The 72,089-nt window shown below is 46.2% G+C and overlaps 1 long non-coding RNA gene across 1 annotated transcript; it reads right to left on the reverse strand.

Annotated features, from left to right (window-relative positions):
- Positions 1-18,257: 18,257 nt before the first annotated feature.
- LOC142772028 (uncharacterized) lies at positions 18,258-45,949 on the reverse strand. Its single transcript, XR_012886256.1, has 5 exons — positions 45,815-45,949; positions 34,416-34,552; positions 34,276-34,343; positions 28,613-28,696; positions 18,258-18,580 (listed from the first exon to the last, which is right to left on the reverse strand). It is a non-coding gene; the product is annotated as an uncharacterized LOC142772028 (long non-coding RNA).
- Positions 45,950-72,089: the final 26,140 nt, after the last annotated feature.

Below are 72,089 nucleotides of genomic sequence, written 5' to 3' on the forward strand. Positions count from 1 at the left end.
AATTCATCAACGCAAATGTCATCCTACCAGAAGTTTCCTCGAAAGCAAACTGTGATTTAAAGAGTCGCGGTATGAAAGTGCATGAGAGAATAAACCTCCTTTCCGCACAGTTTACAACCTCGCGTACGTTTTCGCCGACCCATTTCTTCTGTTATTTTTATCACGAAGTTCTATAATAATAAAACAACCCAAATATTTTCGCCCAGATGCTCGATCGCCCGATGTCTATGTGCCCCAACAATCGGCGAAGGCCCAACGCTCACCCCCTGCTCATTTAAAATGAAATCCTCAGCGTGGAAAACACGTGTTTGCCGTGAAATAGGGCAAATCTCAATACTAACCTATGGGGCAATTAGAATGAGGCAGTGAATGTATGGACACCAACTACAAAGCAAGGCTTTTGAAAAGGCGCAATTCATAATTCAGAAAGACAACAGAAGGCCTGCAATAGTTTTTAGGCATGGTAAAAAAACAATTCCTAATAGTTGCCGATGCTCCTGAGAGCAGTCCTGAATATTAATGCGCAGCACCCGGCCTGTCATTTCAAATCCTTCACAAAGCCAGCTATCAATTGTCCCCTCTTCTCTCAACTTATCACGTCATAAACCAAAATCACCAAGCCTGAAACCCCCATTATTGACTGACTTGAGCTTCATTACCGACATAGCTACAGTAGCCACCGTGGCATTCTATTGAAGGTAAGGCACGCGTTAGAGCAAAAGCGCTCAATGTCATCACGCGTGCGTGATTAACTTTTTTCCTCCGTGCCATGGCTGCCTGCTCAGTATCCAGCGCGTGCGTCGGCAAGGGAGAGGAGAGAAAGCGCTTGCTGTGTACAAGTAATCCTATTACCTTAACTCGTACCTAACAGTTTTCAAAGTTTATTGCGGCAGTTATTTCTTCAAAAAAAAGAATTTTTTTTTGAAGAAGCCTTTACAAGGTTACTTAAATGAACAGCATTTTTGTCTGTTGTACGCATAGCCACGCTGGTGTAATACTCCATTATGAAACCAAACCAACACTCCCGCCTAGCCGCTACTCTGTGATGAAGGTGCCACTACGCTAATTTCTCGAGCGGCACCAACCATCCCGTATTATCCAGTTCATTCCATTAAATGTTCGCGGCAGTCCACGTCTCGAAGAACTTGACTTAGACGAAGGGTGTATTAGGAAAGACGCAGCGAGGGTGCGGTGTGTACTAACTGGTCTGTTTCCATGGTCTATACATCCTTATGGATGTGTAGACCATGAAACTACTATGTGTAGACTACTAGTAAGGGTCATTTCAAAACAACGAAAATTGTAAAGCTCCATTACGGCGTGAATGGAGTGCGAAAAACACACGGACAAAAAAGTGTACGCGAAAAGCGCTTAATCACAACTGAAAGTTTTGTTGCTTGAACTGAAAATATCTAACATTCACGCTTGATGCTTGACTAAATCTCGGGCATGCGCATCGTGGGCTAAACAAAAGGCGTGAAACATCACCAAGAACCCGCCTTCTGCACCCCCCTCCCCACCTGTCTACTCCCTTTCCTTGAGTAGTGCGACTTCCTTGTCCGATAAGGTCAAAGAAGGATTGCTAACGCACTTAGGAGCCCTCGCGTTAATATTGCTACGTGCATGAATTATTCATGCTGATATTCTGGGTGGTAGCGCGCGTGTGTGCCTTACGAGGAAGACGAAGGGTTGCCTCTGCTGTATCACTCGTGAACCAGTCACGCCCTTACTGCTGGCCTTAAATACATCTCATCCACAGCCTTGTCGATACGGCATTGCGTCTTACCGTAACATATTTGGTGGAGGTGGAACGTCCCACGTCCTCACCACGAAGCTTCGCAGTGGCCGCACCGTTCAGTCTCCGGCCATGGCTACCAATGACAACAACCCGTCAGCATCTCCATCTGTAGCTCCAGCCACTACATACCTGGCGATGTCCTACCCCCGTGATCCCGGTTCATTCTGCACACAATCTGGGCTTGATGTTGACTGCTGGCTCGTACGTACGAGCGTGTTATCCAGACAAAACTATGGGACTCTACCATGATGCAAGCCAACAAAATCATTTACTTGGACGGCATCCCACGTGTTTGGTTCGACGGCCATGAGACCGAGATCACCTGCTGAGATGTCTTCAAGGAGTGACTACGCGACATCTTTGGTTATCCGTCCGGTCACCAAATGGAAGCACGAAAAAACTTGCCACTCGTGTGCAGTCTTCAACTGAGTCGTATGTCTCGTACATACAGGACATTCTATGGTGTGCTGTTAAGTGTACGACCAAATGACATAGAGTGACAAGGTGGGTCACATACTCAAGGGCATCGCGGGCGACGCCTTCAAATTGATCATGTACACTAACGTCACGACCGTCGAAATGAGTATTCAAAAATTCTGCCGCTTCGAAATGGCCAAATGCCGCCGCCGTGTCCTGCCTCAATTTACGCGGCTACCAAGCCCGGCTGTTACATCTACCTGCACTGATTTCACTGCCGCACCACTCATGCAGCAGAACATGACGCGCATAGTTCAACGGGAGCTTGAGGCGTCAAGTACGGCGCCATTTCCTTCACTTCCATTTGATCATGGCGCCGCACAAACACCTCCGGATGTCTCTGTTATTCAAGCCGTTGTGAGGCGAAAAATTGCAAAGCTTGGTTTTCCTGTGGACTGCTCTGCCTCCCAACCTGCCTCCAGACCAACGACAATGATGCGCCGCACCATGACTTATATTTTCTTCCGCGATCTCTCAATCCAACGGAATGGAGAACTGCAGACGACAAACCGACCTGCTTCCGCTGCCACCGAATTGGCCATGTCTCCCGCTACTGTCACAGCACTTGGACGCCCTCAAAATGGAGCCCATTTTCTTCTCCTCGCCCATACGATGACTCCCGTTGATATTCGCCCAGTCGTGTGCATTCTACTTCCGACGTCCTTAGCACCCGCTCCACCGCTCGTTCGCCGTCACCTCAACGCCACTGTTCCCTTCCGCCCCAACCACGCCGCTATCCATCGTCGGTCAACTATGGATCATTTCGGACGGAAAACTTGATCATGCAGCTCCGGGAGGTAGTGCTTCATCAATTGCGACTGATCCAAATTCTGTGTTGACGCTCCCCACTAATTCGAACTTGATTGAGGTGAATGTGAATGGTATTTCTTTGACGGCGTTAGTCGATACCGGAGCTGAAGTGTCCATTTTGAGTGCTCATGTGTATCGCCTACACAAAAAAGTTATCATGCCTGCAGCAACTAAAGCCCTCCGTATCGCTAATGGTTCAACTGTGGCAAGCACTGGAGTGTGTACCGCTCGTATTAGCATTGCCGGCCGCCATGTCCCCGTTTTATTTGTGGTGCTCGCGCATCGCCCTCACGACCTAATCTTCGACATAGACTTCTTGCCAATGCATTGTACTTTGATCGATTTTGCCACCGGTACTCTCTCCCTAGAACTTCCTCATCTTCCGGATTCACACCCTAAATTCCCGAACTGCCTCTGCACCACTGACTTTTTCCGGATACCGCCTAAAGCTCTCACATTCGGTGAATCGGCAACTTCCGCTCTAGTGTTCGATGGTGATTATATCGTCACAGTGATTCCTGATGTTTTCCTAGCACGTGACATTACTGTCCCACACTCTGTCGAAAGCATGGCCTCTAGCCGAGCAAATTTACCTGTTATCAATTTCGGTTTTATTAGGCAAGTGCTACCTCAAGGAATTTACGTCGCCACGTTAAGGCCCTTAATCGTTGACCGCGTCACCAGTTTTGCGGCAGACGTATGTCCCGATCACCCATGTCATCCGCAGGACGTCACGTGCCTTGATGCGGCCTTACGCTCGATGACCGTATCGGTCCTCAAACCTGAGAAGTAAGCCACGCTATGCCGCCTTCTGGCTTCAAACCGTGACATATTTGACATCGACAGCCGTCCACTCGGCCAGACTTCACTCGCCAAACACCGCATTAACAAAGAGTATTTTCTTCCCATTCATCGCCGACCATACCGGGTGTCTGCCCCCGAGCGTAAGGTAATTCAACAGGAAGTCACCAAGATGCTAGCCAACGGATTATTGAAACCTCTTCGAGACCTTGGGCGTTCTCCGTTGTGCTCGTTAAAAAGAAAGATGACACGTGGCGCTCCTGCGTTGATTACCGCCGTCTGAATAGAACCACAAAAAAGGACGTTTACCCTTTGCCCCGCACCGATGACGATCTCGATTGTATCCACGGTGCCCGACAATTCTCTTCAATAGGCCTACGTTGCAGCTATTGGCATATTGCTGTCGACGAAAAAGACCAAGAGTAGACTGCGTCTGTAACAACAGACGGCCTATACCAGTTCAACGTTATGCCGCTTGGGCTACGCAACGCTCCAGCCACGTTCGAGCGCATGATGGGCTCTCTGCTACAAGGGTTCAAATGGTTAACACTTTTTTTTGTTATCTTGACGATGTCCTTGTATATTCCCTAACATTCGAGACCCACCTTCAGCGTTTGTCAGCGATTCTCGAAATTTTCCGCACTGCAAGCCTTCAATTAAACTCGTCGATGTGCCACTTCAGATGCCGGCAGTTTACATTGTTGGGTCACCTTGTCGACGACTCAGGTGTGCAGCCCTTTCCCCTTGTCTTCCTCAGGCAACAGGTGGATAGCCGTGGCCACCGACTAAGCCACGCTTTACGCCTTCAAACGAGCTCTTTGAAGAAGCTGCGCCACAGATGTCGCGGCTTCCTTTTGAAAGACGGGATTTTGCATCACGGAGCTCCTTGGCAGCTGCTTAGAGATCATCGCCGCACCTTTTTGTCGAAGGTCATAGCCGACATCTTGTAGTCCTGTGAGGCGAGGCACAAGATGACTATCTCGTACCATCCGCAGACCAATGGACTCACGGAGCGTCTAAATCGAACTGTTGAAGTATGTTTCCACCAGCCACACCGGCTGGGATCTTGCGTTCACGTACGTCACATTTGCCTGCAATACTTCGTGCCGTGACACTGCCGATTACTCTCCATTTTTTCTACTGTTTGGACGAGAACCAGCATTGCCTCTAGCCACCGTCATCCCATACCCTGCAGAACCGACCAGTGAATATGCCATGGACGCTATCACTCGGGCCGCTCACGCACACGAAATCACCGTACTCGCCTTTTGACCTCTCAAGAGAAGCAACGGCGTTTGTTTGATCACCGACACCACGACGTATACTTTTCGCCCGGTTTTTGTTTCCTGCTCTGGTCTCCGACCCGTCGAGTTGGCTTGTCAGAAAAACTGCTTACTCACTACACAAGTCCATACTGAGTCCTTCATGTAGTTACTCTTGTGACATAGGAAATTGGTCCTGTCGCCCCGTTGCCTTCATGTGCCCCACAGGCTACCGATGTTATACATGTTACATGCTTGGAGCCCTACCACTCTCCCAGGGACGTTGACTTTTAGATGCGCTGAGACGGCGCATCTGCCGCCGGGGATTATATTATGTGCAATAAATATGCATATTGATATTCTGGGCAGCGACGCGCGTGTGTGCCTTACGAGGAAGACGAAGGGTTGCCTTCACTCGATTGCTGGTGAACTACGCCATTACTTCTGGTTTTAAATACATCTCATCCACAGCCTCGTCGATACGGCGTCGCGTTTTATTCGTAACAATATGATAAGCCTCGGCAAGTTATCGTGTCATGCACTCATAGTGTCCAAATAAGATCTCCGTCGTGAACAGTTGCACTTCGCATTGGCACTCAGTGCAGGGTCTTCTTTGCAAGAAGACTTTAGTTCTTTACAACGTATGTTTTAACTTCGGCCTGTCTGTCTTATGTAAACACGACGACACGACAGACAAATGCACTAGACGACGTTTGCCCTACATGGCATTAATCAAACCTTGTGATTATTGGAGCAACCGTGCGTCCCGACGTTGTCAAGCTTGTTCCCGACCATCGAGCATAGTTTGCCTTTGTTAACGGAAAAACGACCCTCTGGCCAAACCGCTGGGCCATTTTCTTAACCTGATGTAAGAGCGCGTGCGCATATGACGTAACAGCTATTTTAGCATTCTGAATTGTATTCTGGCAACACGCATCGGTACCTTTTCTCTGTTTGACTAGGCACTGACAGGTGGTACCTGTCGCCGAGACAGGGAAGGCTACGCTTTTTAGACGATCCACCTGCTCTTGAAAGCTGCGCAGAGTGAGATCTGTTGACAGCGGACTCGAGGCACGACAGAACAATGTCGTTTTTCAGCAGTTTAGAGTGGAAAGAACGGAAGCTTTAGAGTGGTTCAGTCAACTGGGGCTCGTACATCCTGCAGACGCGCTGTGATGAAAAATGCAGAGGTAAATCAAGAAGTAGTGACGTGTTGTCAACTGGCACCTCACAGGTGAAGTTTGAACCACCACTCCGGTGGGTAAAATATTGAAATACCTCATCCAAAAATTAGTCGAGTTCTGTAGTTTTTGTCAAAACCAAAAAAATTGTCGACATACCAAAACAGTCTAAAGGCTATGTCCTGCGATTCTACCTCCAAGTCCCTGTCAACCACCTTCCTAAAAACTATCCTACTAAGCACGGGGACCGGGGGTAACCCCTGATTCTGTGCATACCCCCGACTTTTGCTCAAGAACCTTACTCTTAAACCCCATAATGGTTTTACATTTGTAGAAGTTTAACAATTCTAAAAAGGCCCTGACCGTGGTACATGGGCATTCCTGAATTCTGTTTCGCCGTTATCTTTAACAATGCGTTCCTTCCCATGTTGTGTCAATAAGTAATGTAAAAGGTAGTAGAAAAGCTCTTCCACATCAATACTTATACCCATACACGAGGAGAACTGTATGGTAGACAAAAATTAAACTACTTCCCCGAAGTTGCGTACGTAAAATGGATCATAGATGGACAAAGAATTGATGTGTTTCTGCAAAAAAAACCTGGGCTCGCCCCGGTGGTCTAGTGGCAGAGGTACTCGGCTGCTGACCAGCAGGTCGCGGGATTCAATCTCGGCATCGGCGGCTGCACTTTCGTTGGAGGCGAAAATGCTGCAGGCCCGAGTGCTCACACTTGGAAGCACGGTAAAGAACCCCAGATGGTCGAAATTTCCGGAGTCCTCCACTTCGGCGTCTCTCATAATTATATGGTGGTTTTGAGACGTTAAACTCCACACATAAATCAATCAATGCAAAACATTTTACATTGCCAGTTGCCATGTGCCACGCACAGATTAGAAGGAAGTAAAAGCGGTCATCCACAATGATACTTTTAGCCGCACATGCAGAGAACTCTTTGGTAGATCAAAATGAAACGATTTTTCCTCAGTTCCCCTGCTCTGCAACCTGCTATCACCACCATAAACGAATATGTGCAACATAATCAGGGCGCATTCTTCCACTGGGCGCTCTGGAATGCCCTGTAATAATAGTGATGGGTCATAGAATGAGTGCAAGAAGAGGGAGAGTACGAAAAAGAGTAAGAAACAGAGACGCAGTAATCACCATAGTTTACACGAACAGAGCTTTTATTCACAGCGATAGGTGAATAAACCTTTAGGCTGAAACCAAGCACCATGCGAACCCTTGTGATGTAATGCACACGGAAGTAAGCTGACTGGATTAAAAGTTTTCTATTAAGCAAAACGTTACAAAGTCGAACTAAAGATATGGCAAATCCCGCATGCCCAGACATCTTCAATAGTCGCATATGTTATAATGCCTTCAAAGTAGCGCGAGAAGCCGAAGACAAGAAAGTCAACACAAGCTATTACTCGTGGCACAAAGCTTTCTTCCTGGAACAAAGAATACATATCTAAACTTGATCATCAACTAACTCCCGCGCATGCTTATTGTGGGCAAGGCAACAAGCAGAGACCAGAATAAAGACACACCTCTCTAATACACGTAGGACGTATTCGTGAAGCCTAAAACGGCAACTTTCGCAGTGAGGAGCTGGGTAAATTACTTTGTATCTCAAAATTTTTGTACGAAGGTGTCCCAAAAATTTCACATTACTTTCACAATGCAAGAGAATGTCTCTTTAAATACGCTTCAAAATCTTCAACAAACTTCTCATGTCATATTTTATCTTTCTCTAGCTAAACACTAATTGTCTTGAAAGAAGACTCTATTCTGTCGCTTTGTGGAGCAAGCATTAAAAACTGAAAACTGTGACAGTGAGATAAGTAAGAGTGCTTCCTGTGTCAACTGCAGAATGTAGTTGGAAAAAAAGTTTACTTCAAAAGGTAGTGCCTTTTGACCTACACTCAGGTAAACACGTTGAGAGACAGAGCTTATAAGCCCACCGAAACTCACAGAAGTTTAAAGGAAAATAAATAAATATCTCACCACAAGGTAGGTTAACTGCAGCTGAAAGAGTGTGCGAAGCAAACTTTTGCCACTAGTTCGATATTATGCTATAAATGCCCACATGCTCCGCTCTTAAATTTATTACGGTGTTAACAGAGGTCAGGCCAGTATATCATCTTCATGCCAAACAACTGAACACATAACACATGAACCAGCTGTCACCCGTTTACTCCAACGTAATTGGCAAGGAGAATAATGGACAGGCCCGTGCACAGTTGTCTAGTGGCTAAGGCCCTCTGCTGCTTACCCGCAGGCAGCGGGATCGAATCTCGACCGTGGAGGCCGTATTTTCGATGGAGTCGTAACTACTTTAGGCTCTTGTGCGTAGGCGCACGTTAAAAAAAACCAGCTGATCTAAATTTCTGGAGTCCTAGACTAAGGCATCTCTCATTAATCTTATGTTGGTGTTGCGCCGTTAAACTCCAAAAGTTATTATATTAAGGAAGAATGAAGACTACGATTTTCGGTGCATCCTGGTATGACCAGGCAGTTCGTAATACGATCACGTACTATGCGACGTCATTAGACAAGAAAGAGTGTACCAGACTTGTCGCAATGGCAACAGGTAGTGCTTACTGGCGCTTTCACGTTTATTTGCACATATATATCTTCTATGTGGGGAAGAGGGAAGGCGTGACCACCATCGTAGCTGAGATGGTACAGCATCGCATGCGTTATTTAATTGTCGGTGTTTCGGATCTTGCCAGAGGTATGTTGGCATCCCGTCCACTTCTATTTCTTCACGTTTACATTACAATTACTTCTAGTAACATCTGCTAAACTTGTATTGGCAACATTGTCTGTTATTTCTCAATAATGTTGTGTATAACAAAACAAAAAGTCTTCAAAAATACACTACTTCAATCACGACGAGGGTATCGCTTTGGCAGATTTGATCTCTTCAGGTAACATGCAAGGTGCTATGGTTCAGTGCCAGCTTGTCTCGAATGCCAGCTTGTCTTGGCGTGATTTTAACTGACAAAAAAGTGGTCAAGACTCGCAGCAATGGCAAAAGGTGGCGCCGAGTGACGCTCTTGTGTGTATTTGCATATATATGCTCTATAAAGTGAATGGAGAGATGACCGCCATCATAGCTAAGGAGTAGAGCATTGGGAGCGTCATTCGAGGGTCGAAGGTTTAGATCTTGCCGGAGCAAGTCATCCTTTTTTATGTTTTCCTTTCTTCACATTTACACTACATTTACTTCTAACAGCATCCCCTATGTTTCGCCTGCCATCTATGTCTGTTAGTTCTCAATGTTATCATATTGGTACGCTTCAGCAGAGATTTATAGCAACTTTTTTGTGTACATCTGACTACATCGCAACCGTTACCCAGAAGCGTTTGCTTGTCTACATGGTGGCGACGCTCCTTAAGCTCTCACGATGTCCATTGACACCGTTGCCTTAGCTTCCCGCCAGAAGTAAACAAAGCTGTTACACAATATACTGTACGCAGGATGTTCATAGCGCACACCGAGGTATGAAATTGACCTCACTTCCGCCGTACATCTGTATTTCACTTCTCTTCCCATCCGTGGGCGCGCCTATCCATTCATCTGTCCATCAGTGCTTCAGTCGATCACTTCGTAAATCCCAACGTGTGTTCGCTGAACTTCTGTGCCCACTGAAACGGAGTTGGATTATTTCATCTGTCCATCAGTGCTTCAGTCGATCACTTCGTAAATCCCAACGTGTGTTCGCTGAACTTCTGTGCCCACTGAAACGGAGTTGGGGAGAATAGAACCCGACGCGCGTCTCCTTTCTTGCGTGATTCGACACGCTGGGCACAGCGACGCTACGAAAGGAAAGCGCGGGTGCTGTAGAGACCAACGCGAGACGCGACCGACGCGGTCGTCGTCTGTTGGGGTGCCTCGGCAGCCAGCTAGTTCCTTCGTACTGATTAATTAACCTTTCATAAATATTTTACAGCTATGGAATGTTACCGTAAATTATCGCTCATGAAACCTCGCTTCATCATCAGCATTCACTTCGTGGGTCGTTTACCAATTTTAGGTAATCTAGAAATATGCCATAACACGCCAAAATCTTCCTTCTAGCGTTATTCAGTGTTTCAGAAGAAGCCCGCCCGCATGCACCCCATACGACCAGTGCAACACTTTCATGGCATATTTTTTCGTACGAAGTGAAATTGGGTTCTCCAAAGCCTCTAGGGGTCCATATTAGGGTAAAAGTAGATTGCGATATGTCACGTTCGTAATGTGATAATAAATTTTAGTAGTTCGCTAATAGTGTGGTATCGTGGTTTCGCAAACTGATGCATATTTTTAGTTCAGACGAATATCTCCAAAACTAGGTAATAATGAAACCTTGCGCCTCTGCTGTTGTTGAAACTAGAGAGTTTTACCTCGAAGCATAGCATCTGTTGATTCCGTCCGCGAAGCCCTGCACCTAGAGATCGGCAGAATGTCGTATGTAAGAAATCCTTCACGCTCAGTGGCGATTCGATCGCACTCGTTATCACGGGACGTCCGGGACGGCTTTCAGCTTTCTCATAGTAGAGTGCCTAGTACTCTAAATCGTTAGCCACTATTTCTGAACACACAAACAGCAGGTTACGAAGCCAAGCTTTGGCTTTTATGATATTCATCGGGACAGCACATTGTTCTCCGATAGTCGAGTACAATGTACTCAAAATCGTTAAACACTTTTTTTTGTAGAAGAGGCTCAGTGAGCGGCACGGAGTGGCTCAGCTGACCGAAGTAAGCGGGCTCAGATCAGCGGCGCGCCGGTTCACCAGACCTCTTTTATTCTGTGTACCTCCCTTGCGATGCCTTATTTCTTGACGTCAGTAACATTGATAGTTGGGTGAGTTGGTGAATCAATGAATCGGCACTGACAGCGCTGACGCCACGTTTCCTTATGAACCAGCGCACGGAGACATGCACAAGAGGTGGTGAAACTTTCGTTTCTTATGTGCTCGTCTTCCTAAGCTGCTTCATAAGTAATCATGACGTCAGCGCTGGCAGCGCCAATGGGTTGATTTATTGACTAATCAATATAATAGTCGCCTGCTTGTCTTATGATGAGACAGTACACCTGATCGATCAAAAACCCCTCCACGAGGACGCCACCTTCTTGCATCTGGGGGCTCATGCCCCCTCCCAATATAACACAACAACTAAAACGTGATTAAAACACAACAAAAAGTCATAGAGGCTTGGGCAAGCTTCACGGCGCACAATTATCTAGACTACACTCAGAGCTACACATACTGGAATTTGGCGGCCATAGAATGATTTCCCCATAATACGTGCACCTTCTGACGATGGGGCAATAATCCACTTTTCCCCTGTGCGCTGTTAGAGAAACCGCTCGCTTACCGCCCGTAATTCCACTTCCAAGCTCATTCGCAAGAATTAACGTGGGAGCTCTCGAAGACATGCCACTGCTACAATACACCAAGTTGTCGACTGGGCGCCCAATCATCGCATCACCAGCCACGCTCTCATGTGTCGCCAACCCACCCGCTTCTGAGAGCTACTGGAGCTAAACCAGGCCAGGACAAAAGGTTGTCGTTGACAACCGTGTTTTAGCGACGCGTGCTGCCTCAAAACGGCCCGTGCGAAGATCGAATGCGGCTGGGCTTCAGCTGAACCGGAGTGAGGAGTCACTGCGCCGCTCTGGGTCTTAGAAGAGGCCCATTCTTGCACCGACTGCCAGTGCCGTGAGGCCATTAGGGCGTCGTCGAATGACGTTTCTAATCCCTGTTGTTCACGTGGGGGTTGGTTTCTTTTCCCTGGGTTAACAGAAACTCGTAACACTCGACTGTCTTTGGCGCTGCAGAATGGCGCGGGGTACCAAGAAGGCGCTGTGCTGTCAGCGTTAACGGTAAATCCGGTCGTACAGGCTTCGGCCGAGTGCAACTAAAGCAATTCTACCTGCCATCGGCTGACGTGCCTCGCCAAGCTAACGACACAAAGTAAATAGAAGCAAACTAACTGTCGCTCAGCCAATTCCAACCAGGGTCCTACACTTTCTGTGTTTCAACGCGAGCAATATGCACTAAGCATTTTCGTCGACTACTCCAAAGCATTCTACATCATTAACGATGTACCTTTGCACCGAAAACTCAGTCAGTATGGTTTCCGTGGCGTATTATTATGATTACTTCAGTCTTATCATCTCGGCCGCAATTAGAAAGTATTGGTAAATCACCATTATTCTGGCTTCAAACTTCTAAACTCAAAAATGCATCAAGGAATCACGTTAGGGCCACTCTTGTTTTGCTCTTATAATAATGACCTCGTAAACATTGAAAATTCTACGGCTTTTGTCGGTTACGCTGATGACAGCACCACAGGATTTCTAGAAAGCCAAATGATGCACTTCTGAAAAGAAGCAAAGTACAATTTAAATTATCAGCCTGGTGTGTTTACACTTTCGTTGTAAAAACCACTAGAGAAACAAAAGCCATTCTTTTTAGTTCTAAGTATAATAAAATTTATACAGAAGTTGTGCTGAACTTTCTGTATTAACAAAGTCATTTAGTACCTCCTAATAAGTGCCTAGGTGTTCTTCTCAAAGACCACATGTCATGGGAACCTCACATAGAAGCTATACGGCAACCGAATTGATTCGAGGTGCTGGTATATTGTGTAAGGTGCGTTATTCACTTACCAGAACTATAAAGCTTCTCATTTATAATTCTTTATTTCTCTCAGTTTTAAGTTACTGCTACCTTGCTTGGGCTACCACAACTTCTTCTAACATGAGTAAACTACGCACTATACAAAAAAGCCATTCGAGCCATAGCGAATGCTTCATAGGAAAGTCACTCTGAATTACTTTTCCACGATTTGCATTTGGTCTCACTTCCAAACATATATGAACGTATCCTCATTGAACGCTATGAATGAGAAGTTAGGAAAAATACTTGTGCATTTAAAGCATCGCCGAGTTGTCACTCCACGTAAATAGACGGGACACCTGAATTTGATAAATGTGGGAGGTTTCGAGTTGCAGGTGCTTATGGGGAACGAAGGTTTTCCATACAGTTACTACATCTACACAATAAAAAGGTTTTGTAGCGTGCGCATTTTATCGAGCTTTACGCTTCGTACTTTTTGTCTTTTCTATTGTTATTTTCTTTCTTTTTTTAGAGATTACTTTATCTGCAGAATAACGGAGGTGAAACTTAGCTTATATCAGTTACTTAGGTTATAGGCCTCATTCAACACTTCCTATATGATGAATACATTCTCACTTTTGTAAAAACATTGCTATGTAAATCAGGAATATTCAGTTTCTTTTTGTACATTGACAATTTTTTATTTGCGCTGCTGTATTGCATTGTTACTTTCTTCGAACTGCTTCGCACAGCTCGGTTTCCCCGCCATGCATATATAGCTTAAACCATTGCCATTGCTCGAGACTACAAGAACATGATGCACATCGCCATTGAAACGATGTGTCCATACCTCAGGCAGCATGCTAGGAATCCTTCCCACGACTTGGCAACACTCGCTACTGAGAGGCCCCACACGAAACTTAGTACAATCGTCTGTGCGCATCGTGCATTGTTTACGTCAGGTTTTACGTCTACGGAGCAAGTGGTGTATCCTACGTGGTGCCTGACACTTCCGCAAGTACGCCTTCGTACTCCAGGAATACAGAAAAAAACAAATTTGCTTCGCCAGCCCTGAAACGATTGATCTTGCACCTCCTGCACAAAATGTAAAATGACCACGCACACATATACACCGATGGTTCAACCCCAGTGTCTGGTTCTGGTGGTGTGGTGGTCATTCCAGCTAGAGAAATCACTCTGCGAATCAAGCTGTCACATGTCACTACATCTACGGTGGCAGAACTTGCGGTTTTGCATGGCGCCCTAGAGTACATAATATCCCTAAGACCAAGTAAATGGGTTGTGTTTTCCGACTCGAAACCAGCCTTACAGAGCATGCCATCAGTCCTTCGATAAGGTTGCCACGAACAGTTACCTACGAGGTTGTCGAGCTTCTTCACCACGTCACAGAAACAGGTCACGAGGTCAATTTTCAGTGGCTACCTGGTCATTGTGGAATCAGTGGCAATGATTCCGCAGACAACGCGGTGCACACATCCCACCAAGAATAGCACACCCCTCCCATTTCATTGTCAACGACAGACGCTGTAAAGCAACTTTGTCACCTGGCACGTAGTCTGTGTCTGCTGGAGTGGAACACCTCAAGCATAAAACATACAAGACTCTTGCCAAATAAACCCTCTACTGGAACTTCCACCTCCTTCCCGACTTCATCGACGTGAATCTTCGCTTCTTTGTTGCCTTTGGTTTGAGGTTGCCTTCACAAAAGCATCTACATCCCTAATTGGAATGACCGACAATGCAGAATGCGATGCCTGCGGCACCAAAGAAAACATCGACCATCTGCTACGCCGTTGCCTCAATTCACCTGTGAAAGACAGAAGCTTTGGGCCCATTGCGACAAATCGAAGATCGGCCACTCTCTATGCAGATGCTACTGGAATATCGTCCTCGTCCTTCGTTGGCTAAAAAGGCAGTAAAAGCCCTCTTGTGCTTTTTGAGGATTACAGGCCTATGTGAACACATTTACCTTTTGTGTAGTGCCACCGCTGAATACGCGTCAGCCCATTGACTAACCGCCCTTTTTTCTCTCTTTTTTTTCTCTATCATCTCTCTCTCATATTTATACCCCCTTCCCATTCCCCAAGCGTTGGGAAGAAAACGGGGCATGTGCCTGGTTGAGCTCAATGCCTTCTCTCTTGTTGTTCTTGTACTCCTCTTCGCACTGCTGTCTGAGTCAAATTCATGGTCTGCGGACGCTTTCAAGCCCATTTTAGAGGGTTTTTCTCCCCTTCCCGCAATGTCAGTGTATTGAAACTGAAACTGCAATATCCCTTTAGTAACGACGTTGGTGAGAGAATGCAGAGTTACAAATTGTATCAATGGTGGCGCCCTCGGCGTGTGTCGGTACAGCAAAACTAATACCAGCCACGCCACATCTCTTAACTGTTTCTCAAGTACCGTTTCTTTTTATTCATTCATTCCTGGTGAAGTGCGCGGTGCGTTTATTTTAAGAGCCCACTCGCGCGTGTGGCTCCGTGCGGTGCGTGTGACGTTTTTTTCAATGTATCCGGTCGTTGTGGTGAACTAGTTATTCAGAAATGCACTATAAAGTTTCTGTGCGCCTGGGTGGCAGCCCTATTGTCCGGGACTCCATTGTACATCGCTGCCCAGGTGTGTGTGCCTCCAAAAAGCGTTGCGCCTTCAAGATGGAGCATCCAAGCAGGTACTGCTCTCAAGTCTCTCTAGTTGCGCTGGGGAAGGGGAACGAAAAAACGAGTGGAGAGGCACGACACAAAGCCACTACGTGAAAGGTGTGGGCTAATCCACGACGAGTCGAACACGGGCCAGAGACTTCCGGTATGCAGTGCCGGGCGATTGGTGAACTGAGGAAGGTAATAGACTGAAGGCTAAGTAGCAGCCATTCGTCCGCTTTAGCCAGACTTTCGCACCGCTTCATTGCCGGGTAGACAGGCAACGTGGCCGGAAAGACAAACACACCTGCCTTCGCGTCGACGAAACAGCGCATGGCACTGCCCGCGATAATTACCTCCGGACTGCTCCCCCTCCATGTCTTCCCGGCAACGTTAACTGTCTTTCCAGTGACTAAGCGCCGCATAGCGCTGGCTCCCCTTCCTTGTCCTGAGTCGGATCCTGGAAGGTCGATTCTCACACACTAACGTGATTTTCTTTATTGTTATCTCACCTTGGCCCCGCACGCGATCTGGTGAAAATGGACGAACGACTGCGACACCACCTTCAGGCTGATACTTTTTCAACAAAAGTCTTAAACAAACCTTTAAACAAATCCAGGGTTTCTAATACACGGCTCTCCTTTCTCTTTCCCGCGCTTACCGAGCACAATGACACTAGCACACCGTTGCTAGCTTTATTTTCCCCACAGCATATATACCTGCCTAGCCAAGTCAAAGGACGGTTTATAGCGGTTTTTTAAGTACTTGTCGTCGGACCACTTATATCAAACATCTGGTGCGTACCAGGGTGTCACACATTGAAAATGCGCTTATCCTTTGACAATCGTGATCGAAAAAAGCTGCTCTTTTTTAGGAATGTTGACATAGTGTTAGCAACACTAAAGCATCGTCGTACGGTTAACAACCACCAGGCATGTGTAAAACCTGCAGCACTGTCATAGCGAAAGCTGCAAGAGCGGCATTTCAGAGCCATTGCCAAACTCTCTATAAGTAAATAATACGCACTCTTGCAGGGTATCCACTACGCCATTAATTGTTGTGTAGTTAACAGACATATACTTTGCCATTTTTCGTCATTATTCGGAGCAGCGTGGTACGTGTTGTGCACTTGCAAGGACTTTGTACAATTCTTTTGTCATGTGCTTGACATCAATAGCTTTTGTGATCCCCGCAATTCCGAACCAAGGGTACGCGTCATAGTCATTATGTGAACGCGATCGAGCTGCCGGAGCATTTGACGACTCAGTCTTTGCGCAATTTGCATAACGTGACACCTGGTCATACTTTTGCTGTTCTCAAGCGCTTTAATACTCATATTACCACGAATACGTTCCCTACATCATGCCTGCTTCAGGCCAGTTTGGTCATGGGCATCACAGGCAGCTTTAAAATTAACATCCGATAATTCATACAAAGAGGATTGTGTCCTGTTAATCACAGTATGACGTTCTGTGTTGGTTTTTGTGTTAATGATGAAATGTTACCGTCGATGGAAGCAATGTGTTTTATTTTTTATTTGCTGGTGGCTGCATATGTAGTATGTAACAACTATCATACAACTTCCTACACATTCACTACAGGGAACTGTGGTGCTAGTCCCTATGCGAGCTTCAATTAATGCGCTTCAGCGAGCATAGAAATGATAGGTAGTACATATAATTGCCTAATCTTCGTACTTTCGGCTCCGTTTGGTTTCGCGGGTTTTGGAGCTGCTTTGTAACAAAACAAAAATGAGCGAATGTACAGTGGTTGCACCACTACCTTAACTCTTTAGGGTCACTATTTCAAATCGGCTCATGAACTTCACATCACTTCGTTCTTTAATTGGAAACAAAACCAGCACACAGCAATAAACAAAGCCACAAGGGCGTTCGAGGCTCACCAGCACGAAGACTAGGCGAATCTGTGTGCTACCCATTATTCTCATGGCCACTGATCATTAGCTGCAACGGTGTCCCCTCTAGTCATTTTTAGGAAACTCCATCAACGAATAACACGAGCATTTGCTTGACTTGGCCCTCACGTGCCAACTGATTGTTTTTAAAAACGATATTCTTTCTTGCAGACCTTCGACGGAAAACTTTTGGTCTGTCTGTCTGTCTGTCTGTCTGTCTGTCTGTCTGTCTGTGCATTTGTCTGTTGGTCCGCCCTACCGATACCTCAAACGGCACCGAACGGCCAACGCCATCCACAGCGCCCACCAATATTGCTCAAGGTTTAGCATTCATTGTTGTGCGACGGTCAATTAAAAAAGGAAATATTGCGCATATCTGAGGCGCCAAAACAACATGTCTATGTTTTTGTATGTCTGCCTTTATACTAGAAAAGGACACACACAAAGCTGTCTAAAGCCTAGCGTTTAACGTGCTGCGCTGACAGTGCAACGCGATGCTCAAGAAGGTGTTTTCACCGCTTTGCTACGACGGCACGGTAGTGGCACCTGCCCGTCGCTTTCGACTCTACACCTTATCACCTGTGTTACTGGCACGCATCTCTCTCCGCTGTCGCGCATGCCTTCGTGTTCGAAGATAACTGCCAGATGGCGCTCGTGTTTAGCGCGCCTAGATACACTTGTTCGACTCCATTACACGCTCGAAGCACTCCAGTGCAGCGCCTTCAGCATACCATTCACCAATTTTCTTTCGCAGAACAACAAATAAACGTTTTGTTTACTCTCTTCAGACGCAAGACTAACGTCTTTCGACGACATTTGCAGTGTAACATGTGGATCCGGGCCAATTTTTTGTGTTTTTTTTCGTGGTCGCTATCGAAGTTTGAATAATAGCATCACAAAACTTTCGCTTCATTGAAGTGCATCACGTACTTGCTTAGAGCAGTTACGGTTGTAGACTACTGTTGCATGCCTTGCGATCTGTGAAAAACGTCTTCTGCACTCCTGCCAATGCAAACTTCCAATGGCAGAATTTCTCACTCGGAGATCTATATGGATTGTTGAGTCTAGAAACAAAGCAAATATTGCAATGCAGTAGTTACCATGACTAAAACAAGAATAACGTAACTATGACTGAAAGTTCGGTCAGTTAATACGAATGTACTACTAAGCAAATGGCTTGACAGAAATGGACGAAGGGACTGTAACCACGCGAACAGAGGTGTCAATTGATGACATTCGTTTTAACGAAACGCACATAACAATTATATCCACGTACGTTGATGCATACAACAACAAGATTAAGTGAAAATCAAGCAATGAAATATTGCCCATCCGGATACAAGATTCTTCATTGATTCAAAACGGCCTATGGAAAGCTGATGCTTTAACAACCAAGCAGTTTGAGCCTGAGGCTTGATCATTACGTCTTCGTAAAAAATAAACCTCACTAAGCAATTACGTCACCATCCGTTGCTCAGCAACGCATCGATGAAAGAGAATAATGAGAACAGATGATGAGAGGGACGGAGGAGGGCAAAAATCAAATTAAATCCATATTGCTTCAAAATGCTGGATTTCAATCCGAATACTCACGGTCCGTAGGCGAGCATCCTATCCACTCGGTTATTAAGGTACAAGTAAAGCATGTTTTTATGAGAAACTGAAAATCATGCATCGCATCATTTTTGTGGGTGAGAGCACAAGCAATATCATGGATAGTAAGAGGAAGACATAATGAGAGAAAGAAAAAGAGATAGACACAAAAAAAGAGGTCGAAAAAAGGATTACAAAGCATAGAACAGCCACATTTAATGTGGTACAGCAATAGGGAACGAAGATGGAATGAGGCGAGGACAAAATAAAGCTTTGAATAGCCACATATATTAGAGATTAGCAAAATAGAGGATATGAAAGTTTGAGTTAGGAGTTACTTGAAGGCAATGCAGAAGAAAAAGAAGAGAAGGTGGGAAGGAACAGGGACAATATGTTTTAATAAGTTTATTTGTTAGCCTTGTTAGTTTTTACTGGTGATTGCACCCTTTTCGTTCTGAGCACAGCGAGTTGTAGATCCCACTAGTTTTGTTGGTTTTTTCTAATTAAATGAATCCTTGATTATTAAGGACACCACCACTGCAAGGTGTACATGAGTGACACTATTTCGTTTGAACTGAGGCGCTCAGCCGCATTATGGTCGCACCGCATGCAAATAGGCGCCGCATGGCATCCGTACTTGGTCTTACTAGGTGCGTCAGCTTTAAAGGGAGCTCTGGAAATTGCTCATACCTTCGTTCGTGTCGCGCTTTCATCAAAAACTTTACGTTGAAGCCATAGACCACAACTAGGTCATCCAGTTCACGGCAGTTTTTCTAAAAACTGAACTTTTAGCCATTTTCCGAATGGCATTCCAAGTCATTTCCACTGAATCGAAGGTTTGGCCAAAGGGGCAATTCTGTGACCTTCTCTGTATAGATCACAAAGTTTACTTTAAGATATTACCTCTCCACGTTATTTGCCCTCACATACGGCTCAGAGTGAGCCATAAACGAAAAAAAAAACAAATTACACCATCTCCCGCTAAACGAAACCATGTTTAGATGCGAAGCAGAGGGCGCTAACGTTTACTCTGGCGGTGGCGTTGACACTGGCACTCACCGCGGTGTTGCACAGGAGAAAAAATTGTGGAGGCACAAAGTACGCAGTGAATAACCGGTGCTTCCTATTGAAACATGCATATCACTGCTAGTGATCACAGAAAGACAGAAGACTCCGATTGGACACAGATAAAAACAGTACACGTCTAGCTAACGCACGAGCAACAATTTTTTTTATTCTTTGAAAACGCACAAAAGAAATATCTCACTGGTAGTACCTCGGAGGTCAAACTTCCTATATTAACAAAATGACCAGCGAGCGGTTGTGCAACGCAAGCAGTCGGTGAGCTTCATCGATTTACACGTCCCGGACGGCTCCGGACGGCCCCGGACGCCGGCACCGCATTCGTTTTTCTCGGGGACCAACTGGAAGCTCCACCCACTGGTCCGGGATCACTCGGATGCATGTTCGTTTTTGGCGTGCCTGGCGGCCTGCGGGTGGCCCGGGACCGCCCGAACAATTTCTTTCGGGCAGCTGGCAAACGACAGCGCGGTGCGCATGGTGTGCGGCCATCTTAAGTTAGACACGCGAAATATTCGATGCGCTCTTGCTCTCTCTTTGCTTTTCTGTCCGCTTCTCGCATGTTTCTGGATTTCGCATTGTTTGCACACACAGTCCTTCTTATCAGTGTTCTGAGCCACGTCGAGCATGTGCGTATTCGCGAAGGTCGGGCAAACAAGCGTTATATAACGACCGCGCCGGTCTACGATGCACACGCGTTCGTGTAGTTCACTTACAGTAAGTTGCATCACAACAGAATAGGTATAATTCACTACCTAACTGCTGTTTAGGTTGCAATTGGGTCAGCGTTGGGGCCTGTGTCACAGCTATGGAGGGAGCAGACGGCATAGCCTTGCATAGCAGACGCCAGCGGATGCAGTCAGCATCAAGCACGCAGATGGCCCGAAGCCGCTCGGGCTGGCTCGGATCACGTGCATGTGACGTAACCAACTGTGAGCCGAGGCGTCCGCGGGCCGTCCTCGAGTGATCAGGGTCTTGGTAAATCGATGAAGCTCGGTGTTTTCATTGAATAAACTCGTTCGCACACGCTGCCTGCATCGACCTTGCAAAGCGTGAGTTAGGGGGAGCGTAGAAGAAGAGAGGGAGGGGCTGCCCATGCGCAAAAAGGGTTTTAGATGCCGCGAGAGGGGGTTGGATGTCTAGAGGAGAGGGAGAGCGCGTGTAGACTAGCAAAAGGTGTTGCGTCGTCCTCGTTGCGAGGCGAGAGAATGGCGAAGCGTAAGAGAGGAGGAGGAAGGAGCACGCATGCGCACACGCTTTTTATTCACAGTCGAATGAGAGAAGACCAGAGAAGAGTAGCGCGCGTACAGTGAGAGCGGAAGCGAGAACGCAGAAGCCCAGGCAGGTGGTAGGAGAGAAGTGGAGCGAGTAACGCGCAGGTTTTGGACAGAAGGAAGGGGGAAAGTTGCGCATGCGTTGTGCGGGTGCAGACGCCGGCGCAGACGCCGCGGGACATAGACATGAGCAAGACATGCTCCGCATCCTAAATGGTGGGATGAACAACAAAATGAAACAAGCACAAATATGATTAATACCATTTTCACTGCTCCAACAGTGCTTAAATGCTAAAATGAATCATTCCAGTTCTTTACAGTGCTAGGGAAAAAACTTTGACTTTGCTACGAAAAAAAAGGTTGATGATTTCGAATACACCTTCTTGAGATTGCCTATTGTACTCTACTATGGGAGATCAGTAAGCGGTCCCAGTGATGATGAAGCGTGGAATGTGGATGAAGTGGGTGTTCAGAAAAAGTGTTCAGCAATTTCGAGCACTTTATACTCGACTATGGGAGAGCAGTAAGCTGCGCTGATAACTTTCAAAGGATAATGCCAAAACAACTTTTTCCTCAGGAAATGTGACCATTTCCTGCCATAGGGTGTAAAAGCTTGACATCGCTACCAATTGTAGTTGTGACTTGACATATCGCGTATATATATATATATATATATATATATATATATATATATATATATATATATATATATATATATATATATATATATATATTGTAGTGGGGAATTCGCAAGGCAATGATAGTGGGACCATCGCTGAGTGCGAAGCGCGAGCACGAGCTGTAGACACTGGACTGCCCGAGCATTTGTTTCTGTACCGGCTGTCTGCCTATTATCTGGCATCGCTAATAAACCCCCTTGCAAAGTGGTGGAAGTGTGCTGGGTACGCAAACCTGGAACTTCGAAGCCGGAAGCTGCCCACTACATCAGCAATGCCTGATCAGACGACCGAGCAAGGCACCACCCAGCAAAGTACGGCCCAATCTCAACTGGTCATCGTGCCTACCACCCTGCGCCAACGAGATCCGCCCTTCTTCAGTGGCACCGAGGACCAAGATGTGGAGGACTGGTTGCAGCTGTTTGAGAAGGTGAGCGCCGCCAACAAGTGGGACGACCCCTCAAAATTAGAGTATGTCCCATTTTATCTCAAAGACGTCGCCAGCCTGTGGTTCACAAACCACCGCACTGAATTTATCACTTGGGCCGGTTTCAAGACCACCCTCGCAGCTGTGTTCGATCGCCCCGCAGTGCGCAAGCTACGTGCTGAGCAGCGCCTACGCGGACGTGCACAAAGGCAGGGCGAAAACTTCACAAGCTATATTGAAGATGTAATCGATTTATGCCGGCGCTTCAACCCTGAGATGACCGAACATGACAAGATCAGGCATATCTTGAAAGGCATAGACGATGATGCCTATCAAATGTTGCTGGCAAAGAGCCCAAGTACCGTATCCGAACTTGTGACCTTGTGCCAGAGCTTGGGAGAGATTCGGAAACAACGTGCAGCAGTTCGGAGGTCGACGACTGCAGACGACTCTCTCGCTGCCCTGGCCGTCGGTGGTGACAGCTCCCTGCTGGAGCAGATAAAAGAATATGTACGCGAAGAGGTCGCACGACAACTTTCATGTCTCTCGTATCTGCCGACCACCGAAACACCAACGAACCGCCTAACGCCGACAATAAGACAGGCTATTCAGGAGCAGGTCTCCGAGGCGTTGCCACTACCTACGCCTGCCTCTCAACCAACGCCTGTTGCCGCGCCACTGACTTATGCAGCCGTCGCGGCAATGCCTCCTGCATCTCGTCTGCCAATGTATACGCCACAACCTGTGCGACCGTCCACCGCGCCGTTTCCACAGCAACACGCCGGAAATCCTTGGCGCACCGCTGACAACCGGCCTATATGTTACTTTTGCGGAATTCCAGGTCACGTTGCACGTCTATGTCGTCGGCGCTTCACAGTTAACGCACCAAGATATCCTGACTATTCGTTTCGACCTCCATACCACGCGCCTCACGTACCACCTGAAGTTCACGAACGCGATGCGCAAACTGCTTCCGGCGCCCGAACATTTGCTTCTAGACGTTCTACTTCCCGCTCGCCTTCACCTTCACCAAGTCGTCGTTCCGTGTCGCCTATGCGTCGACGACCCACCTCCATTGAGACGGAAAACTAACTGCCGCAGCTCCGGAGGCACGAGCTGCGTCATCGTCTAATCGTTCAAGTCCTCGCCTGTCTCCCGCCAATCTTATCGATGTAATCGTCGAAGGTTTACGAACACTCGCACTCATCGATACCGGTGCCGCGATATCTGTGATTAGTGAGAGACTCTGCCGCTCTCTTCGTAAAGTGACGATGCTTTCTCCCGTGGTTTCTCTTAGTACTGCGAGCGCCCAACAAATTGAGCCCGTCGCGTCATGTACAGCAAAAGTTGTGATTCGAGACGTGTTGTACACCATTGAATTTCACGTGTTGGCTTCATGTTCCCACGATGTCATCCTAGGATGGGATTTTTTATCACGTCATCACGCCGTCGTGGACTGCGCTCGGGCCGAAGTGGAGCTGTTACCGTTTGGTGATGCGCCTTCTGTTGATGCGGCCGTATCTAGTGTGGCTAACCTTGTCGTCGCGACGGACATAGACCTTCCTCCTTTCAGCGCCCAGTTTGTCCCTGCCTGCTGTGCTTCACTTTCTGACGCTACCGTCCTATTCACGCCATCTGACATCTTCGGTAGCCGCCACCACACATCGCTGCCATTCGCCGTTCTTGAGCTTTGTCAAGACACTACCGGGATATTTATTTCCAATCCCAACTCGTGCCCCCTCAGTTTGCGCCGCAACGAGACGCTCGGCCACATTCAGCACATCGATGAAGGTACCATCGTGCCTGCCGATTTCTTCGACACCAAGCCGAATATGGATCTGAACGCGTTGGTTCCTCACTTTGCCTTGAACAGCGTGTCTACCGATGCATTTCACCATTCTATTGACAGCCATCTCGCCCCGGCTCAACGAGAGCAGCTTGTTACCCTGCTGCACGAATTCAAGCGTTCGTTTGACTTTCCCCAAGCGGTGCTAGGAAGAACGAACACCGTTGTGCACACAATTGACACAGGAAAGAGTACTCCTTTGCGCCAGCGCCCTTATCGTGTGTCACCAGCGGAGCGTCGGGTAATTGCAGAACAAGTAGACGACATGCTACAGCGCGGGGTCATCAAGCCTTCTTGTAGTCCTTGGTCTTCCCCAGTTGTACTCGTCAAAAAAAAAAGGATGGTTCAGTCCGGTTCTGCGTAGACTACAGGCGCCTAAACAACATTACGAGGAAAGATGTTTACCCTCTTCCCCGCATAGACGACGCTCTCGATTGTCTCCAAGGTGCAGAATTCTTTTCCTCGCTTGACCTTCGCTCGGGTTATTGGCAGGTCCCAATGGCTGAGTCTGATCGTCCAAAAACGGCGTTTGTCACACCGGATGGCCTCTATGAATTTACCGTGATGCCATTCGGACTCTGCAATGCGCCTGCCACATTCGAGCGAATGATGGACAGCATTTTACGTGGTCTCAAATGGAACATTTGCTTGTGCTATCTTGATGACGTTGTAGTTTTTTCACCCGATTTCACTTCGCATCTCACTCGTCTGCGCAAGATTCTACAGTGCCTTACAAACGCCAGGCTTCAGCTTAACCTGAAGAAGTGTCACTTCGGGGCTAAACAACTCACCATACTTGGTCATGTCGTCTCGAAAGCCGGCATTCTTCCCGACCCTGACAAGCTTCGTGCTGTTGCCGAATTTCCTAAGCCGACTACTGTTAAAGAACTACGGAGCTTTGTGGGCCTGTGCTCCTATTTTCGTCGCTTTGTCCGGAACTTTGCCTCCTTCATCGCTCCACTCACCAAACTCCTTGCTGGCCCTGCAGATCTTTCGAATTGGACAGCAGCCTGTGACGAATCCTTCGCAACACTGCGCCGACTCCTTACCTCACCACCCGTACTGCGCCATTACGACCCTACTGCGCCAACCGAAGTACACACGGATGCAAGTGGCGTTGGCCTTGGTGCAGTACTCGCGCAACGCAAGCCAGGTTTTACGGAGTATGTGGTCGCCTATGCCAGCCGCGCCCTCACTAAGGCAGAAGCCAACTATTCTGTTACGGAAAAAGAGTGCCTCGCGATTGTGTGGGCGTTAAACAAATTTCGCCCCTATTTGTACGGCCAAACTTTTGATGTGGTAACTGACCATCACGCACTCTGTTGGTTGGCTTCACTAAAAGATCCTTCCGGCCGCCTCGGACGTTGGGCACTACGCCTCCAGGAATTCGACATACGCGTCGTCTACCGATCGGGGCGAAAGCACTCTGACGCAGATGCGCTTTCACGATCACCCGTGAAATCCGATGATACGGATATATCAGCCCTGGACCTTCCCCTCTCTGCCGTCAGCGTCACAGACATGCCATCCGAACAGTGCAAGGACCCTTGGATCGCCTCGCTATTGAATATGCTTTCTGACGCATCAACTTCCGGTTACCCGCGTGCTCTTCGCCGCCAAGCAACGCATTTCGCCATACGGGATGGCCTGTTATACCGTCGCAACTATCAAGTGACGGGTCGTAAATGGCTGCTAGTCATACCCAGCCATATGCGGTCTGATATCTGCAAATATTTTCATGCTGAACCGCATCACGCACACGCCGGTGCGCTAAAGACGTATGAGCGGATCCGCCAACGTTACTACTGGCGGGGTATGTACACGTTTGTACGCAAACACATTCGCTCATGTTCCCAGTGTCAGCAGCGCAAGACATTCCCTCATTCACCCGGTCAACTGCAGCCTTTGCCATGTCCTGCACGCCCATTCGACCGTGTTGGGATTGACCTATACGGCCCGCTACCGTGCTCTGTTGGTGGCAATCGATGGGTGATTGTGGCTGCCGACCATCTGACAAGGTACGCCGAAACGGCAGCGCTGCCTTCGGCTGGTGCTCGTGACGTTGCAACCTTCATCTTGCACCGGTTTGTTCTTCGTCATGGTGCACCACGGGAGCTCCTGAGTGACAGAGGACGCGTATTTTTGTCCGAAGTTCTGCAGCAGCTCCTACATTCATGCCGTACGGTACACCGCACATCAACAGCCTATCACCCTCAGACAAACGGCCTAACGGAACGTTTCAACAGAACCCTCGGAGACATGCTCGCTATGTATATTGATTCCGACCACTCCAACTGGGACGTTGTTCTTCCTTTCGTGACGTACGCCTACAATACGGCGATTCAATCAACAACAGGCTTTTCTCCATTTTTTCTTTTATATGGTCGTGACCCATGCAACACACTCGACACAATTTTGCCATACAATCCTGATGCCTGAGAGTTCAGCCCAGTTTCTGAAATGGCTGAACATGCCGAAGAGTGTCGTCAACTTGCACGGTCCTTCACAGCCGATAACCAAGCCCTCCAAAAAGATCGCCACGACCATGATCTTGTTCAGAATACCTTCCCCGTCGGTTCTCTCGTGTGGCTCCGACTGCCTTTCCACTCTCCTGGACTGACTCCCAAGTTTGCACCGAAGTATACGGGCCCTTACCGCGTCATACAACACCCTTCTAATGTCACCTATGTGATTGAACCACTCAAGCCGTCCACGGACAAGCGCCGCCTTGGTCGTGAGACGGTCCACGTCAGTCGCCTCAAGCCCTGTTACGACCCTCCTGTTCTCTCGTCACCTTGAGTCGCCAGGATGGCTCGTCTTCGTCGTCGGGGCATTGTAGTGGGGAATTCGCAAGGCAATGATAGTGGGACCATCGCTGAGTGCGAAGCGCGAGCACGAGCTGTAGACACTGGACTGCCCGAGCATTTGTTTCTGTACCGGCTGTCTGCCTATTATCTGGCGTCGCTAATAAACCCCCTTGCAATATATATATATATATATATATATATATATATATATATATATATATATATATATATATATATATATATAAACTGAATCCCTGAGAAAGGACGGACCCCGGCCGAAACGTAGGAGTAATAAAAGTTTCCGTACGTTTGTCCGCTCAAGCCAATTTATATATATATATATATATATATATATATATATATATATATATATATATATATATATATATATTCTGCAGCTACTCGCCCTCATGATACGTATAGGTGAAGGGTGGCAATTAGCCACGAATTCCTTAGAGGTGCACTTCAACGTCACTTTCATTATCGGATTTTGCATATAGATAAGCCTTAGATTTTTAGAGAGCTCGGAGCAGGGTGCTTCTGTTCGGACTATTTTTGCATTCTCGTTTCTTTTTGTATGGTCGCTTTCTTCGGAAAGATATAGAGCTGGGCGTGGATATACATATTTTATTTCACTATTGCATTTATTGGCAACGAGCATGTTCCTTGCGCTGGCACGCACTATTTCGCTAAACGTGATTGTGTAGATAATATTTTGCAGCACTTACACTGTGGCCATCTTTCACACTGCGTGCTGTATTTCAATGCACATCCGACTTATTCGAATGCACTCATTTTTTCAACGCGGCCATACACACTGAAAGCTCTCGATGGTTATCCCACCGTTTGAAAGCATTTCGTTAAGGTTGCCACAACCTTAATAGTGATTACTAAGAGCCTCGCCTACTTTCACAGCAGGTGCCGTATAACAGGCTTTCAGCTCAAATACTACACATATAGGCTTTCGTCTTAGATACAGGCCCTCACGGGCTTTCGTTCAGACACCTCGTGTCAGTTCGTAGCTTGAACTTTTCACAACATCCCCAGACATGTAGTGCTACCGAGAAGCCCTGCATGTGATTCGCATCGAGGCCTATTATGGCCCTGCTTTGTTGTCGAAGTCTCATATGATAGGGGTGGCTGTGCTGCTAGTAGTGGCTAGGGTAGTCATGAAATATTCAATCTCATGTATTCATCGGCTACATATAACAAGCTTATTGCATCGTAACGTGGGTGAGAGGATGCTTACACACCTCCCAAGATGCAAAAAACAGACAAGGTGGCAATTCTTGAATATAGAAACAACAATTTCCCTGAGTGGTGCATTCAGCTTAGTGAAAGTTATCGTAAACATTCACTGAACAAAATAAGTAGAAGGTATGAGCCACATACTTCGGTATAACGGCCTGGTCTTGATAATGCCACAAGAAAAGTCTGAAGCCTTGTAGACTAAACTTTCTATACATAGTGGCAGCCCTGAAAAACCAAGCCGTATGATTATTGCAGTCTGAATGGATTCTTTTCATTAGGCAAATAAACAAAGCCACAACTTCACCGAACAGACGTAACAATTTATGCGGCTGCCATTTCTTAGAATGTGTTACGAAGTAAGAGCATGGGCCGATGGCAGTATCAGCCTGTGTAGCATAGAAATAAATAAAACGCCAGCATATAAGTGTGCCTCTCTGCAGCACGCGAGGCGATATTCATGTTGTCTGTCATTTTATCGTGAACTTAGCGGTGAGTAGAGTACCACAAAGGTATCGGCTAACTGTTATTCCCTGAAACAAATAAAGCGCGTGATCACCTACATTTGGGCATTGTGGAGATTCTGTCGGATCGAAGCAGCCAGTCTTCCCTTGTCTCCCGGCCCACTTTGGGAGTTGGGCATGATAAAAGACACCCAACGCATTTTCTCATCACTTCGGCCTCCTTCGTCACTTTTACTCTCGCGCTTTAACTCGCACAAACAAAACACGATGCAGGAGGCGACGTTGTTGAGTTTGACTTGATAAAGAGCCTTTTCCCAATGCCAAGGCAGACGGCAAAACCAAACGTGCCGGTAATACCTCCCTAACTATTGTCTCTATAAAACCAAACTAATTCCATATTTATGCCATGGCCAATTATTGTCTTTAGCAGTTGTGTGTTAATAGTGGCGTCAATTGAAATAAATGAAGTCATTCGAAAATTATCGCCTTCAATCTTGGAATCTTTGAATGACGCAACTGAAGCTTTACCAATTTTGTTGCGACGGATGAAATTTTTTGTCCACTTTGTAGTCGATTTATGTTGCGCGATCTCCGTAATTAACGTGTTCTGTACTACTGGTGATTGTCACGTATTTTTATATGAAAGGAAACCAACTGCCTGATGCTCTGCAGCCTTATGCAGAGACCACAAATGACTTGGTGCTGTCTGGAAAACAAGAAGAATGCTTTCTACCAGTACAGGCCTGGAGGAGCTCACTCGTCTAAGTGGCCACTAGAGTGAGTGGACCAGCGCCTACAAAGGAGTCTGTTTCACACTTGACGCATTGGCTACGAGCAAAGTTGGCTAAAACTGCTAAGAATTACGCTTACAGAAATGCCGAGGAATCGCACGGGATGCCCGCATTCCATCGCAGCTAAATTTGTAAAGTATTGGACAAGTATATTCATGGTGTGGCTTCACAGCTCAGTAATACAAAGGCAAATATCTTTTACTGAGCAATATATCTCGATTAGTAATCTTTGAGTGCAAATAAAGAAAGCAATTCATGCCCCTCATGACTTCCTTGGTTTTGTTGTATCCGCGATTTTTTGAGTGGGTCTAACAAATACGTTCTCCTCATGAAAAGATCTCCTCGTTTCGTTCTATTGGCAAAAAAATAGTTCGTAAATACGAGCGAATCTGTCAAGTATTGAGCGAAAAATACGAGCTGCTTACTAAACTCTCATATTTTTGAAAGTCACAGCACAAAGCTACGAGAGTTTGCTTGCTGCAACTGCCATGCCCACAAATGTCTTCCCACACAAAGGAATATACGCAGGTGGCGGGATTGAATCCCGCTTGTGGTGATTGCATTTCCGATGGAGGTGAAATGTTGTAGGCCCGTGTACTCAGATTTGGGTGCACGTTAAAGAACCCTAGGTAGTCGAAATTTCCAGAGTCCTCCACTACAGCGTCCCTCCTAATCTAATGGTGACTTTGAAACGTCAAACGCCACAAATCAATCAAAACACAAACGAATATAAATATTCAAATTATACTTCATCAGGACCAGCACCGCAAAATAACTAAACGTAGCTATAGAGCGCTGTGAAATTGAATGCCGAACATCGTAATCACGCGTTGAAATAACATTTTGTCTTTCGTGCGTGCGTGTCTGGCCTTGGCGATTAATCTCATAAATGAATCACGCAGCTGACCATCAGTCTCTTTTTGTTCTTTTCCCTCTCTTCTCTCTTTCTCATCTTTCTTGTCCCCCTCCCCGATCCCCCAGTGTAGGGTAGCCAACCAGATGTCTTTCTGGTTAACCTTCCTACCTTCTCCTTTCTTTTGATTCTTCCTCCTCCTGACCGGCCTGGAACTGAGAGCAGTGCTCCTCTTAGTGTGAGAACGCGGTGAGCGGATTCGGTCTTCGCCGTGGGTGTCTATTAATCAAACTGAGGGGTCTCTCATAGAGGCTCGCTGATTCTGAGAAGGCTTGAGTTGAACTCGTGACCGCCATATTGCCGGTGATACTATCAATCGGTTCATGTGGTGGATGCTAAGCCGACTTTTCTCATTTTCAAATAATTTGTTCTGCATGCACTACTTGTACAAGGCTAAAGCCATGAGAAGAGCTCAGTCTCGATCTGCTCGGTCTGCTTCTGAGTGATGATCAAGTCAGTTCGCTAACAATTATGGCGGCATGGTTACACATTTCCTGATAACACAATATTGAATAATGCGTTCTAAATCAGAAATGCTTTCTTTTTATTTACAGAGTACATTTGTTTGACTTCAATTACCGAGATTCTAACCAGTGTGCACCTAAGTAGAACATTTCTCATAACATGATCTTTGTCAATGAGGTGCTAATTAGACAGGATTTATTTAGCACCAGTACCATGATGCCACCATAGATGTTAGCTCGGTATTACTTTGAGAAGGCTTCATTAGCATGCTTTTTCTAAAGTATGCCTTTAATATCTGTTTCAACATAACTTGGCCTAATTATCTTGGTTGTATGACCTCCACTTATTTAGCAGGATGAAACACCCAGGAAATTAGCTAAATAAATGGGCGCGCGTGCTCGGTGAACAAACACACTGTAGAGAACCGAGACGAGACGGTGGCGGAGGAGGCCATGCCGTGGTCGCAGCTCTTTATTGGGACGCTGGCGAAGAGAAAAACCAAGCGGTTGGGGTTGACGCTTCCAGCGGGGCCAAGAGTCAGAGCGTTGTGAAGTCCGCGTGGCTCGTCTTTGCGCGTCTTTCTCAGCGCTACGTAAGGCTTCTCCAACCGCATTGCGCGAACGAAAGGAATATATATATTTGCACACACACACACACAAACACACACACACACACACATATAAATATATATATATATATATATATATATAGAGAGAGAGAGAGAGAGAGAGAGAAAGAGAAAGAGAGAGATAGTTTAAAGAAACAGATGGTATACACATGTACGATAGTCCGTATAATGTCGGGTGAGAGGTCCACAGAGAGTCCGTGGTCAGCTGAACGGGTGATTGAAATGCCCGAGACTCTCGCTGTGAACTACGAGCTCCGGGTTCCCGAGGACAGGCTCGGGAATAGGAACACAGACCTTGAAAGCAGGAAACCTCGGCCACAGCACTGAGGACGATGCCTCGTGGTGCCTTCGTTCACGTATCCAGCGCGACTTGACTCTGCACGAGGGTTCAATGACGGTGCGATCTGGCTCAAGCCTGTAGCATATCGAAGAAAAGTTCCGTCAACTCCTACGTCGCTTACTACAATGGTGAAGAGTTCGTGGGATGTCTCTCAATGCTGGCACGGAGAAGCCTGTACTACTGCTTCCTTTAACTGGCTCTGTCGAACGCAAGTGTCCGGGTCCAGCCTTCGCCAGAAGCTTACTGATGGCGACTCAGGAAGGCGTTCGTTGAGACCAGCGTTTTTACCCATTCGAGACAGCCTAGGCGCTGCGTCTACGTCAAGCAAAGGGTGCCAATCGTTGGTGCCGAACTGTAGAGTGCTGTCTTCTGAGTAGTTATGCAGCAAGCTTGTTGGTTGAGAAGTCAGGCGATGAGAGGAAGAACACCGATCCGCCCTGCCGAGCATCTTGACCTTGCCGGAAAGTCGGCGAAGTTCCTTGTCGGGGGAAACGTGCTCGGAGTCTTGACGGCTGCCGGAAGTTTTCGAACCTGGGAATCCAATCCGTATACATGTGTTGGATGGTCCGGTTGAATGGATGATGATGTCTCCGGAATCAGTGGCAGAGCAGCATGCGAGATGTGATCCACAAGAGCTGAAGTATCAGTCACCCTAGAGTCAGCAGTGTCATAGCTGCCACTTGTCATCGCTGAGTGGAAACATGCATGGATTGCCGGCGTGGACTCTGGAGTACCATGCTAGTGTGTGGGCTGGTCGTTGATTCTAGGAATTCGGGCTTCCTCGTTATGTTGGCCGGTCATAGTATGGTAAGCACTCGAAAGGCACCGTGAGGTTGATTCACGTACTGTGTGGTTAGGGTCTTGTGCGGGGCTCTCCTTAGTGGTGCCGCGGGCTTCCACAGGTATTAGTACAGGCGGGAACTCGGGAGGCGAATGAGCTGTCTTGGCTGGGGTCGTTGAATTGCCTAGGGCAGAGAGTGCTGTGGAGCAGATTTCTCTAGTGAATTTGACGTTGCGCGAGGTAGCGGCCGGTGTCGAATTCGTAATAGAGAGGTGGAAATAACCACCATGCTGAATGCCAAAGTCATGGGTTGCAGGGTTGCGGGCCTCTCGAATGATGGGCCGATTGGCGCGGAAGGCGGAAGGGCAGTCTCCCTCACCTGTGTGGCAGGTTGTTGCCGGCAGGGGAGTGGTCTGGACTGGCTGTGATGCGGGACGCGTCCCGAAAGGGGATGAACCAGGTGTTGCGGTGTCGCTGCTCGGAAAAGGGTGGTGTTTGAAGCATGAAAACAGAGCAAGGTGCCTCGATCATCGTAAGGGCGAGGGCTCTACAAGAATTAGGTGAGGCGGCGCTTGAGGTGAGGTGGGAGCACGTACTTGAGGACCCCAAACATTAATTCCTGCAGCCAGATTCTATAGAGCTTCAGGACCACCTCAAACTTCACAAACCATCTTTCGATGGAAGCAGCACGGAAGTGGCGGTTGAAATTGCGGCCTCCGACAGTCGGCTGCCTGGTACATGGTCATGGAACTTGGTAGCAGCGAAGCAGCGCTGGTCACTGGTTTTTGTGTCCTAGGTCACCATTTGTAGAGGAGTGAGACGAGACGGTGGTGGAGGGGGCCAGGCCGTGGTCGCAGCTCTTTATTGGGACGCGGGCGAAGAGAAAAACCAAGCGGTTGCGGCTGTTGCTTGCAGCGGAGCCAAGAGCCAGTGTTCTGAATTCCGCGGTGCTCCTCTGTGTGCGTCTTCCGCAGCGCTAAAGCACAATGAAGGGTATCAGATTGGGGCGTGCTGGAAGAGCAATGCGCTAGAATGTACATACCAACCATGATTATTACACACGTGGCCTGGGCGATTAGCTCTGGCTCGGGCTGAACATATCCCAGAAACTACGGCGCTCGTTATTCTAAGCGTGTAGACATGAAACACTTGAAAACTAATTTACCAGCCAGTACCTCCAAAACATTTTGTTAATAAATAATACAACTGCGCTTTCACGTTGGCAGTCAGAGAAAGTTCTGAGCTTCGTCGCAATGGTTACAGAATTTCACGGTGTCCCATCACACTGGCCAGAAACTGAAACGCCTAGGCATGAATTGCCTAAAAAACAAGAAAAACAATGACCCATGCTTCTGAATTTTTCTGCTTGATGCAATTTGCTGAGAACAAATTTCTTTTCAAATTAGCACACATATCTTTGCATACCTCCGCGCATGACGTACATACGATCAGTGTGGCTTAGACTGAACTGCCCACGTATATCTAGAGTAATCCTGTTGAAGAGAAAAAGAATAAATATTTTTAATTAAGAGCACTTCAATTTCAAATAGAACAAAAATACTTACACATGTTCATTGCGCAAAACTGTTCTGTTGAAACGAATAAATCTTTGACTCATATAGCGCATTAGGTCGTGCTTGCAAACACCACTATTTCGTTTAGTCGTAGTATGTGTCCATATAACTTCTCGAGTATTTACGAACTACAAGAGATGAAAGATGACAATAAAGAAGTTGTGAATGTGTAGTACAGACATTGTTTAGAACCTTGCCAATATATATCCCTCTTCCCAGCAACAATAGGAACTAATTTATTTGCCGATCAACTGAACATTGTCAGACATGACTCCCGTCCACAGGTCAAGCATTGTGCTGTCTTTACGAAAAGGTAGTCATAGTAAAAACTTGTGAATGTGTTCGCAATGTTTAGACAAACATTATTAGTTCACGAAGAAACAGTACCGAAAGGTACAACGGGGCTATACGCCTTTCGTTCGAGTTTTTATTGTTCTAAAAGACGTTACTGCGGCTTAGGAGCATGTCCAAGCAAATACTTCTTTATAGTGTAGGCAGGGCCTTTCTACCATATGTAATTGTGACTGATTCTCAAAGTATTTGCAAACATTTTGAAACAGTGGAGCCTGTTTCCAAAGAAACAGATTTGATAATATGGTGAAGGATATTACGAAACTTTTATAAGATGTTCCAAAGTACGAGTTCTAAAATACCACTTGTTTAATTTCGCATTGCTAAGGTAGGTCATGGCATGAATTAAGAACTCAGCATTGATTGAGTGGAATCACCTAAATACGTATCGATCTTTCCGCGTTGTGGTCTTTTAAACGTGAAGCATTTCTTAGCAAACTGCAGACATTTTGAGCTTTTCCATGTATCTATCTATCAATCTATCTATTTCTCTATCTATCGATTGATCGATCGATCTATCTATCGAGCTGCTTACGTCGGGTGCTCTCGGAATTGCCTCCTTAACTTTGCGTAGACCAAAATCAGCAAAAGAAGGCAAGATATTTTGGCGAATATCTCTAGCTGAACACGACAAAAATAACCCGTTGTTATGCCTGCGAGTCCGCAGTGAACGTCCATGCTTCTGAAAAAGGCAATCTGGGTCAAGGCCAGCACGCGAGCCCGCCTAACGTGAACAACTCCACGGCGTCATCACGGGGCGGTGCCTTTCTGCCGCGCACGCACAGTGAGTCACCTCAGCCAGCGAGCCCGTCGAAGCAATCGGCGCCCTCATGTATGGCGAGTCTGACGCAATGCGTGGCGACGTCACTCGTCCTTGGATGCAGCCACGTGCAGCGCAGCGGCTCCACATTCGATGAGAATGACGCGGCCCAGCGGCGACCCCATTGGAGGATTCTGACCTCACGACCAGTGGCGATTTTGGTTGGACAATTGGTTACTCAAAAATCCACCCGGTGCATGTAAAAAAGCCCTGTGGCGCGTCGCGAGCAGTACACCTATGTGTCAGAGGAGAGAGCTCAGCTATCCGAGTCTCTAAGTGGTCGGCCCCAGTGCCGAATTTGTAACGCCTATATGTCTTTGCTGTTCATAAACCTTGTTTAACACACCGTCGTCTCGTCCACTCGTCTATCAGCTCTGCGCAGAAGCAGTCGTGAGCTGAGAAACCTACGCTACCAAACGGCTGGTGACCTTCCCGGTGGAGTTCGAAGCAGTGGTGCCTACGGGACCGTGTTGGCGTCACTGTCTTTCGTAACAGTGGTGGTAGCGGTGGGATCGGCCGGCGTCAGCGACATCGATGCGGTGAGTGCCTGATGTTTTCCCCTCAGTTCACCAGACTACTCTAGCTCAGGTTATATAGTTTAGAGAAGGGCTGTGTGAAGCATTAGAGGGAGCTTTGATCGTTTCAAGCCAAGTCGAAGCGCTTTGAAACCGAAGTTAATGCAGAGGGGGTAAACGCTGGAGTGTTGAAATTGTATGCGCGTCTTGCTAGTAGACTTATAGTGGGTACAGCGAGTAAATTCTTAACAGGGGCAAACAAGAAGAGGCTAGTGTGAACGATGGAAAACCTTAAAGTGAAGGAACTCGTCGAAATTTGTTAGGATCTCGGCATTACTTTGGGCCTTGCGAAACGAAAGCGAGCAATCCTTGAGATCATGAAAGATGAAGGAGTGTCGGCTGAGGAAGTCGATGAGGTCTGGGCGCATATCAAAGCACGCCGCGAGGAGGCCGAAAGGCGAGAAGCTCGCGAAAGTGAAGAAGCTGAAAGGCGAGAAGCTCGCGAACATGAAGAAGCTGAAAGGCGAGAAGTTCGCGAACGTGAAGAAGCTGAAAGGCGAGAAGTTCGCGAACATGAAGAAGCTGAAAGGCGCGAACGTCGCAAGCGCAAGGAGGCCGAGAGACAGGAGTGCCTCGAGGTAAAACGAATATAATTGGCAATCCTACAGTGTTCGCAGGTGCCTAGCGTATCTTCTCCGGCAGTTCAGGTCAGCGGTTATAGAATTCGGGACCAACTGCCACCGGTCGTAGTAGGTGAGGCCATGGTGAAGTATCTCGTCAAAATTGAACACGTTTGTGAGCGAAATGCTTTAGAGTGGTCTCTTTGGGCGCAGAACCTGTTAGCTCTTCTTCCCGGCAAAGCGTCCGACGCGATAACTTGCTTGTCGAGAGAAGCGTTTGAGAGCTATGTTGAGGTAAGGAAGTGCTCTTGAGACGTTATAAGTAGTCTCACGATGCTTTCAGGCAAAGGTTCCGGAATGCTAAAAAGGGGAATGAGTTACACGTTGACTTCGCGTTGCGTCCTAAAACCGATTTAATTGAATGCCTCAAGGGCGAAGGTTTTTATGACGACCGCGATAAAGTGGTAGAATGCATTGCATTGGAGCAGTTCTACCACTGCATCGAGGAGGATGTCAAGCTTTGGCTGCAGGACAAACTTGGTGAAGTATAGCTAAACAAGGCAGTAGAGTTAGCTGAGGAGTATTATACTCGCCGAAAGTTTCATAGCAGGGCAGTGCGCGTTGAAAAGGATGAAGGGAAAGAGGGCTTTCAAAGAAACCTGATCCACGGAAGCCGCGAATCACTACAACTGCAAAAAGGAAGGGCACATCGTGATAAACTGTAAGCCAAAGTTTGCAACTACCCGAGAATCGGAAAAGAAATGGAAGCTGCGAATCTGCTACAACTGCAAAAAGGAAGGGCACATCGTGGTAAACTGTAAGCAAAACTTTGCTTTTGCAACAATCCGAGAATCGGAAAAGAACATGCGGTTGTTAGAGCCATATCTCCATGAAATTAGGGTGAATGGGAAAACGTGTCGAGCACTTAGAGAGTCAGTGGCAACCATGGACGTTGTTCATCCTTCATTGGTGTCTCCGGATGACTTTACAGGAGAATGCGTGTGGATTAGACAAGTCGCCGAGAAGCAGAGTGCTTGCTTACCAATCGCTACAGTTGTCATTGAAGGCCCGTTCAGTAAGCTTCGCACCGAAGCGGCTGTGTCTGTCGCGCTTCCCGATAGCTTTTCTTATCTTTTCTCTAACAACTCACAGCAGCTTATCAAAGAGCAGGGTAAATAGTTCTTCCCCAACTTAGCGTACATGGCCCTCATGCGATTGCAGGTGCGGAAGCTTTCGCAGGTGCTTGATCTTGTTCAATTCGGCGACCCTTTAAGTGACCTTGACGGCAAGTCGACGAAACCTCAGCGAGGAAATTCTACGTGTGAGTCATGTGAGCAGTCACTCGAGCTGCTCGTCACCGAAGCGACCGGCGCGGTTTCCGTAGCAGGGGGAGACGACATGGCGTCATTGAGTCAGAGCGAAAGGGGTGCAACGCTCTCGCCTGTAGCGGAAAGTTGGAGTAAGCTGTCAAGGATTGATCGAGAAACGCTCGTTCGAGAGCAGCGTGAGGACCTCTCGATTAAAGCGCTAATGAAAAGCGTAAACTAGGGAAAAAAAGAATGTTTCTTTTTTAAGAAAGCAGGGCTCCAATATAGGAACTACACAAATTCGCAAGGTCGCAGATGTGAGCAGCTCTTGGTGTCACAAAAGTATCGTCGCCAATATTGAAACTGGCGCATGTAAACGCATGGGCAGGGCATTTCGGCATGAAAAAGACCAAGGCTAGAATTTCCCTTTAGTTTTATTGGCCGAAATGCTAGGGGAATATCGAAGACTTTGTACGCTCATGCGACACTAGTTAGAGAGCGGGGAAATCCGCGGACCAGTGTAAGGCACCCATAAATCTTGCTGATACCAATTGTGAAGTGAATATAGGAAGGCGACCGAACAAAATTTACCACAGTAACTTGATGAAACCATACGTTCAACGTCAAGCGGTCGTAAATCTGCTGTTGAATGCTTCAGAGGAAAAGGGAGCAGAAATTTTGAGTTCGAGTAACGTAATCGAAAGGGTAGCGGAGGTAATCTTGGAGCAGTTGAACCTAGGGCCTAGGTTAAGTGAAGTCCAGAAGGAGGACCTGATAAGGATTGTTTCCGAGTTTAAGACGTGTTTTCGGACTGTCCCGGAAACACGACGGTGATTGAACACGATATCGAGCTAACTTGTGAGGAGCCAATCCGTAGCTAGCCGTATCGTTGTCCCCAGGTGCAACATCGCAAGTATGAGCCGCTCTTGGTACCACATAGGTATCGTCGCCTAAAAGTGGCCGGTTACTGAGGTGGAGCATGATGCTCCAAAAGCACAACTTTGACGTTCGCTACAAAAAGGAAATCTAAACGCTAATGCAGACGCATCGAACCGTGCGTTTAGTCAGTACCTTCTCCGCCTTTCGGTTTCTCGCTGGCGATTCGGGGCCAAATTTTGTCCTCATCACGGCCTTAGCTGAGCGCTCTCGTCCAGAATGAGTTCAAGGAGCCAACTTTATGTTCTATTCTATTTCGTTACGTTGTTGTACGTGTAAAAAACTTGAGTTCTCATTTTAAAAGTCTTGTGTCCCATATGTGCCTCTTGGTGTAGAGGGAACGAAATTCCGATAAACACATAGCTAGGTATATGATGTACTATACTTTGTCTGGTGTTCTGTCAAGTGACCAAGGGCACTTGCTTGTGTCGTGTGTTGTCTGTTGGCGAAGCGTTCTTGCCAAGTTGCAGAACCATCGACAAGTGCTGAGACCAAAGCTCGTCAGAAGAGACGAGCGAACTGGCCGACAAGTTGCGATGACAAGCCAGTGGAGCTGGAATCCGTCCTCAAAAATGGTATGTGTTCCCGGAACGGAGTCTGGAGCTGCATTCTCCCTATGGCCGTGGAGGCGAACCTTGAGGCCAACCTGGAGGGACCTGGTGAACGAGCGCGCCTGACATCCGAGCCACGTGGAAGCAGCTCGTCTTTCCGACGCATTGTCTGGCGGCGGGGGTGCTGTTACGCCCGCGAGTCCACAGCGAACGTCCATGCTTCTGAAAAAGGCAATCTGTGTCAAGGCCAGCACGCGAGCCCGCCTGACGCGAACAACTCAACGGCGTCATCACGTGGTGGTGCCTTTCTGCCGCGCACGCACAGTAAGTTACCTCAGCCAGCGAGCCCGTCGAAGCAATCGGTGCTTTCCTGCCTGGCGAGTCTGACGCAACGCGTGGCGACTTCACTCGTCGGTGGGTGCAGCCACGTGCAGCGCAGCGGCTCCAGATTCGATGAGAATGACGCGGCCCAGCGGCGACCCCATTGGAGGATTCTGACCTCACGACCAGTGGCGATTTTGGTTGGACATTTGGTTACTCAAAAATCCACCCGGTGCATGTAAAAAAGCCCTGTGGCGCGTCGCGAGCAGTACACCTATGTGTCAGAGGAGAGAGCTCGGCTATCCGAGTCTCTAAGCGGTCAGCCCCAGTGCCGAATTTGTAACGCCTCTATGTCTTTGCTGTACATAAACCTTGTTTAACTCACCGTCGTCTCGTCCGCTCGTCTATTAGCTCTGCGCAGAAGCAGTCGCGAGCTGAAAAACCTACGCTACCAAACGGCTGGTGACCTTCCCGGTGGAGTTCGAAGCAGTGGTGCCTTCGGGACCGTGTTGGCGTCGCCGTATTTCGTAACAGCGTACATGCCATCGAGTACGTATTCAAATGTATTTCCCTGGACACACACGACCCAATGCTGTACACACAGTAGCTGTTATGTCGCACCGAGATCTGCTGCCTTTAAAATAAGCACCGCATGTTATTTCCGACATAGCACTCTGGACGATTTCTAAGCCGATCATGCTACTTTCGATCCCAGGAATAACAAAGAAGTCAAAAATTTCAACTGCTAGTCTTAGGCATTTCAATTTGTCGTATATTGACTATATGTACGGATATACACATTTTTGCAGATGGCTCTGTCACGCAGACCTCCTCAGCAGCAGCTTTCAGTGTGCCTCAAGTGGAAATCACTCAATCCTTCAAAATAGCCGGACATCAGTACTGCCACCGAGCTGACCGCCATCCCACAAGCTACGTGTTACGTTTTGCAGCAGAGTTCAGGGAAATGAACATAATTTTGCGACTCCAAGCCGGCACTTCAGCTAATTAGGAACTACGTGAAACGAGACACTGCATACAGTCCTCTGGTGAGTGGCATAATGAATATGTTAAATGTGGCATTTCAATGCGGACATACCGTATAGTTGCAATGGATTTCCAGTCACTGTGGCATAGCTGGAAATGAACAAGCTGATGCAGAAGCGAAAATGGCGCACACTAGTGGCGAAGTGTTATCAACTCACTTTTCTTGATATCAAACGCCTTGCTGTCAAAATGTATGAAGACATCTATGGAAGGACTTTGGAATGTTTCGGATTATCGCCACAATAGCATTTACAGGCTTGAATTGTATCGTGTTTTTCGCCTTCCGTTCCTACTAAGGAGAGACCAAAAAACGCTACTACATAGACTGTGGCTGGGTGTTGCATACACGCGACGATACTTACCCATGATTGGACATGAGCAAAATACTAACTGCAACTTTTGTAACACGCCAGAAGCTTTTAATCACATTCTGTCTGTGTGCCCTTTATACACACTTGAAAGACAATCTCTTAAGTGCCTCACAGGTGATCTAGTCTGCGGACCCTTTTCGGAAGTGCAACTTTTGCGTGCTTGGGAACGTGTGGATCACGCCTAACGCAATTTAAAGGGCCTGCTTGCTTTTCTAAGCAAAACAGGTTTAGATTCTCGTATTCAGAAAATCCGCTAATGTAGAGACTTCTGTGCGAGTACTACACTGAACGATACATTGTGTGCGGTGACTCATTGTGCTATACCACAATCACCCCTCATCATACCCTCCTCTTTCCATTTTCCCCTTGACCCCGTGAGAAGTAGCAGGCCAGAAATCCGCTTTCAAGGCCGACGTCTCTTCCTTCTTCTCATGAAACACTTTCTTCTTCTTCTTCTTCTTCTTCTTCTTCTTCTTCTTCTTCTTCTTCTTCTTCTTCTTCTTCTTCTTCTTCTTCTTCTTCTTCTTCTTCTTCTTCTTCTTCTTCTTCTTCTTCTCTTCATCTTCTTCTTCTTCTTCTTTTTCTGCTTCTTCTTTGGACACGTGTGGTACATGCTCGTACACCACTGTCAACGGTATGCAAGTATGCACAGCTGGTGTTTGAGAGTTTATAACAGATAGTAGTAACTTTAATGTGAGAGCGCGAATAAAACAGTTATTCCGCAGGTCGCTGGATTGAATCGTGGCTGCGGCGGCTGCATTTCCGATGGAGGCGGAAATGCTGTAGGCCCGCGTGCTTACATTTGGGTGCACGTTAAAGAACCCCAGATGGTCGAAATTTTCGGAGCCCTCCACCACGGTGTATCTCATAATCATATAGTGGTTTTGGGACGTTAAACCTCACATATCAATCAATAAAACAGGTACACCGTTCCCCGATATAGACAACACTGTGAAATACGAAGCGGGGGGAAGATGATGAATGAAACCCACAGAAACTCGACTGTGTTGCCTAAGCAGATACACCACCAGTGAACCTCTACCTTACTAATGCTTGCCGGTGTCCATCACTTGTTGCTGATGACCGCTGCCGTGAATGTTGCCGGTGACCAGCGCTGCCGGTGATCATGGTTATAGCACTGCTAAGCGCACATGTCAGAGACATCAAACGTGATCTTGCGCTGACGGAAAGAGACGTACTCCGTCTCACGCAAACGTGAAACGCCGCAAGACTGACGATCAACGGCTACCGACTAGGCAGGAGTGCTGTGTCTTACGGAATTGTAATGCATATCCATGGTGAGCGAAGGAGGGAGAGAGGGAGGGAGTGAGAGACGCATGCGTTTGCGCATGAAGGTGTGGACACCGCATTTCTGAAGAAGTGTTTGGTTGCCTTCGCCGGCGACTCGGAAGAGAAAGGGAGGAGCGTATAAGAGAAGGGAAAGGGGGCGACGCGCATGCTCAGTAAAGGTGGTCATGCCGCCCACTGGATAGAACGCCACCATACGCTGTTCAGATCTAAGAGCGACATCGACAGCGTTAACATGACCAACAGGTATCCAACCCAAGTGTTTGGAGTGGCAATCAATTATTCTCCTACGATTCGCGCCACTTGGAGTTCGGATCCTTTGGAAGAAATATCTTATGCAGGCGTTATGTCGACAAAACGTCATTTGTGGTTGCGGTGCTGCCTATTTAATTTGATGAGCAATACAAAAGTACTCCAAGGATTTCTCACGTCGCGTTAACGTCTGTTGTATACTGAAGAGCCATCCGCTGAAGTTGGTCTACGTCGCACTGTTCAAGGCGACCAACCTTGCCAGCGCAAGCGTCACATTTCAGCCTACCGCTTCAGGAGTTGGAATAAAGTGGTGTTGGTTTTAGTATTGTTACGCAACTATGAACAGCTGCTTTTACAGTACATGTCTGGCTGTTCTACATACATATTTGTGTTAATAAGATTGGTATAGAGGCTAAGTGTATTTTCTAACGTTTCGCTAATAAAAATATTACACCATGATCAGCTTTCACCCGCATGCTTCCCGTGAGATTGATTCGCATGGTCCGTTAGATCTGTCGAATTTCTTGTGCAAGCACTTTTTTAGGATATTGAACATCACCAGCCGTGACTGGTATTGTTATGGAGAAAAATACATTGTTCACTTTTGTGGGTGCTCACCGATAAAAGCATTAGAGTCTCACTTTATGTTAGTGAATTTTCAATCATGTCAGCTGTCCATTCCGAGAGTAACTTTGCGGAATATCAGCTGGAAATATTTAAATTCATGAAGAAGAATCTTTCATTTACGTTTGAACGGCCAAAGAACGGAAGCTTGCAGTTTTTGAAATCCGACTACTTTTCAAAGATGCTGCCTACATGTGTTGGAGTACCAGTCACTGTCGGAGAAGGCATTTCGTTTATTCTGGCAAATGAAAACTTGGCAAATAATAAAGGTCATCTTTAGTGGAGTCCATCGACTACATACATAGTGTTCATCTCAGGTAGCCTAGCTGTATAAATGCCATAGCCGAGTAACTTCTGATGAATGTTTGCGCATGGCGCTATTGGTAGAATAAAGAAGTAAGGAAAAGGCAGGGTTTTAGAGTGTCGCTTGACGTCCTCAAACTTTACCAAGAATAAAAAGTTGCGAGAAACTTCGGCGAAGATATGAATAGTTTAGACACGTGCAGGTTGTCCGGCACGGTTGATCAGTGGCTAGGGTGCTCGGCTGCTGAGTCAAAGGTCGCGGGTTCGATTCCATACGCAGTGGTTGAGAACAACATAATAAAGAACTACACATGCCTAAAATTTCCTAAGAGTTCTAGTACAGAGTTTCTCATAATCACACCTTCGTTTTGGGACGTGAAACCCCACAAATTATTAAATTATTATGCCATGCAAGTTGTCTTGTTTGCGTGTTCTCCCGAGTGTTTGGAAAAAGGACCGCTGTGCTAAAAACTACTAACGCTAATTCGGGTATGTAAAATGGAGATAGTTTATGAGGCCCGGTTGAGACGTAGCAGTGCCTATGTGGGTGAAACAGGAGCATGCTTAAACCTGTTGAATTATTATAATGCAAGTTCGTATAATGGAAAACACGTAATGGTACACTGTGTGTACTTCCTACGGTAATGGAAGCTACACTTTGGCAAAACAAATATGCTCCTGCGTGAAAAAAAGCGCCAGGCCTGCGCGGAACGCGTGGCAAAGTCGCAGCCAAGATGTTCCGTGCAGGGGATTTTCCCTTTTTTGGGGAATGTTCACCTGTCATTGTGAGCCAAAGGAAAAAAGAACATTTTCGTGATATTGCAGGAAATTTTGGGAATTGTTTTGTTCTCCTGTGATGACCGTTAATTAACAGTCACTGTGCGCCTTCATCTGCTGTAATTGATTCTGGGGCATGCACCACGCAAGCATAACCTTTCGGATTTGTTTCAGATATTTACACGCAGTGATTTCTAGTTCAATAGTGGTGTTACACTTGAAGACCACAATGTGCAGTGTACTAACAGTATATGAATTCATAAAGTCATGCTTTTGTTGTGCGGCAGTGGAGAGGCTATTCACGATTTCAAAAGGGGCGAGTACACGAGACTCATGTAATTATAGATGTGTATGTGTGTGGATGAGGGTGCCCATTAGTACAGTTGTGCAGGTAATTTTGCTGGGAATTACGTCAACTTTTGCAGAAAAAAATTCCCGAAATACGGAACTTTCATGTTTCGAATGGGAATTCTCCGGCATAGAACGGAACATTACTGGTCACAGCGAAAGCTTAAAGGGCGGAATTCCAGAGCCCTTTTTAAACACTCTTTAAGTAACGGCAACACGCACACTTAGAGAGCACCCACTCACTACGCGATTCGCATTGTTGGATTGTTGGTTGTTCCTTTGCTGTGCTAAAACGCGTTATCATTCATATTTACGCGATTCCTTTTCAAATATCGAGCCTGCCTAAGGCCACTTTCCAACGAAGTTTAATGCACCGGCGTGACTCTGTGGTGGAATGCTGGGCTGGTACACAGGCGATCCAGACTGGAATCCCATTGTGTCCTCGGTGTTTTTCTTTTCTTGATTTTTTTGCTATATGCTACATTAGTGGTCACGGACACCGGCGGCGGCCAACTATGGCGCATGCAACACTTGCTGTGATCTCACATCATTTTTCGCTGTAAAAGGGCCCGAGAAATATTGGAACCATCTGTGTCCGTGAGCTTATCCAAAATAAGCGCTTTAGTAGAATTTCTGCTTATCCGTGTAAAATTGAGCTTGAAGTTTAGGGGTAGATAAATGACTGTTAATATGATGAGCCGTATTGTTGAGACTGCTTGTGTTTTTGGTAGCTGTGAAAATTTCAACTTCGTACTTTCATTAAAGTGATTCAATAATGCCTACTTCTTTTTCATGTGTTTCGTGACCCACAGTTTTAGTTCACTCTCGATGATAGGAGGCAGAGCTTGCAATCGCTAAAAATGGAAAAAATTCCTAATTATTTCCAGAAGCCTCTACTTTATACCTGCAAATTGACTCAATGCAAAGAAAGAACTCACGTACGTCTCTCATTTTCTGGGAATATGCCTGCATAGCCGGGAACAGCCACATCGGAAGTTTCGTGTGAGTGACGAAAAAGAAAAAGATGGCTAACAAGGACCATTGTTGCATGGCACGCACGTCCTAGATGCTACCAGCTACAATATGAGCCGATAATAGACTCGTTGTTTGAACATCAGTACGCATAGTTAAATTTTTTCGTTGCTCGAAGTACGAAGATTGTTAGGTCTACTTATTATAGGTTTAGAACAAAAGGCTGCATCGATCCACTGCTTTTAGCGCAATCCTCTCATGTTTATGTGCAGTATGATCTTTACCCGATTCCCAACAATAGATCGCTTTCGCCAGTGACCCTGTTGAGACAACGGTGCTCGTTTTTCATTCGAGATAATCAGTGAATGCATCGGCCTGAACAGAACAAGATTTGCGTCACTATGATCACAATGAATACAGTGCTTTTGTAGAAGAGCTTGCCTTGCATAGAAAAGTTGAAAGTGTGGTCCCCTTATACTGTCTCTAATTAAAGTGGCTGCCCACCATAGCTGTACTGTATTACTCCTCGTTGTAGAATAAGGGCGCATCTTGTATGCCTTTGAAGCTTCGCACTTTGACCAATGTTTTGATACCAGCAGCGCGTGGCCACTAAAGATCTTTGATATTAACCCATTTTGTGTTTGATATGTCACCACTCTCTATTGGCCCTATCGCGAATCATATATATTCTTACACTTTAGTTATTCATTGCGCGTGTAACCTTTTGAACAAGGTTAAAAGAAAATCTGGACGTTTAGAACATGCGAGTCACTGAGGCACACAAATACAAATTGATGCAAGATAACAACACATTCGATCAGTTTTCAGAGAAATATTTTCATGTTCCTTTCACTATAAGAGCCAAACTAAAACACAGATCTGTTATCTGTTGGTATCTATATTAATGTGAAAACGTTCACATAACTAGATCAATAGAGACTAAAGGTGTAATTTCGTTTGTGTACTGCATATTTCTGAACAGCGAGACAGAGTTGCGCGTGTTTGTACCAAATAAAGTAAACAGATTTTTTATAATCAAAATTTCGGGGATGCAGTGGCTGAAAAGTTCGAAATTGGATAACACTGTATGGTGGTCATTCCTTGATTACCTGAGCGCACAGGCTCTTCAAGAAGACCATTCGCCTCTATCAAGAAGGGCTGGCTTCACTAACGGGGAAGTATATTACCAGGGAAGAGCACTCTTTAGCCGAAAGTTCGGATATGAATAGTCAAGCAGTGGAGACAATGCAGTGGCACAAAGACAAAATGCCCGACTTCGATCTGTGAAAACACTTTTTAAAATTTTTATAGCCTTCAAATGCAAAGCGCCTAAACTTTGAGACTATAGCGCTTAAGTTCAAATATAGCTGCAGTTTTGCTACACAGCCTAGTGAATCTAAAAACGCTTTTCGCTCACCGAGGTGGTAGCACTTGTGCCCACCCTTTAACAGCAAGGCCCTTCAACAGCAAGGTTTATTCTACAAGGCCGCTGTGATAGCCTACGCGAAAGATGTTCCGAAAGCCGATGCTACCGTTTGCCGTTAGAGTATCACGGGAACCGGAAGTGAAAAAGTCAGAAGACGACGAAGATCTGCGCATGAAGAGATGAACCTGGCGCGCGTGAGCAAGCGGTTACCGACGTGCTTTAAAACAGGGCAGCTGGCAAGAGCACGGATCGTTCATCCTGAGGGACTAAAAGAGATCGAGCTAGTGCTACCAGGCCAAATGGTTGAGCTTGGCGCATCTTTAGAGCGAGCGAGTGTTCCCGAACCGGGCTGAGTGGTGCTTTTTCTGCGGTGAACAAGCGAGCAGCCTGGGCGAGCAGCTGATCCCGTTGCTGTGGATGAATATCGTGGCCTTGGTGACACGTCCCAGTGACACAACCGGTTCACGCTTCTGTCGTCGACGGGTTTGTGGTCATGTGACTGACGTTGTACGATCTTGAACTTCAGGACGCACCGATACTCCCGTGTGTGTAGGTCTAGGACTTAAGAGACATTTGTATTGTTTGGCCTGTGAGAGGGTATATAATTGTGTGAAGTCAGTAAGTGTTTCTTCTCCTTGTCTCGGTTTTCTGTGTCTGGGGATCCCGAAGCACCGCACCGTTGGTGATGGCAGTACAAGGGCAAAACCTAATATCTGGTGCCGCAACATGAGTTTCACAAGAACATACTCGTAGCACAATCTATACACGTGTAGCGAAGTAGTTGTTTCACTGCTCCGTTCACAGTATTTATAAATCGTGGACTCGCACAGGATAAAACCAACCCAATAGCTCTCCTCAGAAACTATGGTCGATGACAACTAATCCTTACATGAGAGCTAAGGCTACGGAGAGAAAGCTTTCGCACGTTCGTGTTCTTTCGCAAGTAGTACGACAGATTGCAGCTGATTTTTCCCCAAGCGCCTGGAAGATACGTTACTCTCCATTATCTAATAAATCACCTATCTTGAAGTTTTATAAAGCAAGCCTCGTAGAAAGCATATATCTGAATGAAATAAGTGTTCATTTTACGTACAGAGAAGCACTTATTTCAGTATTTTTTAACGTGCAGGCAAGAACATTCTTTACACCAAACGTTCAACATTTGCTCTAGTTGTGCCGTGTTTTACACCTCTCCTGTGGTGAGACGGCCTTACTCAGTTCGTGTCAATAGTCTAGTTGAAGGTACCGATGATCCACTCTTTTAACGTCGTTTGGTGGCAACCCTTGAACAACCCTTACCTCTCCATGTGGGAGTGGCACTCTATGGACAGTGACGTATCACTGGTGGAAGCTATGAAGAACACGCCTAGTGCAAATTATCTTAGGTACAGTTGGCCAAATATTTAGCAGTCATGCACAAGTGGTAGCTTTTTCCGTGTATCTTTCTCGTACGACTGAATTAGGTCTCAGGAAAGGTGAAGACAAGTGTATGCCCACAAAGCCCGTAACCGCGAATCAATTTTTTGTAACTTCGTCCCATATTATAGCGCTACCAGGAAAAAAGTGACCACTGTTCACAATAGCTAAAATTTTGGCCTGCTATAATTCCTGCAACTAAATCGCCAGTACTTTAACCTTAAATTTCATGCACATGCATGTATGACTCATGCTGGTGTGCCTTATGTAAGGCTTGGCCCATTGTTTTCAGACACCAGTTTTCTGTGGCCTCAGCAAGCAGCTTTATCGAAAAGGTCCAAAAATATTGGCAGCCAATCAACACACTGAAAACAAAATATTGCGCAAAATAAAGACGCTGGACTGCTCGAGCAATCCAGCGTCTACAGCTCGTGCACACACTCGTGCTTCGCACTCCGAGAGAGATGGTCCTACTAGTCAGTGCCTTGCGAATTCCCCACCACAATATTTTCAAGGCAGCCACATACACAGTGTTTACATGTAGTAAAAGCCTTAAAAACTCATAGAATGCCCTGAAATTCTGCAGTTTAAACTTTACGACAATTGATGAACTGTATCTGCGTCCAAACATCATGTTGTTCTATGCTGGGTGTCACGGTGCCGGGACAATGTAGACACATACCTGCTGATACGCTGTAGCCACATTTTTTCGAAGTGAGAGCTGCTATTGTGAGTCATGCAGGTCACTGTAATGCACCTGAAGGGTAATGTAAAATAAAAGTTCAGGGCATACTAGCCAAATTCTATAGATGAGCATTCAGTAAGCTGATTGTGCTATATCTGGCTAGGTCTAATGCCTGCTACTCGGGTATGGCGTGTCCGGACACGCTATACTGAAAACAAACTTTGCAGGCTTGGATAGAGGACATGAACGCATACATTGTATACTGTGGTCAAACACCCAGATTCGATAGATATGGCCAGCTCCTCTGAATTATTTATGTCATGCTGTAATGCTAAAAACGAGAAGCCACTAAGAAAGCAAGGTTTTTAGTGCCAGGTCAACATAATCCAATTCCACCCAATAATGTTTATAGCGACAGAAGTGTTTTTAATGTAGATATCCTTAACCATTTCTTGCGAACTTGAAAGATTTCCTGTCACCTACAGATGTGATTCGTAGCACAGCTTCTCCCAGGAGACTTCCGCTGTGGTTGCTTTATTACATGCAAGCTCTTACCCAAAGCTTTCAGCTGCAAGTGTGTTCGTCAGTACTCTGTGCCACCTCGTCAGTTCATTTTGGCATTTTGAACACTACTTGTCTCGCTTCGTGATGCACAATTCACGTCACTCTCATTATTTTGACAACTTTATATTGTACGCAGTGTTGGTGCGTGGCCTGAACTTCAGACTTGTGGACAGTCACTTAACGTCGTCATCGATTACTTTCCTTACTGTGATCTGGCAATTTCGGTTACCATTGCCGATTTCACCATGAAACACCACACATCATTATATTGTCAGTATATAGTTATAACTGCTATAAGGGGGTTTATTGAATAAAACCAACTGCCTGGTTCAAGAGGCGTCAGTCACTGTCACGAGCTCAGCTCTTTCAGGTGCTCCAACTAGATACTGTCTCTCTCCCTCTTCCCCACTACATTTGCCCCGGTGGTGAAGAGGAGCCATCCTGGCGACTCACGGCGAAGCAAGCTCAAGGGGATCATAGTAAGGTTTTAGGCGGCTGATGTGAACTGTCTCACGACCAGGGCATCGTCTGTCCTCGGCAGGTGTCACTGGTTCGACGACGTAGTTGACCGGTGACGTGCATTGAACGATGCGGTACGGACCATTGTACTTGGGTGCAAACTTTCGGGAGAGGCCGGGGGACTGGAATGGAACCGAAAGCCATACAAACGAGCCTGCTGGGAAGCTGTGAGCAGGCTTGTCTTGGTCGAGTCGTTCTTTTTGGAGACCTTGTGCGACGGACGTAAATGAACGCGCTAGTTGGCGGCACTCTTCGGCACACTGAACACGTTCGGAGGCTGCGCGGTATTCTGAAGCATCTGGGCGGTAAGTAAGTATCGTGTCAAGCGTAGAAGAGGGCTCATGTCCGTACAGTAGAAAAAAGGTGAAAACCCACTAGTTGCTTGCGTGGCCGTATTATACGCATACGTCACAAAAAGGAGCACAAAGTCCCAATTAGAATGGTCGGAGGATATGTACATAGAAAGCATATCACCGAGCGTGCGGTTAAAGCGCTCTGTCAAACCGTTTGTCTGTGGGTGATAGCTTTTAGTGGTGCGATGAATAATATTGCACTCACTGAGAAGCTTCTGGACGACTTGCGATAGAAACACACGCCCATGGTCGCTAAGCAGCTCACGTGGCGCGCCATAACGAAGGACAAAGCTACGCAAGATGACACGGCGACATCACGAGCAGCAGCGGCTGGCAAAGCGGCGGTTTCAGCGTAACGGGTTAGGTGGTCAACAGCCACAATAATCCAGCGATTTCCCGCAGGAGTACACGGTAGTGGGTCGTACATGTCGATGCCGATTCTATCAAACGGCCGAGCTGGACACGGTAATGGTTGTAATTCGCCAGAGGCGTCCAGCAGGCCCACGAAGCGGCCGCCAGGTACTCCCTGTCGGTCCCTACGTGGGAGACGCCCGCTATGCACTAAGCGCGACCTGCAGGACTGAAATAAAGTTTTTTCATTCATTCATTCATGACAAGTTGTTTTCCGTCGGTGACACTCAGTGCAGGAGCGTATGTACTTGCGAACGTATGAGTACATTCCACGCCAGAAAAATTGCTGGCGAAGCCGGTCGTATGTTTTCAAAACGCCAGCATGCGCGTTTGGAGGGTCTGCGTGGAAGCACGCGCACTTGTTGGAGCGCAAATGGCGAGGTATAACAAGAAGCCATTTCCTACCATCCAGCTGATAGTTGCGATGGTACAACATGGCATCCCGTTTTGCATAATGGGGAATTCGCCGACGTAGTGCACGAGGTACACGCTGGCGTGGTGTCACCGAAGACGAGGAGAGAACGTCGATTAGCGAGGCTATCCAAGGGTCCCTGCGCTGTTCCGAAGGCATCTCAGCGATATCGATGCTGCCAGCTGCCAGTGGTAGCTTCGGCGAAGGAAACAGGTGCAACGGCTGAAGGAAGGGGCGAACGAGAAAGAGCATCTGCGTCGGTGTGCTTGCAGCCTGAGCGTTAAATGACGTGAATATCAAATTGCTGTAGACGTAGCGCCCAATGTCCAAGCCGGCTCGAAGGACACTTCAATGAAGCGAGCCAACAGAGTGAATGGTGATCTGTAACTACATCGAATGGGCGTCCATATAAGTAAGGACAAAATTTTTGTAATGCCCAAACAATGGCCAAACATTCCTTTTCGGAAACCGAGTATTTGTGCTCTGCCTTGGTTAGGGTGCGACTGGCATACGCAACTACATACTCCGAAAAGCCAGGTTTGCCTTGAGCAAGGACAGCGCCAAGTCCTATGCCACTGGCATCCGTGTGCACCTCGGTTGGAGCAGTAGGGTCGAAGTGGCATAAAATAGGTGGTGAAGTAAGGAGATGGCGTAATGTTGCAAACGCATCATCGCATGCTGGCGACCAATCAGAGAGGTGTCCATCGCCAGAGATCAGCTGTGTCAGTAGTGCGATTATCGAAGCAAAGTTCTTCACTCAGCGGCGAAAGTAAGAGCATAGTCCGACAAAGCTGCGAAGCGCTTTCACAGTCGTAGGCTTCGGGAACTCAGCAACAGCACGAAGCTTCTCTGGGTCTGGGAGAACGCCCTGTTTTGAGACAACGTGACCAAGTATTGTGAGCTTCCGTACTCCAAAGTGGCACTTCTTGATGTTTTCTTGAAGGCCTGCGCTCGTGAGGCAGCTCAAGACTTCGCTGAGACGTTGTATATGGCTGTCGACATCAGGGGAGAAAACAACGACATCATCCAAGTAGCATGGGCATGTCTTCCATTTTAGCCCACGCAACACGCTATCTATCATCCTTTCGAATGTGGCTGGCGCATTACAAAGGCCGAAGCGCATTACATTGAATTCGTATAGCCGATCGGGTGTCACAAAAGCAGTTTTTGGATGATCTGGTGGTGCCATGGGGACCTGGCAATAACTGGAGCGTAGGTCTAGTGATGAGAAGAATTCAGCGCCTTGCAAGCAGTCCAGGGTATCATCGATGCGCGGCAAAGGGTATACGTCTTTAATCGTGACTTTGTTTAAACGGCGGTAATCGACCCAAAAGCGAATCGAGCCGTCTTTTTTCCTCACAAGTACCACAGGTGAAGACCAGGGACTGCTGGACGGCCGAATGACGCCCCGTTGAAGCATGTCGGCCACTTGCTCCGTGAATACACGATGCTCCACAGGAGATACACGGTAGGGACGCTGTCGCAGAGGCGCTTGGGAGCCGGTGTTAATCTGATGCACAACGGTGTGCGTTCGGCCTAAGGACGTCTGCTGGCAATTAAACGAGCCGCGAAACTGCTGAAGAAGTTCTAGAAGCTTTTCTCGGTGTGGTTCTTCAAGTTCACCATCAATTGAGGGGCCAAACAAATTATTATTTTCGTGGACAGTTGAATGGGCAGATGGCGTCAATGCATTAGGCTGCAAATCACTTTCACCGTCAAGGTCGAAGATGGAGGAAACGTCTAAGTCTTGGAATGTTCCAATACATTCTCCGTGACGCAAGGTTGTGGGAGACGGCAAGGGATTTGTGACAAACAAATTGGTAGCGCCCGCCGAAATATCTAGATCTGCAAACGGCAACGCGAGGCTCTTGCGACTTTGGAATGTTTGGAAAGGCGTAAACAACACTGCAGGCTTAGACACATCGGCACAAGATACGGGAACAAAGGCTGCGCTAGTAGGTGGTATGTCGATGTCGTCAGCGACAAACAGCTTGTTCAACGGAAATTCTGGAGACGAGGCACACAACGCAGAGAAGGCCACTTCAGCACGAGCACAGTCGATAACCGCATGATTACGAGACAGAAAATCCCAGCCGAGGATCACATCATGAGAACACGCCTTTAGCACAAGAAATTTAACGGTATACAAAAAATCTTGGATGAGAGTGCGGCGGTACAGGCAGCTGATGGTTGAATATGGTGAGCACTGGCAGTACGGAGGGACAATCCCTTTGGCGTCGTGTTAACCTTCCGAAGCAGGCGGCAAAGTTTTAAATCAATTACTGAAACGGCAGCATTAGTGTCCACAAGCGCAAGGGTACGGTAACCATCCACAAAAACGTCGGTTTGTCGGAGAAATGCGAGGACTTGATTCTTTCGACGACGACGCAGTTCGTGCCTCCGGAACTGCGGCATCTAGTTTTCCGCGTCTGAAGGGCAGTGTCGACGGCGCATGTGCGACAGGGAGCGACGTCGGGGAGATGGAGATCTGTGACTGACTGAGGGAGGACGGTCGGGTGAAGAGGATTCTTGTTGACGAGCCATGTTGTTAAAGCGCCGAGAGTCGTGCGACGATCTTTGCATGTTGTCGCTCTGAACGAGAGGGCGGCGGCGGCACAAGCGAGCCACATGTCCTGCGTAACCGCAAGTATAGCAAATCGGGTGGTTGTCTGCGGTGCGCCACGGATTCAGAAACACTTCTATCGGCCGGCTGAACGGGACTGGTGATGGCCGAACAGGGATCGGTGAGGTAGCATAAGTGGGCTGTCGAGGTGCTCTGGCTGCAACGAATTGCGCATACGTCAAGCGTGCGGCCTCCAGAGGTGGTGAACGAACGAAAGGCAAAGCGTCCGCTGCCTCATCTTGTATGACGTGCCTTACGGCCGGGGCCAGATGATCTGGGGCCAAAGGATGCGTTTGTGCTGACTCGGGTGCGCTCGATAAAATGGAGAGCTGCCGAGCGACCTCTTCACGCACGAACTGCGAGCCAACATGTCGTTGTGGTCTCCGAGAGTCAAGGCCGCGATCGAATCACGTTGTTCCAGAGAACGCCATGTTTGGGCGCGTTGCTTGCGCAATTCGTCAAAACTCTGGCACAAGCTGACGAGTTCGGCAATGGTTTGTGGGTCCTTGGCTAACAACATTTGAAATGCGTCACGCATATGCCCTTGAGGATTTGTTTGATTTTGTCGGCTTCGAGCATCGCTGGGTTTACCCGCTTGCACAAGTCAACAACGTCTTCAATGTAGCTGGTAAAGGTCTCTCCTGGCTGTTGAGCGCGCTCACGAAGTCGTTCTTCTACGCGGAGTTTTCGCACAACAGGGCGGTCGAAGACTTGCGAAAAGGAAGCCTTGAATGAATCCCAGCTGGCAATGTTGGCTTCGTGATTGCGCAACCAGAGACTAGTGACGCCGAACAAGTAAAAGCTTACATAGGTCAGCTTAGCCGCATCGTCCCACTTGTTCGCTGTGCTCACCTTGTGGTAAGTAGCCAGCCACTCCTCAACGTCTTGGCCGTCAGTGCCGCTGAAGATCGGTGGGCGACGCAGTGGCCACACACCGGGACATGTAGAGGCGGGAACTTGCGAGGTACCTTGGGTGGAGCGTTCTTCCGGCATTGCTGGCACTGCAGGTAAGGTTCGACTTCGTAGTTCCAGCTACGAAGTCGCACTTCCACCAGATTATAAGGGGGTTTATTGAATAAAACCAACTGCCTGGTTCAAGAGGCGTCAGTCACTGTCACGAGCTCAGCTCTTCGTCATAGTCGTCTTTAAGGTGCTCCAACTAGATACTCTCTCTCCCTCTTCCCCACTACACTGCACAATATTGGAGTTAAATTTTTAAAGCTTTGATTAATTTTTTGGCTTAAATTGGTTCTTTAAAAGCACATCATACTAAACTGAACTAAAGTGAGAAGCTTTCGGTCACCTTCTTTCTCCCATAAAACATCAACGTTACCTGGCTTTATGCGCGGCTGACGACACTAGTAGCCGCAGAACAAAAGCAGCGGTAGCCACAGCAGGAACAACGGCAATTCAATAATTTCCTACTAATTGTTCAGAGATATGAGGCGTTATTGGTTCAACGGAGCCCCTCTAGATGCATGACCTGTCTATTCTAACCATGCGAAAATTGAACCTTTGAACCACTCGCAACATTCTCCATAGTAACGTCTGGCAGTTTTTCTTTTCATGAATCAAAGAAACACACCAGCTGCGTTTTATTACGTCTCTCGACGCACAAAAGGTTCGATATTAGATACAGCTAGTTTGATTACTAGTAATTATCTGTAGGTGGCTTGTATGCCATCATCGGGATCATTTTGAGAATGTCCTACTGCGGCACGTAAATTCTTTTGCATTTATCTTAGTTATTCAGTAAGTAGGGCACTACTGTTCACAATATTGTTGTTTTAAACAGTGTCATACATTGAGCTTCCTCTCAAATAAACTGTTATATGATTTTGGTGCCTGTTCAAATACAATTGCTTTCTCGAAGAGACCCCTCGTAAAGGGCCCTGCTTCTCCGTATAGGAAGCTGTTGCTCTGCTTTAGCTGTATCTTGTAGTGTATGCGCCCGAGCACAAGCTTCTCCGTATAGTAACAAAAGCGAGGTCTTCATGCAAGGGGGGCATGGCAAGCAGAAGAAATTTTGACAACGAAAGCTCTTATGAGATCACTTTTCGGGTCACGTGCAGTTGCATGTTGTCCGCCGCCGCCGCCGGTGGCAGCGGCGGAAAACATGCAACTGCCAAAACGCATTTGGCACTCTCGCAAAGGACCCCTTGTATTAGCGTACTGTCTCACTCGAAGATCGCCTTTCCAACGTCTAAGAAATAAAGAAAACTATGCAATGCCGCTGTCACGCCAATTTTTTGGAACAAGTCTGAGATGTTCAGTCTAAACCGGACAAACTTGAGCTACTCCAGGACCACTTTCTGTAATCCGCTTCTAAAACTACGTCCGCGGCAAGGTTTTCTATGCAACAACAGATGTTTTGAGCGTACACTCATTATCTTTGAGAAAAGTGAATTTTTTTTAGGAGCTTTTCTTCATAAAATGATTCATTCACTCTGGAAGCGTGACAATGCAACACATTATATCTAGTGCCACATAATAAACATTTCCGCTAAAGAAAATTCAGTCACAGAATCTCTTCATCGCCACCCGCTAGGTCTTGGGGCTCTCATGCTTGTGCAACACTGCTGGCAGGTTTATATTGTCACGTAATGTTTCCTTCAACAAAAAATTAGTTCCCTCACATGGCATGCCTTGCCGGGCACTATGTACGAAGTATTTTCTGCAACATTACTTACGAAGAACTCTATTTGGTTTCAAACCTAATGACCCTGCCTGCTGTGTGGCTGGATTCTAGCCTGGTTGAGCGTTTTTATAAATAAACTTATTCGGTGCGTCATATCTTGTTTCGCGACGTACGGATGAATACGCTGGCTTGAACAACTGGCTGGTGAATCATGGAACATTACTGCAGGCTTGTGAATATAAAAATTCATTACAGTAATGGCATTTTTGAAACAGTGCACAATGATATATCTAAATATATTAAAACAAAATATAACAATCACTGCACGTAAACAAAAAGTTTGGTACCATATAACACCTTGCAAACAGCTACTAAAGGGAAAAGCACAGTTTCCCTTCAAGTTTTTTTCATTTTCTGGAAGGAGTCGGCAAAATTGGCTCTAAACGAATAATATATTTTATGAGAGTGTTGGAGTCCACTAGAAATGTTAGAGCAAAACAAAAAAAGAGTCCCAGTCTTTCTTTTTATGGACCGGTCATGAAAAATAGGGTTAGCCGAAAAGCCCAAGATCACCCCAAATCCATGCGCTAGAGTTTTATTTATTTTTCACATCCACAACAGTCGTATACAACAGTGGCATGCGGTTATTCGGGGGAATCGTACTCAGGAATTACACTTAAATATTCAATCAAAAGATACTACACTCAAAAGGCCCTCAAGTATTCTAAACTGCTCGACGGCGATGTGATGAATGAAGAATCCAGGAGAAAAACCAGGACTCGAGTCCTAGTTATAATCAGATACTCCGTAACAGTTAAGCATTATGCCACACAGCCACATCAATACTTAACTACAAAAAAGCCTTCTTCAGGTATCGTGTTCTTTCTTTATTTTACCCTCAGGGCTTTACAGCATTGTAGAGGGGAGGGGCAAAAAGCAAAACATACACGTAATAAGACAGCCAACGCACAAAAACTACAAAATATTCAATAATAAGAAAACGAGCAAAAGCGAAACGGGCAAAAAGCAAAACATACACGTAATAAGCCAGGCAATGCAAAAAAAGATGCAAAAGATTCAATAAAATAAAAAAAGGGAATGCGGTGTGAATCACAAGTTACGAATACGATGAGGAATTATCGCGTACGCAACATGAAATTCAATTTACATGGAAGATGTCAAGGTCTGACGGAACGCGTCAGGTTCAGTAATACTGGCGGTTGATGCTGACAGAAGATTCCAGTCACGACATGTGTTAGGAAGGAAAGATTGGGAAAAGGTGACGGTGTTACTTCGAGGAATATGCACTTTGTGGGGGTGATGTATGCGGGATGATGTGAAAGATGCAGGCTGTAATAAGCGCGATTTTAGAACGTGATTGTGATAGTATATTTTTTGGAACGCGCAATGGCGAGCGATTTTTCTACGCATGACAAGCGGAGGGAGTTAAGCCTGACCTTCATTGCAGTTACACTAGATGTTCGATTATAGCTGCAAAGAATGAAACGTGACGACCGGTTTTGGATTGCCTCTAATTTGTTAACGAGTGTTATGTGGCCGGGATTTCATACACATGTGGCGTACTCCAGTAGAGGACGGATGTAGGTGATGTACAGCTGTTTCTTTAAAAAAGGCGGCGCAACAGGAAAGTTTCGTTTGAAGTAACCGAGCATGCGATTAGACTTGGATGTGACGTACTTAATGTGGTCGGACCATGATGCGAGTTAGTTATGTGAACACCAAGATACTTATAAGACCGGACACATTCAAGAGGGGTTGCGTTCAGGCTGTAGGAATAGTTATCAATACATGTGTGGTTACGTGAAACTCTCATTGCTTTACAATTAGAAATGTTAAGTTTCATTTTCCAAAGTTTACACCAATGTGGAAGGTTGTTTAGGTCTGCTTGTAAGGTTTCGTTGTCGTTATGATCAGTAATTGTACGGTAAATGACACAATCGTCAGCGAAAAGGCAATTAGGGGAGGATACGTTATTAGGCAAGTCATTAATATAAATTAAAAATAGTAGTGGGCCTAAAACAAAACCTTGAGGTATGCCTGACGCACGGGCACTTCAGAGGAATTATTATCGTTAGTGCAAACAAACTGTGTGCGGTTAGAAAGAAATTCTTTTATCCAGTCAAGTAACAAAGGGTCTATGCGCAAGCAATGTAATTTTAGTAGGAGCAGTTCATGGTTAACGTTGTCAAAAGCTTTGGCGAAATCTAGGAAAATACAATTATTAGTCGCACCTGAGTCAAGTGCAGCGTGGAGATCATTAGTAAATAGTATTAGTTGTGTTTCGCAAGAAAAAAATTTGCAGAAACCATGCTGAAAGTTATGAAAAAGATTATTTGATTCCAAATGTTTAACGAGGTTTGAGTAAATTATGTGCTCCAATAGTTTGCAAGGGACCGATTTGAGAGAAATAGGACGATAATTACGGGGGTTGTGTCTTTCACCAGACTTGTGGAGTGGGATCACCTTAGCAGTTTTCCAGTCTTTAGGTAGACAGTTACCTTGGAGCGATTTAGTAAAGAGGCCGCCTAAGATAATGGAACTGTTTTCCTTAGTATTCTGAAGAAATTTAGAGTTAATTGAGTCAACTTCACATGACGATGATCGCTTTAGCTTATCAATAAGTGTCGCAATGCCGGTTGTATTAAAGGTAAAGGGATCCATAGGAAGAACGTCAAGACTCTGCATGCATGGACGATTGTTAATGATGGAGTCGGAGAAAGAAGAAGCGAACGTTCCATTCAGTAATGAAGCACAGTGAACTTTTGGGACTGGATTACTGAGTTCGTCAACAAGGCAAATAGTTGGGTCCTCTTTCGGCTTAAATGTGTTCCAAAACTTTTTTGGATTAGCTTGTAACATTGCTGGTAGTGTGAAATAAAAAAAATGGTGTTTGGCACTATTTAGAGCGTCATTGTAGTACTTAGCTGCCGTTTTATAGACAGACCAGCGTTCGGCGCTTTGTAATCGTTTCGTGGCACAAAACAGCCGTGATTTTTCATTCGACAACCTTTTAAGGTGCCTAGAATACCAAGGTGCGTTAGAATTGCTGTATATAGAATAGCTATATAGTAGCTATATAGCTATTTATATAGCTATATATCTTTATATAGCTATATAGTAGCTATAGCACCTATATATAGAATAGCTATATAGCTATATAGTATATAGAATAGCTATATCGAATAGCTAAAGCGATCATCGTCATGTGGAGTTGACTCAAGTAACTCTAAATTTCTTCAGAATACTAAGTAATACAGTTCCATTATCTTAGGCTGCCTCTTTACTAATCGCTCCAAGATAACTGTCTACCTAAAGACTGGAAAACTGCTAAGGTGATCCCACTCCATAAGTCTGGTGAAAGACATGACCCCCGTAATTACCGTCCTATTTTAGGTGAATAGTCACTTTAAGTATAGTGATAACGCTTGAAGCTGAACCAGACATTGCACGGAATCTCTTGCGTAAACAGTGCATGTTTTAAGGCTGGCCGCCGTTCGTAGAGGACTGTGCTAAATTTTGTCATCATTATCAACAGCCTTAAAATCCACAAATAGACAGCTATGAGTGTGCGCATATTACCGTACAGATGAATGTAGGGTATTTCACATTTTTACTTGCACTGAGCACATTCGCAGAGTTTATAGCGGGCTCTTGGACTGCTCGCCGAGCTTGCAATGCGTATTGGCTGTTTGTTCCGACTAGATCTGGCGTTTTGTATTTGTACTCATATAAATGAGGCCACAGTTTTGGAGGACATAAACCACGCACTCAGTCAAAACATTTTAGTTTTGGTGTCAACAGTTGCGTACAATAATTTCAAAGGCCCGTCACACGTGCATCTGTTTCTTCAAACAACTTGAAACTCACTGTGCACAATCCTTCAATCTTCCTGAGAGGACAACTAGGGGTCATTTATATTTTATTGTGCTCTGTATTGCTCCATAAAATCATATTGCTGGAGACACCATCATGTTTGACGATTGTTCGACGTGCCGCGGTCGAGGGCTAAAGTGAAACTAAGATTTTCCCACTAGAAAAAAATACAACCGAAAAACTAAACTGTGCATGCTTTTAGGCCCTAAAAGGTGTTTTTATGCAAGCACAGGAGCTGTTCGGTAGTAGAATAACAAGATAAGTAGTCACACAATCAGCGAACCTAATTAGTGAAACTCCATAAAACAACACTATAATAATTTTTCTTATTGTAATGTAATGATAAGTGCCTTGAAAAATATCCACGTGAATTTGATGCGATTCTAACAAGGGAATTATAATTCGTGACTTAAGCGGTTAAGCAGTACGATGTCATTGCTGCTAATCCTTCATGCTATAGGTGGTTACATGTGCAATAGTGTTTTGAAAGATTGTATCGGCAGTTTCACCATGCAACTTCATGCCTACTTCCCAGCTACACAAAATTTCGTGACAAGGCGAAGGCTTCAAATGAACAAAAATCAATGAAAGAGGCATGTAGCTGGTGCTTGGTTTAAAAACTCCAAGACTTTAACCTCTACGCAATGTTCTGCTACGAAGTCTTCGTCACCTTTTGTAGGCGAAAATTTGCATCAGCTTCGCGAAATGCCAAGTAAACTAAGCACTAACTCTTGAATGGTAAAAACTTTAATATTGTATGAAGTTCTAGCGTTCTGCACTAAAAATGCTACAATACTTGCGCTACAATACAAAGGAATTTTAGCGCAAAACAACACTCGAACAAATGAAGGGGAACGAGACAGGCACCAGTCCCATCATGTTTGTCTGTCCGTGTGTTGCTTGCGCGAAATATTTTGTGTTTGTTGCTGCGCGAAATAGAAGAGAGTCTCTGCAGACTCTCCTCTAGAAGACTCTCCTCTAGAAAAAATAAGCCACTCGCGTCAATCTTAAAAGCTATTGTACGTTATAGGGAGTGCTTGCAACTATTGGTACTTTGTAAATGCCACCTTTAGTAAGCGCAACATCTGGTAGCACAAAATAAAGGTTTATCAGCAATTTTTATGTTGCCCTTGGTAGCTTTTGTTCCTATTCGTTCATTTAACCAGCATTGTTCTCTTATAACATACATTCCTCTGACGTATAACGTCTCGTATTATTTTACACCTATAAGTGTCCTTTGCATTGAATATCTTTTGTGATACTGCTTCGACTCACTTGTTTTCCCAATATTGGAACAAAACTTGCTCAGAATCACTTTGCTAATGTGCCAGCCCGTCATTCTTTTAAATAGCAGTGTGTTATGTCTCACGCCTGCGGTCGCTATCATAAAGTACAGCACAAGCATTTGGGGTAATTTCATAGTACAGTGGGAATGATCATTGAGGATTCGAATGAAACTGATTTCACAGAAAGAGAAATTTATGAGCAAAACACACTCGTGATCTTTTTTCCCCTACTATAATGTTTTTGTCACAAATTAATCCAATACAGATAATTCATCATACTTGCTTTAATGAAATTAATAACCTCCTTCTAGGGATTAAGGGTGCAATTTGAACTTCTCCACGCGCAAGGGAGGCGTGTTCAGGTCCTATGCGAAAGAAACCAGGCCAAATGACTTCAACACACCAGCGGCATACTTAGAAGGCTCCCGCTTGAATTCAAACCACTTTTCACATCTGCTGCTGCACGGGTCGACTCCACAAAGACGACTAACCGGCAAACATCATTCCTGCTCATCGGTCGACCATCGCACTTGACTTGGCACTTCCATTCTATAAATGTGAAGATATGCAGGTCATGCTAAAACACTTCAAACTGGCTGCCAACATCGTCGACCAAGGCACAACCAGGACACTGTATGAAAATCACTGAGTGTAGATATCGACTTAGAAAGGGTTTTGAAAGACAGCATTTCCTTGCTACGTATAGATGTTCTGACCGCGGAGAGCAAGCAGAAAAGGAATACAACCAGCGAATTTGAGCACGTACAGCACATTTTCTGCCTCTTCAAAATCGCCGATTTGTATTATACTCTGCCTTAAAATGGACCTGGCGAAAATATAGGTGGAAAAATTAATTAAAACAGAAATACCCTGCGTGCAATGCCTAAATATCACAAGATAAAATTATGAATCAGGTAAAAACAAAAGCAATGTTGAGTATGGGAGACAAAAACACTCGCAGCCTCGTACTGAACTTGCTGGGAGACTGGACTGCTATGCGATAGCCGAACCAACTGTGGGCCATCTAGCGGGTCGGGGCAGCCACCAGAAACCAACGGCTTGTGGTCGACGCCTTAAAGTTGACCTTCGAACATATTTTGGAATACCTCGCCAGAGATTTTTTTATTAAACTTCTTTTTTCTAGCTCTCGCCATTCACCATTCTGCAAAACTACCAACATAAAGGCAGAGATTTGCGAACAGAAGAAACTGCACTCTCGTGGTGTGTACGCGCTTTTGCTGAGTTCCACAGTGAGGCCATAACGTAAATTAGGCAATACAGCAGTTCGCTCCTCGTTCCAAGAGTCGAGAGATTACTTCCGCACATGTGAATGTCCTTAAGAAAAACTCAGTCCCTAAGTTAAACGCACTTATTAAACTGGACACTCCCCAAAATATGGCCTCAAGAAGCATGTCCCGACTACGTAGCAAACTAGTGCTCTCACCAAACGCTAGAGGACGCAAGTAAGAAAAGCGATAACCTTATCATTATTCCAATGAAATATTTTTAACAAAATATTATTTAAACGCCCATATTTTGCATGTTTTTATACATAAAATTAATTTATTGAACAAACCTTACACGGTTATTTTTGTAAGCCCGCACTGCCATGAACAGCATCTACGCACTGACTAATGCGGACGCGCGGTCATCGGCTTTCGCTACTGTATATGTTTCCAGTGAGGAACACGTCTAATCTTCAGCGGGTTTTTTCATCATTGAACGTGATTTTTCTAGAGTACCACGCCGATACCACGCTTGTGCTGGCGGGTGGTATTTTCGCCACGTTTCGGGACTTCTCACTCCGACCCTGAGGCATGGTTGTTTGGCGCTTCGACACCTAGCTCTCGAATACCACCATGTGCTCGCTACTTCCAAGTATGGCCATGCAAGTAACGGTCAAGGGGGACGACATCCTCCCCGAAGAGTATATAGAATTCCGATAGACTACGGCTTTTTTGAGGCACAAGTTGCAGAGCCAGCACAGAGTCAGCGTCAGGGCAAGTTCAACACAAAGCGGCAGCAGACGTGGGGAATCCCGCCCCCCCCCCCCCGCCGGAGTCGTCAAGAAGCACCTCGCCGCCGCCTCTAGGCTCCCCCAACCACCGAGGAAGCGTTCTAGGATCTTCATTTACTCCACGGGTGGAAGTGGCGTCAGGAAGATCAGCCAGATTAAGGTGACCCAGGCTCTTGCCATGGCTGCTCACCTCGCTCCGGCCGAACCAGAAGAGAACATCGTTTGCGTCAACGTGGTTCAAAACAACCTTCTCATTAGGTACGCTGACGCAGAAGAATGCCCGTTCTTAGCCAAAAATAAAACCTTTACTCGTAGGGTCCACCAAAGACGAAGTCAGCTCATACCTCCCGGCACTAGATAGCACATGCAAAGGGATAGGCACATGCAAAGAAATGTGCCAAGTTGTTTCAAAAGCTAATAGCTAAATTAAGATGCCTTATCGGAGATGGAGAAACTAATATTGCTTGGGTTCAAGATTTCTTGTTTAATAGATCCCAGTTTGTTATTTTTGAACATTTTGCATAAGACACAGTACCAGTGACGTCACGAGTGCCCTAGGGCTCCGTGTTTGGGCCCTTGTTATTTCTTGTTTATATAAATGATATAACTACTAATACCGATAGTAAAATAAAGTTATTCGCAAACGACTGTATCATTTATCGAGAAATTAACAATCAACAAGATCACCTCTCTCTCAACAAGTCTCTTAATACCGTTGGATAATGGTGCTCTCATTGGCAGGTGACAATCAACGTAAAAAAATCTGCATGCATGACGATAACACGGAAACAAGAACCCTCTAACTTTCGCTATAACATAAATGGTGCTGCTCTCACGAATGTACAGAGACATAAATATCTAGGCTTAACAATAACATCAGATCTAAGGTGGGACGCTCACATTGATAATGTTACTTCTTCTGCTATGCAAAAACTATTTTTTATTCGCAGGTCGCTCCATCTGGCACCCACCTCGACGAAACTACTAGCCTACAAAACATTCATTAGGCCAATCCTTGAATATGGAAATACTGTATGGTTTCCTGATACCGTGACTAACATAAAAAATAGAAAAGGTACAAAGAAAGACCATAAGATTCATACATAACAAATTTAAACTGGCTGATTCACCCACTACCCTTCTAGCTGTTTCTGGGCTTCCCACGCTCGAAACACGGGCACGTTTGAAATTTCTTTATCAACTCCTACATAATCATTTCAAAATAGATGTCTCAAACTACGTTGAATTTCGCAAACACGAGCTACCCGGCACCAACATACAAATACTTCATTAGAATATAAATGTAACAATGATGCGTTTAAATACTCTTTTTTTCCAGTTGCCATCCACGAATGGAATTTGTTAACCCCTTTCACCACTAATGCCCAGTCATTGCGCGATTTCTTATCAAGAATTGAAAATAACGTCTTTTAGCGTCCTTGATATGTCTGCTTTTCTGTGACATGCAAACCCGCATTCACTTGTATTTGGCCTGTATGGTGTGCATAAGTGCTGATTGTATGCTTAAAGGTTGCTGATTTCTATTTTTACACATTAATTACCAATTTACGATCCTGAAAGTGTTAAGTGCTCTTTGTAACTGTATACTGTAGTGCCCACCTGCTATGGTCTCTTTGGAGACTGGCAGTATTGTGAATAAATAAATAGTGCAGGGCGTCAACCTCGACTTCGAACACAAACTGGTGCGCGAAATGACTCTCCAGCCGAGGAACCCGGAAGCCCTCGACATGCAACGCATCAATGACACTATTACGATCATTCTTTTGTTCGATGGACTCCAAGTTGCGAATTATTTCGTGTGCGGCACCAGCGCGCTTCGCTGTACTATGTACAGATGCCAGACGGACATTTGCTACGTCTTTGTAAAGCCAGGCCACCGTGCCGGCGCATTCCTGACCCCGAAGAACATTATTTCCAGGGAATGCGGCACCGCGTCTTCCGCCGAACATCACGAGTGCTCGCCCAAGTGTGCCTTCTGCGAGGGGCCTCGTTTCACAGTGGTCAACAATTGCAAGCAACGCTTCCAAATCCTCCATGTCGTCCGTCACAGAAGGAGGCAGCTGAAGCACGCTACAGAAACTTCTGCGACGCGTGTGGCGTCGATCTGCCAAGGACGTTACTACCTGCATCTCTTTATATCATAACTTTGTCGAAATAAAAATTTCGTCACGACTTCAATTTGCACAAACAATTTTGAGCTACACAAAAAAGAAAATTGCTCAATCAAAAGGCAAACATTTCGGTTGCCCTTTCGGCTGAGAAAAGTGGTCTGAAATTATTAGCTTTCGCCTTAGCCAAAGGTCAATTGCGCACAGTATTTCGAAATTCATGCCAGTGGAACACAAATAGGAGGCGGAGTCCAGTTGCCCTCACCAACCACCAGGTGCGCTAGGGTCGATTGGGCCGCTGGAGTCTCCACTCTTATGCCAAAATATTTTCGTCAATTCACCCCAAGAAAGACGATTGTCTTTACAACAGCCTCCCACTTTCGGCACTTTGCTCGTTGCTATGTGCCAACGCGCACTTATCTCCCACGTGTACTTGGCCCCAAGCATGCGGGCGAGGGTAGCCTTTGCTGGGAAGAATCGTGTGCCCGGGTCTTTCACCGGAATGATTGCGTGAGTTGCCTGGGCCACAAAGATCAACTTCGCTCGCTGGGCAGGCCCCGTTTGCGTAAAGAGCGCGCTTTTCAAGGACAGCGAAGTAACAACTTTAACACTCGTCAGTTCGCACTTGTTCCTGTACCCATGATTACGCTTTGCGCGTTGTTTTTCTTTACACAGAACGTTAAGCGCAGAGTCGTAAAATTTGTTATTTAGCTCTCGTCTTGTATGTGTTGTTTTTGTGCGTGATTTGTGTGTTAGCAGCGATCGGCACGTTTTGATCTGCTAGCTGTGCTCAGCGGTGTTCCAAGTTATTGCGGTCACATTCCTTGATTCGCCCTTGCGGCGCAACTGTGATTTTTTTCGTATAGATTAACACGTCGTGACTACAACCAAAGAAAGACTAGCTATCACAGGAAGACTAGCGGCTGAGTACTGAACCTAACGGTGCTGGTGGTCATGGCCACAATTTAATAGCCTGTGAGGTAAATAAGCGATCTCGGATCGCTTGGCAGATGATGTCGGCATGGCTGGCTTCATAAGCTCACTACTATTATCAAATAATCTAACAACTTACTGCTATTATCAAGGAGTGTGCAATAAAAGTCAGAGGTACAGTCACTAGAGAGGACACTGGCAAACTATCTCAGGAAACAAAAATCTTATCAAGGGATGAGAAACCATGAAAGCCTCAAATGCAAGTGATCAGAAATAGCTATAGTGAAGCTTTCCAAGTGTTTCAATAGGCGTAAGGTAGCTGACATCAGAAGGTACAATATGGAGAGAATTGAATAGGCTGTGAAAATTGGCAGAAGCATATAAGCTGTGAAGGCTAGCTTTGGAATAGGTGAAAATTGGATGTATGCATTGAGGAGCAAGAAAAGCTATGTCATAACCAATATGAATAGGATAGTCGAGGTGGGGGAGGAGTTCTACAGAGAGCTGTCAGAGCTATAATTTGGCCAAACAGCCAGGATGATATCGTGGGAAACAATAATACTCCAGAGGAGTTCAATATGCTATCAGGAACGACAGGGGAAGCACGGAAAGCCCTAGAAAGAGAGAGAGAAATAAATAAAAGGAAGAGACAGGGAGGTCAACCTAGACGAACTGGTTTGCTACCCTGTACGGGGACGGGGAAAAGGGTCGGAAAGAGGATAGATATAGAGAGATATAAAATAAAGTAGAAAAAAACCACATGCGCACACATTCAGGGAGTTTCGATCACAGTCGTTTCCACAGGCCGGTTGAACGCAAGAAGCGCAGGAGCGCCTTCACAGCCTTCTTCTGCGACATAAAGTCCTGTCGGCAGCGCAGGATTCTTTCTTCCGAAAGAGGCTGGTTGTTCAGTTCATCTAGTGCATTGCAGAGTGACTGTCTCTGCGAGCAGTATTGTGGGCATTCACACAGAATGTGCCAAGTTATTTCATCACTGCCACAATTGTCGCAGTCAGCAGTGTCAGCCATTCCCATGCGGAACGCGTACGCATTGGTAAATGCGACGCCCAACCATAATCTGCACAGCATAGTAGCGTCTCGTTGGCGTAATTCGGGAAAAATTTGAAGACTGAGAGTTGAATCTAAAGTACCTAACTGTGCATGGATGAAATGTGACTCGTTCTATTGTGACGTGGTGCGCTTGCGAGCAAGCATGCGGAGTTTCGTGCAGCGTCAGTTCTGGAAAGCGGAATTGATATTTATACGCTTTCAGTATGGGCAGAACGGGCAGCTCGATCGGCCCGTTCATTGCCAATTATTCTACAATGACTTAGAAGCTATTGAAAGGCTATTTCATGTCCTTCTTCAATGAGTTGGTGAGTATTTTCTGCAATCTCAAATACCAGCTGTTCGTAAGCGCCATGGCGTAAAGGTGATAAAAGGGATTGCAGTGCCGGCTTTGAGTCACTGAAAATTGTGCATTTTTGTGGCTGTTAGTCGTTGATGAATTGCAATCCGGCATGAAGAGCTGTGAGCTCTGCTCTCATTGATGTCGTAAGGTGGGAGGTCTTGAATTTTCTTGTCATGTCTTTTCTCGGTATAAAAATTGATGCCGTTGAACTCTTCTGTAAAACAGAGCCGTCGGTGTATACGTGTACACAGCCTTGATACGTCTCGTGTAACAAGAGCAAAGCAAGCTGTCTAAGAGCAGGTGACGACATATCTGCTTTTTTCTAGATGCCAGGTATAGTTAGCCTGATGTTAGCCTGAGTCAGGCACCAGGGAGGAGTCGAAGGCCTCACGGCGGGTGGGAAGCATGTTGGCAGAGAATTGCGATATGTGGTGACCGTTTGGCAAAATGACGAACGTGGTCTGTCTGCTGGTAAAGAGGCTAGGTAGTGGCATGGTGTCCGAGCAATATGCCTTATAAGTGTCCTGAGTGCCTCAACGTCTCGAGTGCCTCTCAACATCACGATATGTATCGTGATGAGGTGGTCACCGGCGAGAGCTATAGTAGCCATTGTCGAAGCACTACGAGGCAAGCCGAGGCAAATCTGGTGTGCCTGGGACTGAACACTCTGTAGCGTTCGAAGGCTTGTTCAGCTTGCATTGGTCAATGCCGAGAAACTGTTCCACAGAAAACCGAGAAAAGTACTCTGTACAGCTGCAGCATTGCACTGGGAGACATTCCCCAAGTCTTTCCTCCAAAGAACTTCTGTATATTACAGATGTCCATTAACCATTTCTTCAAGTACAAAACGAGATCGCTCCATGATAGATTCCTGTCAATTATGACGCCCAAAAACTTGTGCGATCGAACGTATGGTACAGTTTGACCATTGATGCTTATTGTGTGCTTATCCATAGGCTTTCGTGTAAAAGCTACGATGGCGCATTTCTCAGAAGAAATTTCCAAGCCTCGATTTCGTAGGTAGAGTAATGTTTCAGTGGCAGCTTTTTGAATTCCCCCTCGTAACTGCAGGCGTGTTACAGCCGATGCCCAAACGCAGATATCATCTGCGTACAATGATAGCTTCACCGTGCTTGGCAGATGCTCAGTGAAAGCAATTAACGTAATATTGAACAGCACAGGACTGAGTACGCCACCCTGGGGAACGCTACGGTGGCTGTAATGTGGAGAGGGTGGACCATCTTCAGTGCTGACAAAGAAGGATCGCATCGACAAATAACTACGTATCCAGCAATACACCCGACCACCTACTCCTATATCTTCGAGGGCGGTGAGAACAGCTTCATGCGTAACGTTGTCACACGCCTCTTTAACGTCTAGGAACAAAGATGCGCAGAGACGCTTACGGCCTTTCTCGTGTTGGAAGTAAGTGACCAGGTCGACTACGTTGTCAATCGATGTTCGACCATGCCGAAATCCTGCCATTGCATCTGGGTAGATGTTGTTACACTCCAAGAACCACTCCAGGCGTCCCAGGACCATCCTCTCCATAACTTTTCTTACACAACTAGCCAATGCGACCGGACAATAAGATGAGAGCTCTAACGGTGACATGCCTGGTTTCAGAAGTGTAACTAGTCGATTTGTCTTCCAGCTTGTCGGGAGCGTTCCATCTTGCCAGGATTTGTTGTACAACTCCAAAAGAAGAATTCTCGCGCGTTCACCCAGATGACACAAGGCCCTATTAGAAATTTTATTGGGCCCTGGTGCCGACGTGCGTCCACACAAAGCTGTGCTCCTCTGAGCTCCACGATTGAAAAAGGCATATCCATGCGGGAATCCAGTGTTTGTGGACAGTTGGTCGAGGGCAATAGGCTGTTGGGCACTGCGAGTGACCCAGATACTCTGGCACAGAAATCTTCTGCCCCATCAATGCTGCGTCTCTGTTCAGAAAGTGTGAAAGCCCTGAATGGCAACCACTGAGTGGGTTTTGTGCGGACACCTCGTACCGTCTTCCACAATTCGGATAAAGGTTTTCGTGGGTCAAGTGACTCACAAAAAACAGTCCAACGTTGTGACTCGAATTTAATTATTCAGCGCTGAATCTTTTTTTTGTATACGTCGAGCAATCCGTAAGTTTTCTATTGCCTCCGTGCGTCGGTATCTTCGTTCAGCACGCCGTCAGATTTCTCGAAGTTGTTCTAGCTCGATGTCAAATTCCATTACTTTAGGAGAGCAGGTGAGGGTACACGTAGTATCGTGTATTCCGCTTTTAATTATCTCCTCTATGTCGAGGAATATGTTTGCTTCACATTGCTCTTCTATGCAAAACTGAGATTTCAACCAGTCCACTGTCTGAACACTACCGCGTATCTTAGCATGGGACAATCCTTCGATTTTGACGTAAGTGGAAATGTGGTTATTCCATGCGTTTCTATCTCTGGAAACCACTCAGCATGCCTGACGAGGCCTCATGAGACAAAGGCCAGGTCAAGGTAGCTGCTATACCTTGAACCACGTAGGAACGTTGGACTGCCATCATTTAGCAAGGAAAAATGGTTGTCGGAGGCGAAGGACACCAACTTTCTCCCTTTAACATTGGTCTTCGAACTTCCCCAGATTGTATGATGGGCGTTGAAGTCACCAATTAAAATGCATGGGTGAGAAGTTGCTCACAGGATACCTTGTCGTCTTGTATGGTCGAAACGGCTTGACAGAGAGAGAGAGATAGGCACCCACAACCGTGATGGTAATTCTGCTTTTCACTGTTATACTTATATATTGATTGTCGTCAAGGGGTCACACCGGATGATGGATGTAGGTGAGGTCACGGCGAATAAACATCAGAACTTTGCTATTGGTATAGAAAGGCCTAGAAAAAGTACAAAGAAGAAATGCTGCTGGTAAGAATAAGGTAACAACAAAACTCCGGAAAGATGGCAGAGAAATGGTGCTGGAAAAATTGTTCACGTTATATACGAAATGTCTCTTGACAGGAAGTGTACCAGAATATTAGAAAAATGCCAAAATAATCTTAATTCATAAGGAAGGAGAAGTCAAGTACTTGAAAAATTACAGGTCGATCAGCTCACTGTTCATTCTCTACAAACTATGTACAAAAATATAGACTCATACTAGTAAGGTGACATTAGAGCTCAATCGACCAAAGGGCAAAGCAGTATCTTGCACAGGCACTCCAAAACAGACCATATTCATACTGTTATTTATGTAATAAGCAAATACACGGAATACAACCAACCGCATTACACAGCCTTCATAGATTACGAGAAGGCGTTTGACTCGATCGAGACATCAGCAGTAATGCAGGCACTATGAAATCAAGGCATCGAAGAACCCTACAAACACATACTGGAAGAAAACTACAGTGGATAGCTATCCACCATAGCTCTCCATAGTCAAACTGATGGAATCCCAATAAAAGAAGGAGTAACGCAGGAAGACACGATCTCTCGAATGCTATTCACCGTGTTTGTACAGGGAGTTTGCAGTATACTGGACTGAGAAGAG

Source organism: Rhipicephalus microplus, chromosome 9 (assembly GCF_043290135.1).
Source record: "Rhipicephalus microplus isolate Deutch F79 chromosome 9, USDA_Rmic, whole genome shotgun sequence".
NCBI classification, from domain to species: Eukaryota; Metazoa; Arthropoda; class Arachnida; order Ixodida; family Ixodidae; genus Rhipicephalus; species Rhipicephalus microplus.